Source organism: Thermobia domestica, chromosome 3, assembly GCF_964235325.1.
Source record: "Thermobia domestica chromosome 3, izTheDome1.hap1.1, whole genome shotgun sequence".
Lineage (NCBI taxonomy): Eukaryota > Metazoa > Arthropoda > Insecta > Zygentoma > Lepismatidae > Thermobia > Thermobia domestica.
The window spans coordinates 352018471-352070364 of NC_137456.1; the positions used below are offsets into that span (position 1 = coordinate 352018471).

Genomic DNA, 51894 nt, shown 5'->3' on the forward strand with positions numbered 1-51894 from the left:
GGTCCACCTCGTTCCCTTTTAGAGGTACAAAATTGTCAAAATATAAACGTAAGCAATACGTTGTACCACGTGTTTGGTCTTTTGGCCCAATTTATCCTCTTGGATGAGGTTCTATTACCTTATATGGTTATGTATAGGGGTCCATTACCTTTCATAAGATATGGGTATATTCGTGCACTCCTTTAAAAATTTGGGCGGGGTACTTTGGCCCACCCCTTAAATTTTGGAAATTGCCCAATTTAAACATTGGGTATTATAGTACCGGATCCTAACATGTATTATGATAAATTTGGATGGTCCACCTCGTTCCCTTTTAGAGGTACAAAATTGTCAAAATATAAACGTAAGCAATACGTTGTACCACGTGTTTGGTCTTTTGGCCCAATTTATCCTCTTGGATGAGGTTCTATTACCTTATATTGTTATGTATAGGGGTCTATTCCCTATCATAAGACATAGGTACATTTGTGCACCCCGGGAGGGGTACTTTGGCCCACCCCTTTAATTTTGGAAATTGCCCCTTTTTACATGTTTGGTATTATAGTATAGAACCCTAATATATATTACTATAAATTTGGGTGGTTTACCACGTTTCCTTTGATGGGTACGAAATTGCCAAATTTTAGTACAACCACGTGTTTGGTTTTGGCTCAATTTATCCCCTTGGATGAGGTCCTATTACCTTATATGGTTATATGATCATGTATAGGGGTCCATTCCATATCCCCTTAAATTTTGGAAATTTTCCAATTTAAGCATTCGGTATCATAGTACATGACCTCAACATGTATCATGATAAATTTGGGTGGTCCATCTTGTTCCCTTTCATGGGTAAAAATTACTAAAATATAAACATAAGCAATATGTTGTACCATGCGTTTGGTTTTTGGCCCAATTTCTTCCCTTTGATGGGGTTCTATTACCTTATATGGTTATATGGTCATTTATATGGGTTCATTTCCTATCATAAGACATGGGTACATTGACGCACCCCTTGAAAAATTTGGGAGGGGTATCTTGGCTCATCCACTCGGTTTTAGAAATTGTTTTAATATAAGCATTTGGTATCATAGTACAGGACTTCAATATGTACCACTATAAATTTGGATGGTCCACATCGTTCCCTTTCATGGGTAAAGAACTACCAAAAATCGAATTTCGGAGGTTATTGACACCTATTTAGCACGTTATATGGTTTATTACCTTTATATGTTTATGTTCCCTTTTAAATTTGGGAATTATCAAATAACAAAATTCGGTAAACGTTTTCTAGGACCCATTGGTGTTCCTCTTATGGCCAAATATTCAAAATTTAAATGTTATTGACCGGCTTTATTATTGAATAAGTACAGGATTTATTACTTTTTCATAAGACACAGGTGTATTTGTGTACCAATCTTTAATTTTGGGAGGGGTACATTTCTTATTGTCATATCAATAATTGGTAATTGTTCTTTGGGTAAATCATTATGATCACGTGATCAGTTATTGACCTATGATGGGATTAGGAGTCCAGGACATTGGTACATTGAAACTTTGTAGGATAATTTGAGAATGCGTCATTGGTATTGATTATTACAGCCAAATATAAACGTAAGCAATACGATGTACCACGTGATTGACCTTGATGAGGTAGTGTACAGGGATACATAGCTAACCTTATTGAATCTTATGACTCATAGTCTTAAGGGAATACATGCTACAACACTGGCAAAGTTATTGTAGATGCAATTTGATTGGTTGATCACTATCTTTCGTGCAATCTGATTGGCTGATCACTATCTTTCGTGCAATCTGATTGGTTGCTGATTTTCAAATCTTTGCTGCATTTAGTTTTTAAGTTTTGTTTAACATTTAAAAATCTTGGTTTCGTTCAACATTTTGGACTCACTGATAAATATAATCAAAACCGTTTATTTGTTAATCGAATAGTTAAAAACCGGATAAAGTTTGACGGTTAACCGTGAAACGTAAAATTTTTTTAGTTTGAAATTTTTTGTTTTAATTTTTTTGTTTCAGAATTTTGTTTGAAATTTGTTTCAAAATTTTTTGTTTGAAATTTTTTTGTTTGAAATTTTTTGTTGCAAAATTTTGTTTGAAATTTTTTTGTTTAAAATTTTTTGTTCGAAATTTTTGTTTTGAAATTTTTCGTTTCAGAATTTTGTTTGAAATTTTTTTTTGTAAATTTTTTGTTTAAAATTTTTTTGTTTGAAATTTTTTTCGTTTGAAATTTTGTTTCAAATTTTCGTTTCCAAATTTTGTTTGAAATTTTTTTTCAAAATTTTGTTTGAAATTTTTTTGTTTCAAAATTTTGTTTGAATTTCTTTCGTTTGAAATTTTTTTCGTTTCAAAATTTTGTTTCAAAGATTTTTGTTTGAAATTTTTTGTTTCAAAGTTTGGTTTGACATTTTTAAAGTTTGTGCACTCATTAGTAAAGAACCGGAACTGTTTAGAACTAAAACCTCTGGCAACATTGTGGTGCAATAGTACACGTTAGAACATGGTGCAATAGTACACGTCAGAATATGGGGTTGTACTTGAAATGAAAAAAACACAATTCATTGAAATGGATCATTTATTACACTCCACATACATCCATACCAGATAGTGGTTCTGGATATTGTCGATACAATGTATTTTGAACTTCTTGCACTAGTTTGTCTTTAGCATATAATTTTAATTCCAATTGAAGTCTTTTAAGGTCTATTGCAATATCAATTGGTGGAAACTCAATGTTCATTTGATCACAAATAAACTGTTTATCAATACAGGTATGCACCCACGAACGATGTTGACAATATCTAGATACATGTTGTACAATATGCATAACACATTTTTGAAGGAATATACTTGTTTTGTTGCACACTTCCACTGCATGTTTCACACACTGAAATACGCTGATGAATTTGTTCCATTCTGTTTGTGTTAGATACACCATGTTGCGTGGGACATGGAATGTACTCTTTTTACGTAACAGCACCATCTTCTCTTCGAGGACTGTACGCATCACAACTTCATGATTTGAGCCTAATGATTTGACTATGATCACATTTAGCTCATCATTCATTTGGTCGATTCGTGACATTCTTCACAGGTCAGTTGTACACCAAATTGCTCTGCTTTGCCCAATCGAATCACTGGTTCAAATGTTCTAGCACTGATACCAATCATCACATGTTTTGTTTATTGGATAATAGCTTGCGAAAATGAATTCTTTATCGTTAGAAGTACACATCTTTCCTCCTGAAAAGCACTTGCTCAAATGATTTCACGGTATTGGTTGATTTATAGAACTACGGCTGACGTCATGTGCTGACGTTTGAATTCATGATTTCATCACAGTTGCTGACGTCATGCCGACCAACCAAATTCATACAACTATGTCTGATGTGCTGACGTTTGAATTCATAATTTTGCTGACGAATCTGGCTGTGTACTAAATTCAAACTGATGACTTCGACCCAAGAATCCTTTGTAACATAAAGATACAGATCCAGTATTTAAGAAACGCAGCAGTTCTTCTTGTTTTGATGCTTCCATGGGTAAATATCTTGCTGGTAAAATTATATACTTATCATTTTCAAGCTTCACTACGATTCTTAATCCAAACTCTGTAGGGATCATTTGGATAGCTAAGATTCTATAAGGTACATTCTGTTGTAAATCAGTAATCTTGGTAAATGATTTCATCACATCACGCGTGTTTAGAAACTGCAGACAAGTAGCCATGATAATGTTATCATGAATACTAACGCGAACGATGATGCAAAACTGATGACGTTTCATTATCATGTTCTGACGTGTACTATTGCACCATGTTCTAACGTGTACTATTGCACCACAATGTTGCCAGAGGTTTTAGTTCTAAACAGTTCCGGTTCTTTACTAATGAGTGCACAAACTTTAAAAATGTCAAACCAAACTTTGAAACAAAAAATTTCAAACAAAAATCTTTGAAACAAAATTTTGAAACGAAAAAAATTTCAAACGAAAGAAATTCAAACAAAATTTTGAAACAAAAAAATTCCAAACAAAATTTGGAAACGAAAAATTTCAAACAAAATTTTCAAACGAAAAAAATTTCAAACAAAAAAATTTTAAACAAAAAATTTACAAAAAAAAAATTTCAAACAAAATTCTGAAACGAAAAATTTCAAAACAAAAATTTCGATTGTCAACATCGTTCGTGGGTGCATACCTGTATTGATAAACAGTTTATTTGTGATCAAATGAACATTGAGTTTCCACCAATTGATATTGCAATAGACCTTAAAAGACTTCAATTGGAATTAAAATTATATGCTAAAGACAAACTAGTGCAAGAAGTTCAAAATACATTGTATCGACAATATCCAGAACCACTATCTGGTATGGATGTATGTGGAGTGTAATAAAATGATCCATTTCAATGAATTGTGTTTTTTTTCATTTCAAGTACAACCCCATATTCTGACGTGTACTATTGCACCATGTTCTAACGTGTACTATTGCACCACAATGTTGCCAGAGGTTTTAGTTCTAAACAGTTCCGGTTCTTTACTAATGAGTGCACAAACTTTAAAAATGTCAAACCAAACTTTGAAACAAAAAATTTCAAACAAAAATCTTTGAAACAAAATTTTGAAACGAAAAAAATTTCAAACGAAAGAAATTCAAACAAAATTTTGAAACAAAAAATTTCAAACAAAATTTTGAAAAAAAATTTCAAACAAAATTTGGAAACGAAAAATTTCAAACAAAATTTTCAAACGAAAAAAATTTCAAACAAAAAAATTTTAAACAAAAAATTTACAAAAAAAAAATTTCAAACAAAATTCTGAAACGAAAAATTTCAAAACAAAAATTTCGAACAAAAAATTTTAAACAAAAAAATTTCAAACAAAATTTAGCAACAAAAAATTTCAAACAAAAAAAATTTCAAACAAAAAATTTTGAAACAAATTTCAAACAAAATTCTGAAACAAAAAAATTAAAACAAAAAATTTCAAACTAAAAAAATTTTACGTTTCACGGTTAACCGTCAAACTTTATCCGGTTTTTAACTATTCGATTAACAAATAAACGGTTTTGATTATATTTATCAGTGAGTCCAAAATGTTGAACGAAACCAAGATTTTTAAATGTTAAACAAAACTTAAAAACTGAATGCAGCAAAGATTTGAAAATCAGCAACCAATCAGATTGCACGAAAGATAGTGATCAGCCAATCAGATTGCACGAAAGATAGTGGTCAACCAATCAAATTGCATCTACAATAACTTTGCCAGTGTTGTAGCATGTATTCCCTTAAGACTATGAGTCATAAGATTCAATAAGGTTAGCTATGTATCCCTGTACACTACCTCATCAAGGTCAATCACGTGGTACATCGTATTGCTTACGTTTATATTTGGCTGTAATAATCAATACCAATGACGCATTCTCAAATTATCCTACAAAGTTTCAATGTACCAATGTCCTGGACTCCTAATCCCATCATAGGTCAATAACTGATCACGTGATCATAATGATTTACCCAAAGAACAATTACCAATTATTGATATGACAATAAGAAATGTACCCCTCCCAAAATTAAAGATTGGTACACAAATACACCTGTGTCTTATGAAAAAGTAATAAATCCTGTACTTATTCAATAATAAAGCCGGTCAATAACATTTAAATTTTGAATATTTGGCCATAAGAGGAACACCAATGGGTCCTAGAAAACGTTTACCGAATTTTGTTATTTGATAATTCCCAAATTTAAAAGGGAACATAAACATATAAAGGTAATAAACCATATAACGTGCTAAATAGGTGTCAATAACCTCCGAAATTCGATTTTTGGTAGTTCTTTACCCATGAAAGGGAACGATGTGGACCATCCAAATTTATAGTGGTACATATTGAAGTCCTGTACTATGATACCAAATGCTTATATTAAAACAATTTCTAAAACCGAGTGGATGAGCCAAGATACCCCTCCCAAATTTTTCAAGGGGTGCGTCAATGTACCCATGTCTTATGATAGGAAATGAACCCATATACATGACCATATAACCATATAAGGTAATAGAACCCCATCAAAGGGAAGAAATTGGGCCAAAAACCAAACGCATGGTACAACATATTGCTTATGTTTATATTTTAGTAATTTTTACCCATGAAAGGGAACAAGATGGACCACCCAAATTTATCATGATACATGTTGAGGTCATGTACTATGATACCGAATGCTTAAATTGGAAAATTTCCAAAATTTAAGGGGATATGGAATGGACCCCTATACATGATCATATAACCATATAAGGTAATAGGACCTCATCCAAGGGGATAAATTGAGCCAAAACCAAACACGTGGTTGTACTAAAATTTGGCAATTTCGTACCCATCAAAGGAAACGTGGTAAACCACCCAAATTTATAGTAATATATATTAGGGTTCTATACTATAATACCAAACATGTAAAAAGGGGCAATTTCCAAAATTAAAGGGGTGGGCCAAAGTACCCCTCCCGGGGTGCACAAATGTACCTATGTCTTATGATAGGGAATAGACCCCTATACATAACAATATAAGGTAATAGAACCTCATCCAAGAGGATAAATTGGGCCAAAAGACCAAACACGTGGTACAACGTATTGCTTACGTTTATATTTTGACAATTTTGTACCTCTAAAAGGGAACGAGGTGGACCATCCAAATTTATCATAATACATGTTAGGATCCGGTACTATAATACCCAATGTTTAAATTGGGCAATTTCCAAAATTTAAGGGGTGGGCCAAAGTACCCCGCCCAAATTTTTAAAGGAGTGCACGAATATACCCATATCTTATGAAAGGTAATGGACCCCTATACATAACCATATAAGGTAATAGAACCTCATCCAAGAGGATAAATTGGGCCAAAAGACCAAACACGTGGTACAACGTATTGCTTACGTTTATATTTTGACAATTTTGTACCTCTAAAAGGGAACGAGGTGGACCATCCAAATTTATCATAATACATGTTAGGATCCGGTACTATAATACCAAATGTTTAAATTGGGCAATTTCCAAAATTTAAGGGGTGGGCCAAAGTACCCCTCCCAAATTTTTCAAGGGGTGCATTATTATACCCATGTCTTATGAAAGGTAATGGACCCCTATACATGACCATATAACCATATAAGGTAATAACACCTCATCAAAGGGGATAAATTGAGCCAAAAACCAAACACGTGGTACAACGTATTGCTTACGTTTATATTTTGGCAATTTTGTACCCCTAAAAGGAAACGAGGTGGACCACCCAAATTTATCATAATACATGTTAGGGTCCTGTACTATAATACCCAATGTTTAAATTGGTCAATTTCCAAAATTGAAGGGGTGGGCCAAGGTACCCCTCCCAAATTTTTAAAGGAGTGCACAAATATACCCATATCTTATGAAAGGTAATGGACCCCTGTATACGCCCAATAACTATATAAGGTAATAACACCTCATCCAAGGGGATAAATTAGGTCAAAAAACCCCGAAATTTGAATTTTTGGCAATTTTTTACCCATGAAAGGGAACGACATAGACACCCAATACTGATAGAGGTACATACTAAGGTCCTAGGCTACCATACCAAATTTTTAGATTTGGCATTTTCCAAAATTTAAGGGGGTGGTCCTATGTACCCCTGACAAAATTTTCAAGGGGTGCATTAATGTACCTATGTCTTATGAAAGGAATGGACCCCTATACATGACCATATAATCATATAAGGTAATAGGACCTCATCCAAGGAGATAAATTAGGTCGAAAACCAAACACGTGGTACAACGTATTGCTTACGTTTATATTTTGGCAATTTTGTACCCCTAAAAGGGAACGAGGTGGACCACCCAAATTTATAGTGATCCATATTAGGGTCCTGTACTATAATACCCAATGTTTAAATTGGGCAATTTCTAAAAATGAAGGGGTGGGCCAAGGTACCCCTCCCAAATTTTTAAAGGGGTGCATTAATATACCCATGTCTTATGAAAGGGAATGGACCCCTGTATACGCCCATATAACTATATAGGGTAATAACACCTCATCCAAGGGGATAAATTAGGTCAAAAACCTCCGAAATTTGAATTTTGGCAATTTTTTACCCATGAAAGGGAACGACATAGACACCCAATACTGATAGAGGTACATACTATGGTCCTAGGCTACCATACCAAATTTTTAGATTTGGCAATTTCCAAAATTTAAGGGGGGTGGTCCTAGGTACCCCTGCCAAAATTTAGGGGGTGGGCCAAGGTACCCCTGCCAAAATTTAGAGGGGGTGGTCCTAGGTACCCCTAGGTCATTGACCCCGGGCCAAGGTCATTGACCTTTGACCTATGACGTCACAAAAATTTTTGCTGACTCGGCTCAATATAACGGGACCACTACTACTGTAACAAATACCTAAAACTGTAAGTAGCTGAAGTACATACTTAGCACATGAATAGCATATATGCCAAGTGTCGGGTACCTAAAAAGTGGCTGGGATACCTAAATGGCACATGCCTAGCGAATCTTGTGCTGTTAGGGACACTTGCAGGATGGTTACGGATATATGTAAAAGTAGTAGAATGACCGATATTAGTGTTGAATTCATAGTTTTCGCTGTCGCTGAGATCAATGGTGATACTCCCACAAGCGTTGAGTTCCAAATACAGTCCCCATCGGCTGGGAACCAAGGGGTCTCAGGGGGCGTTTACCGGGACATGTAAAAATAGTATTGACTGATATTAGTGTGGAATTCAGTTTTCGCGGTCGCTGAGGTTAATGGTGAAACTCGGATCGCATTAACTTCCAAATTCATCCCATTCGGCTTTGGCCGGGGGTCACCGGGATAATACCGAGAAATGTAAAAATAACCCAAAATGACCGATATTAGTGTGAAATTCCTAGTTTTGGCGGTCGCTAAGATGAATGGTGATACTCCCATAGGCGTTGACTTTCAAATACAACCCCCATCGGCTGGGAACCAGGGGGTCTCAGGGGATGTTTTTAGAAGGATATGTAACAGTAGTAAAAATGGCCGATATCTTTTTCTTCCGTTGTTCTGTTTGTTTACATAGATATTTTATCTGACCCGTGCAAAGAATAGGTATTTCAGCTAGTGTATATATAGACCCTAGTGATGCTCTACTTCCATAGTACAATTCGTTTTCCAGACACGAGTCGTTGACACATTGACATTTTGATCGGCCATATTGGGTTCAATACGTCAACGTTCGCGAAATTTCAAACCAATAGAGGTGTAGTGTTCATACATATATCAATCTGCAAAACATTAAGACAATCTGCAAATGGTAAGTGGATGAGAGATTTCTTGCAAAATCGATTAGCATGACCTTCGGACGGCCATATTGGATTTATCCTTTGCTGTCGGCCCGGCATATTTCATTAGTATTTCTTCATGGTCCTCCCCTATCTAAATATATGCGCTGTTTCCGGATCCCCGATTCCTGGGAGAGAACCTTTACTTGTTAGGCCTGGTATGCACTTTAGATTAAAACCGTGCTTAATTAAAAGTTCTAATTACACCCTAATTACATTTCACTTGTTTTAGTTTGACCATCGACCGCTTCAAACTCAATCCATAGCATTTAGCTACACTGAAAAAAACCAAGTCCAGATATAAGGAGAAAACGAGGATAAAATGCTTTCTGTTGGGAACGCCATGACAAGACGATGATGTCAATTGTAATACTGGGTGTAACACCCTTATTTCATGTGGCTACGTACGTCAGTAAGTGAGAGCACCAATTACTCTTGTGAAAATAGTAAGCACCACTCTCACTTACTATGTCGCCATAGGAAATGAGGGTGTTTCACCCAGTATTACGATTGACACCACTGTCTTGTCATGGTGTTCCCAACAGAAAGCATATTATCCTTGTTTTCTCCTGAAATCTGGACTTGGCTTTTTTCAGTGCATATGCAATCATTCAAAGATTTACAGTTAGTAATACGCATTGTGTTGATTTTTGAGTTGTTTTTTAGTTTAACGTCCCACGGTTATGTTAGGGCGGCTAAAGACGACGTGGAGCTACTGATTACAGTGGAACCACTTCGGCCGTTCAACTGTTCCCACAGCGGGAATCGAACTTGGGACCACGGGAATTGTAATCAAGCGTGTTGCTTACGACTCTGCTGTAGTCAAGCGTGCTGTAGTCTGCTTACGTCTCTGCGTGACATCATTGAAATTCTATGGTTAATCAGAGCAAAAAATAAATGAAATAATAAATAAATAAATAAAATGAATAAATAAATAAAAATAAGTATTTTTTTTAAATTTATACTTCACATAAACTACTGCGAAGAGTAGTACGAAGAGTAAAACAAGATATTTCAAAAAGGAAACAAATTATTGTTTTGTCCTACTTAGATGAGTAACAATAACTCTGTAGGCCCCCAAAACTGATTTCGTCGCCACCGAGGGGCGACGTTTTTCCTAGCGTACAAAAAGATAGATCTGCAGTATCCATGACAATTTATTTAAATTATAGCACTAAATTCTTCAATTTCTTAGGTATTATCCTTTCTTTAGTTCTCAGAGTAGAAATTTTGTAAGCCTGATTGGGTTTTTCGACGCCCTTATGGGAGAGGTCTCCGGGACACTGTACCAGTTGTTCCTGCGTAGTTATGGCTCTGGATATATGTTTATGTAATGCATTACGACCTTATGAACTTGTATAAGAAACATAATGTACTTAAATTGAGACGCGAACTATGCGAAATATCGGACTTTGAATCTAACTTGTTTGGTGATCCAATCCAAGACCACACATAGCAAAGGTGAGTACCTTAGCTCCCACCACAAAGTTCAGGAAGTTCGTTTTATAAAGTGTAAATTAAACACGGAGATGTGAAACGCTAATAAAGCATTTGATCAATTAGAAACAAAATATATTGTAGTAATAATTTACTCTATTTGTTAAGATCATGAATGTTATATTCTGTTTTTAAAATGACAGTCAAAGGAGAATGTAATGGATAATAACTGAGAAATTGTAAAATTTCAATTTCTGTCCGATTTAATACATTCGTGCTGCTATGTGTTGCGTTATCCGTTAGGAGATATTGAACACTTCTGATTCAAAGGAAGGAAATAAACTACTGTACAGTACTGGAGTTAATTTAATAGAGTTTAATTGTATAGGCAGTACTGAGGCTATTTGAGACAAAGTCTATTGTTAAAAAGTGAAATATGGGTTACTATTAGGGTTTTATCCCAGATATGATATACCCACTGATGATTGAACCTTGAACATACGCATGGAAAGTATTAGCGCTACCAAATTACCTATGAAGAAGTACAGCGTACCATAATTGTCAAGAATGAAGGCAGAAAATAAGAAGCGGAAACGACAGACTGTACGATAATAATACTTTCACAATTTTAATTTCACACTATATATTTCGAGACTTTTGAGACGAAACCGAGATTTGGTCCTCGAGACCGAGTTCGAGACAAGCATATGTTGACCGAGACGGTGATTTTTGACTCGAGACAAGGCCGAAACCTCTGTTTATCAACCGAGACGAGACCGAGACTGTAGAAAGTCTCGTCTCGATACCATTCCTAGCACATCTCCTTTTACGGAAGTGCGAGTTCCCCCACTTCTTATTTATGTCCAATTTCTTAGTTATATTTTTCTGTCTTTTGCGCTCACCAAATGCCTATTCTTTTTCTGCCCAAACCTGAATTGTTGCATTTGCTACATACCACCACCTTCATATTTAATCTCCCTTCTCTTTCTATACCAACTTCTCCCTTTTCCCATTCTTCTCTCCTGTGTCTTATGTGAGTTATTATTACAAGTAGTCACTCTCGATCTTAGATCTCAATATACAACTTTCCACCTATCCGCCATCTTCAATTGCCCTTTGCCATCCCAGTATTTATGTTACTATTTTGTAACATTGGGTTGCTCACTTCCCCTCCGATACCCTCTGTTTATAAACTAATGGCTGCCAATCCTGTGACTGTGTCGATTCAGGTTTCTATTCTCGACCTACATTTCAGTTATAAATTGCTCTCTTCAACTACTATCTTCCTTGAAGAAGCTTAAGCTGTGTTTGTTGTACTCTGCCATTCTCTTCAGCACTATGTTTTAGTTGGCCTCATTATTAATTGTAAACCTCGTCTTGTTGCATTACAGTCATATTCCTGAAAGTCACGTAAGTGTCATGGGCAACGAATCGGCCGACCCAGCCCTTGGTGGCAGTTTGGTTCCTCAGTATGCTTCAAACTTTTTTTCTTTGAATATGCTCCCAATCTCTTTCCTGTTACATACAGCGTGGTAAACGTTACAATTCTCCAAGTTCTACAAGTGCTTTGTACAGTGTGCGAATTGAAAAATTTTCCCAGGGGGGGATGAATTTCACCCATATGCGCACCGTGCTCCCACACACATTATATATATAAAATTTATTAACAAGTACATAACAGTTGAGATGTGAGATGTTTCATAAATTTTCACTCACGCAAAGTAAGAATTGTTCCCTTTTTCTATCTTCATGTCCATTTAAAAATACTGCAGAGAGGGAAAAAGTTATCCCTGCCAGGGATAAAAATTTTTCTTCTCCAGGGGGGAAAGATTTTTGTCAGGGGGGGAAATCCCTGGCATCCCCCCCGCCAATTCGCACCCTGGCTTTGTATTGGCATCAAACCCTGGTTTCCACTTTTTTTTTTTTTTTTTTGCCTTTTCCATCTTTAAAACCCATCTACTATTACAAATACAATTTCTTTATGTTGTCCCCACTACTGTCCATCTAATTATATCGTTTACGAATGCGCCGCTGTGATTGTGGAAATAAACTTGATAAAGGTAATCACTTTATCTTTGTCCTCGATATTTTCTATACCGTTCGCAATTCTGTTCTGTCTTGTATGTTACGATCCTGGACCTTTTAAGCTGGATTTCAGTCTTTTTGTGGCACTGCTTTCTTTTCTAATTTTCCTATTATATCTCTCTACTAATAGAATGTTTTCTTGCAGTTTATATTTTCTTCTCCTGTCCGTTTTTTCCATCAACTTTTTCAGGTGTTATTTTGATTACTGCTTTGATCTGTATTTAATTTATGTTGTTACTTTTGTATATTGTCGGAAAATCTTTTCTCAGCCGGTGGCAATTTTTATACCTTGCAAGGATGTTATAAAATAGCTACAGTAGAGCGTCGATTATCCGAAGTAATTGGGGGACGTGGGTGTTCGGAAAACTGTACATGTTTATATGATAATCGAACTGTACATGTTTATTTGCCAAAAAGAAGTACTGTACAGTAAATTTATTCATAAAAAGAAGTGTGCTGATTGTTGAAACACAGCGACTGGCGGCTTGGCCGGTCAGCAGTGCCTTATGAAGGCCCCATTAGAAGCAATGTTCCGCCAGCGGTGGCTCAGTGCGGCGACTACTGTGGGAAACTTGGTTTGGGAGTGAGGGGGATGATGGACGGTAGGGTGGGAGAGTAACAGGTGCGAGCGAGTACACAGTTCGGTTAAGCGGTCGTTCGGTTGACCGACGTTCGGATAATCGACGCTCTACTGTATTTCATAACATCCTTGATACCTTGTGATATACTTGCAGAAAAAAAAGAAAGCTTTCTGCTGGTTTTCGATGGAAAACAGGAACGAGACTTTTTATTTTAGGAAGATGTAATCTACGAACACATTGTGTAGTGATTTGGAACAACACAAAGCAAAGTTTGCTATTTAGTTTGCGGTAAACGGCATAGAAGTTTAATCAACGCTTGCATCTTTTGCGTAACGTTAATATACAGACAATTTCTGCATACTGTATGTGAACGTTTATTATTTCCACGAAATGTCGTGAGCCCTATTCAGTAACACATTGCGTGAACACAACACGAAATCTACGCTTTAATTGCCGGTAACAGGCATAGCAATTATAATTGTTTTTAGCAGTTTTGTGTGCGTTACAGTCCGCAATGTTTGCAAATGCTTGTGCGGAATAAGGCTCCGTGACCTTATTCGGAATTTTTAGAATATAAAAAGCTAAAATTTCAAGTGTCTGGTTGGAAATGCTGATGGGGCGTACCACCTGGCCTGGGAAAAACCGGATGAAATTGTTAAGCAGAAAAGCAAATGGAATGCAAAAAATTGTATGATAAAGGAAGGATATAGTGTTGTTTTCTAAAGTCATATTCAGTACTATTTGTACATTGGAGATCTCAACATAGCATCCTTATGTCTTTACTAATTATAATTAACAAGATGCTCGTATGAGGTACAGTATTATTTTTGCATTATTAATAAAGAAGCTTTTAACTTTTGATGACTCATATTTCGGTAATGATTTGTGTCCATTAGTTATTGTATTTCAGAAATATTGCCGAAGCAAAGTAATACTCAATACTGATGAATCATTTGCGAAGTTCGTATTGCTGTAACTTCAAACTTAAATCAAATGTAACAAGAAGTACAAAGTTAAATCATAAATATAACATTAGTTTTTCAGTTCAGGTATAATTTTGTATTAGATTTTCCTATTTCTTTCTATTACTTCTCCAACCGGGAAGGTTCGAGAACACAGGTTCTCCTAGGTTATAGTTAAGGAACCGTACTTCCCATTTAGGGAAGGACGAGAAACGCCATACTTTCAGGAATTATTCAATGACTATCTAGGATGTTAAAAAGTAGGTAATAGACTGAGTTCTTGCCCTTGTACTTAGGGTGTTTAGGTAGTGCAACAGTAAGATGTATCCTCGTGCACGGGAGATGAGAAGTAGCTGTTCTTAACTATTACCTTCTCCTATATAGATTAATAGCTAAGTTGGTTCTTTCCTGTACTAAAGTAAAGAATCTAATTCACATAGTATTGCTGAGCGAGCGTTAACGAGTGGAGGCGGGTTATAGGTCCGCAGGACACGTTATTTTGTCTATTACAGCTAAGTGGGAAGGGGACCTGTGTTCTAGAACCTTGCCCTCCGACCATTTATTTGTTTTAACTATCAGAATAAGTCCAGTATTTTCAGAGTGAAAAACGTGAAATTTCTTGTGCAGGTTTACTGTTGGCACACCACTCGAAATAATTGTTGAAAAATTATAATTCTTCCTCTATTTTGATATTGTCCACCAAAAGATTTGCGCTGGACGACGTAAAATATCTCACTTGGTGTAGATGAGATTCAAGGGAAGCCACCAGATATAATTGTTGAAATATTACAATTCTTTCACGACTTGGGCATTTGTGCTGTAACGCTGGACCACTTTGAAAACTGGAAAAAAAAAAAAGCACCAAAATGTATTGCATTCCGTTATATTTTGTTGGATTACATTAAGTTACGTTAGATTACGTTACATTAGGCGTGCAGTATTACTGTAGTACGAATCCATAGTATTAGTAGTAGTAGAAGCATGAGTAAGAGTAGTAGTAGTAGTAGTTGTAGGAACAGGTTAGAAGCCCGGCAGGGGTTGGTTGGATTCTGTTCTCGACTTGAAATGGGCAAATTAGACTTGCCAAATTTCTTCTGTACATTTTATAATTTATGGATCCGTACAGTAAAACAAGTTTACCTCTCCACGAGATAGTCCATCCGCCTCCACATACAGTGCCGCTAACATCAAAAACAATCAACAAATACAACCACTTTCTTAACTTTTACTATTCCTCTTACCTGCCTTGTACTCATTCTTCCTCACAAATTTAAATAAATTCTCGAACTGACCCGGTAAATTTCCTAAAATTGGTCCAGCGATACGGCACTTAACCCAATACGGCATTCGGGTATATGCCATAAAAACTACAGTGGAAACAATATGAACCAACCTATGCTAGGTGGCTACGTTGCCACTTTTACAGCACCAATGCCTTCTAAGTCAGGGCAGGAGCGCATAGTGATGATTGAATTTCCGAGAAAATATTTTTCGGGAATGTTCTCTGGGAATATTCCCGTGAAGATTCCGGAAAATGGGAATATTCCGGGAATTTATGTACAAAGAAAATTGCATTATAGTACTATATTATGATTCCAAAATAAAATTAGTTTTTTTCTCACAGTATATTTATTATTGTTGCCTCCAGAGGATTCTTTAAAGTGCACATTTTGAACGGTATTATGTTATTTTATTATATTTAGGAGTACGCATGAATGTATATTTACTTATAATATGTTTTATGCGAGTAAATATGTTGGAGAAACATTTAGTATAGGAAGTGCATCTGCTTTTACACCACTAAACAGTTCGAGTGTATATGTAAGTGGATTTTCTAAACTTGATCCTACTAGTGATGTTATAAATTTTTTAATGGTACACAAATTAGGTTGGGTAACTGCCTGAAAACGTACATAGTCTGTCGAAAATTTCGTAAGGCTGCCAGTATATGTAATGGTATATATACACAATGTTGATTTGAGGTATAATGTGCTTTGTTATTGTGTTCTTACTGTGCACTATTAAATGTCTAATTTAAGAAGGCAGGCTTTTCTGAACAATATACACGGTGTTACATAAATTCACCAACAACGCTTCGTACAGGAATACACACCTAAAAAGAAGCAAACAAATCCTAATTAACACAGGTCCGGAAACACCGGTACTAGTGAAACATCCTGAGAAGTAACTCTAATTTTGATATGTAAACATTACCTTTTAAAACTATATGTATTTACGGCTATTGTTTAGCGATGGGGCGACAGCTCTTTCACTTTTTTTTTATTATTATTATTATTATTCTATTCCGATTCGGTCGTTTTATGCTTTCATACGTTAAATTAGGTTACCAACATTAAGTTCAGACAAAAAAATTGATCCTTTTCATTTATAAATTAGTACATTAACACTTTCTAGTGCAAGCGCAAATGGAAATGAAAATTAAACAATCATATTATTAGTTATATAAAGTACAGTCAACGAATTTCAATTTTTTAACCTCCAAATTATGTGAAACCTAAAAGTAAATGATAATAAACATAAATAAAGTGATTAATCATATGAATGAGTTCTTATAATCTGAAAAATAAAGTAAAGAAATTGAAATAAATTCATTTTCGAGAATTTATATGCCAGGGGAAGAACCCGGAATATTCCCATTTTTTTCCCTTTCCACCGGGAATATTCCTACTGTCCATAACTAGGAGAGCAGCAAGGAGATCCTAGTGGAAACGAGGGGTACGTTTGTAGGGTACTGATCTTTGTATACTTGTTATAACTGTCAAGAGTCATTTCAGAAGGACAAAAAGATAAACAGTTGCACAAGTGAAACCATTATACAGAATTACATATGGACAATTTCAAAATCTGCAAGTATAGAAGAACTAATTAAGTCCAAGTTAGTTCACTACGACTTTTATTAGTCCAAGTTAAAGAAATACGACGACTTAATTTACATATCAGTAAGAAAAGTGAATAAAGATACAAATTATTTGAGTCCACTTTGGCTCTGACCCATTTGTACATAAATAGATACCAGAGATACTTCTGATTTCAATAAATGCCTCTCGTGGAGTTTGTATAACCCCCCTCCCAAACTACGGCATTTCCATGTATTTTATCAATAGTAAACATTATTACTATGAAACAATATTTAGAATTTTTCTTTGATTACAGTTCCATAACAATAATAACAAAGTGTAAAAAGTTCACGAAAGAAACATTCATAAACTTATATATATATATATATAAAAGAAAAGTTGCTTTTGTAGTATAATCTTTTTCAGTAATGAAAGGGGCGCGGTGGCTCAGTGGTAGAGCGTTCACTTCCGGCGCTTGGGGTCCCTGGTTCGATTCCAGCTCGCGCAGTGTGCACTTTGTGGTGGACAAACACCTTGCTCGTGGGTTTTCTCGAGGTTCTCTCGTTTCCTTTCACTTTCTTCGTTCCACCATTTTATTCATTTTTCATCATCGCCGTCTCCTTTAGCCTAACCGGCATAACCCGTGGGACATAAAACTTTAAAGATTTCATTTCATTTTCTTTGAGTAATGAATGGGGAATTTAGGTCTGAATATAATAGGTACTAATCATATACGGGAGTGAAACGTGATAACCCACAAATGTGTGTTATCAAGGTTTTACGAACTTTTTTTTTTTTATTATTATTTTTAAAGAAATGAAACATGGTTTAAACAAGCCAACCCTAATCACATGCAACTACCATCTTTGAATTTCCTCATTACACCATAGTGTGTGACTCAGCATGCCTACACTCAAAATAATACCAACAACACCCATCTTGTAACACTTGAAAATACCACATTACAGGTGTCTTGTTCGCATGCATTTCTTGGAAAATAACCATTTCACCTATTCTGTAAACTTTACGTATTTTTCACATTTCTGGGCTTACTATCCGCCATTTAACCCGTTTCCTTTAATTTACAAGCGTGATCCTTACCCTTGTTTGAATGTTGATACAGGCTGACAATGCTGAAATCACAAAATGGAAATTTTATGGATAGAATTAAAATGTTTAAGAACAAATGTATCTGAGAACTAAATTTTCAATAGTGCCTTTCAAGAGAACATGTGCAAGATACAAAAATAACTACTTGCTAAGTACACTTCTCCAATATATAATTGTCCACGTGAATTTATCTAAGTCCCTTGAAATCGTCAGTTTGATAAGAACTCATTCGAAGTAATAAGAAGGGGAAACAATAGGAAAGAAATAACAAAACTTCGGAAAACAGCTTAGGGTTCGCAGCTCCATATAATCAACTTTTCTTTTCTTAGTTAATGTAGTCATACTTCTAGAACAAAGTAGTACCTTCCTTGGTAAATGCAGAAAACTTCTCATGCTTTTCGATTTAAAAAAAAAAAAAAAAAAAAAAAAAAAAAACTTGTTGACGAATTCGTTATCTGTCATTGGAACTGCAAGAACGCTCTACAGCTGCACCGATAGCCATCCGTATTAGACTCATCTTTTCTGTGCGGTTTCAATGCTTTTGAATCTGTTTCGAATCCCACAGAGTGATTTTATTTTTTTCCTAACTTTCCTGCTACTCTTATACAGGTTTGTCATTATTATTATTATTATTATTATTATTATTATTATTATTATTATTATTATTATTATTATTATTATTATTGTTATTATTATTATTATATGTATTACACGGGAGTGATTGACAATTTTCTTACCTAGCCAGAAATGAGAAGTCGCACAAACCTGAAATCTTTATGTAATTCCATCTTAGTGCAAGTTTCTTCTTACATCAATCCATAAGAGGTTTTTTGTTTAGGAAATCAGTATGAGACCTAATAACTTCTTTATCACTACTAGAACATAGTTCATTATTAAGATAGGAAACAGAAGAAAAGTTTGAGGGTACCACATTTCGTGAGCAAACATTTTATTTCATCTCACTTTGCTGTCACACCTATAAATATTGTTGTTGTGGTGCGTCAAAACTATTTCAGACAGCTCTCACGGCGATTTCACTTCTTTTTTTTTCTTTCTTTCTTTCTTTCTTTCTTTCTTTCTTTCTTTCTTTCTTTCTTTCTTTCTTTCTTTCTTTCTTTTCTTTCTTTCTTTCTTTCTTTCTTTCTTTCTTTCTTTCTTTCTTTCTTTCTTTCTTTCTTTCTTTCTTTCTTTTCTTTCTTTCTTTCTTTCTTTCTTTCTTTCTTTCTTTCTTTCTTTCTTTCTTTCTTTCTTTCTTTCTTTCTTTCTTTCTTTCTTTCTTTCTTTCTTTCTTCTTTCTTTCTTTCTTTCTTTCTTTCTTTCTTTCTTTCTTTCTTTCTTTCTTTTCTTTCTTTCTTTCTTCTTTCTTTCTTTCTTTCTTTCTTTCTTTCTTTCTTTCTTTCTTTCTTTCTTTCTTTCTTTCTTTCTTTCTTTCTTTCTTTCTTTCTTTCTTTCTTTCTTTCTTTCTTTCTTTCTTTCTTTCTTTCTTTCTTTCTTTCTTTCTTTTCTTTCTTTTCTTTCTTTCTTTCTTTCTTTCTTTCTTTCTTTCTTTCTTTCTTTCTTTCTTTCTTTCTTTCTTTCTTTCTTTCTTTCTTTCTTTCTTTCTTTCTTTCTTTCTTTCTTTCTTTCTTTCTTTCTTTCTTTCTTTCTTTCTTTTTCTTTCTTTCTTTCTTTCTTTCTTTCTTTCTTTCTTTCTTTCTTTCTTTCTTTCTTTCTTTCTTTCTTTCTTTCTTTCTTTCTTTCTTTCTTTCTTTCTTCTTTCTTTCTTTCTTTCTTTCTTTCTTTCTTTCTTTCTTTCTTTCTTTCTTTCTTTCTTTCTTTCTTTCTTTCTTTCTTTCTTTCTTTCTTTCTTTCTTTATTATTATTATTATTATTATATTATTATTATTAAACGTCGTAATAGTTCGCAATAGTCACCGTATCACAATTTTGTAGAGAGTCTATTGTAAGAATGCCCTGAGTTGCATAACCTGGCCATTACCTCGAACGGTCTCACATGAAATATTGTGGGAGTGAAGATAGGTTTTCCACTGCTTTCAAACTTGTTTTGTCTCAGGTTCAAAGTTATGGAAGTAAGTCATATCCTGAATTGTATTTTTGCTACAACCAGGTTGTATCCTCTTTATAGAGGTAAATGATGTACTCACATCACAAGCTATCGTTCACTTACGTTTTCTTCCAAATAAGTGTCCAGGGAGAGATCAAAATGAGTTGGAGCTGCACTGGGCATTATTTGATATATTTTAGCTCCGGCGTAGGGGGTTGTTTACCTCGGGGAGGGGATGGAGCAAAAAATATACTTGGAAAGAACACTGCACTCGCTGTCGGCTGTGTCCAGCATTCAGATGTTTGGGAACCTGTCTGCCACAAACTTGTGTGCTCAGCACTTCATGGGGGTGTTGTAACTTTTTGTACGTAATACAAGGGTTGGATTTTTAGTAATGACAACACTGATATATATATACTCGGGAAGAATGCAATCCATTATAATTCATACCAGCGGTAGGTAAGGTATCGACCCTCCCTCAGAGCACATGAACTCGCCTGCCTTCCCCTCAATGCTCGCGCAGCGCGAGCAGTTAGAAGGCAGTTCTGAGTGAGTGCTCGTGGACTACAGTCATGTTTACGAAGCAGGGTGGAAAAAAATCATGATTTTTTTAAAAAAAATTTTTGTTGATTTTTTTTATTTAAATCGATTTTTTGATTTAAATCAAATCTTTCTCCTCGTATAATACAAGTCGCGAACTGAAGAAAAAGCATTAGGAATTAGTATTAAATGCTAATTATGCCATTTAAGTGAAAATATTGGGGTTGAATTTTGAATTATCCCAAATCGTTAACTTATATCAATCCCAAACAATGTTTCTTAATCCTTTTAAATTATAGCTCTTTTTAAAGGTAAATTATAGACTTTCAGTCAAGCAGCTACAGCATCATCCCTATTTATCCTAGGATCATGGTACATACATCACTCTTTCCTGTCCCTGAAGCGGGAAATTTTGAGAGTAATCGTCATTTTTTTTTTTTTAATTTTGATCCCATCTGGATTTTCCTGTGTTAACGCACAGATCTCAAAATCAACTGGGAAATACTAAGGGGTGTACTAAATGTGTGTACAAAATTTCAAGCTTCTATCTTGAGTAGTAAGGGTGAAGAAACTATTTAACATTAACAATGAGCTAAGAACATTCCCACAATGCCCCAGATGACCCAGATGTAATATAAAAATTTCCTCAGACATCCCTATTTATCCTAGGATCATGATTTGTGCATTATTCTCTTCAGAATAAAACAATTTTCAAACGGTACCCTTCAAATGTCTCCATCATGTATCTGGGGCGGGTAAATCACGAAAAAAGGAATTTTCTGTTACATTTTTTTTTATTTATTTTTACCTCTGTGGACCCCTCCCCCTGTTTTAAGGCAGAGATCTGAAAAATACTGAGGGGTCCACTGAGTAAATGTGCAAAATTTCAATCTTGTAGGTGCAAAAGTAATCCCGCGAAAAATAATATTTCCCAAATACCCCAGATTCCCGTATAAAACAGGATCTCAGGTAATAGTTTCCTGAGACATTCCTATTTATTCTAGGAGCATAGTACGTACATCATTTTCTTCAGAATAGAACAGCCTTTCAAACGGTACCATTAATGTCTCCATCTGAGGCGGGAAAATCACGAAAAAAAGCTATTTTTTGTTAAAAATATCATTTTTTAAAACATTTTTGCCCCTCTGGACCCCGCTGTTTCCACGCAGAGATCTGAAAACATCTGAAAATTATTACGAGGTGCACTGAACTTGTGTGCAAAATTTCAGTCTTCTGAATGCAAAATGTAACCCGCCAAATAATAATAATAATAATAATACGCATAACAAAAAATATATTTTTAAATTTATACGTCATCACACACTATGCCTCAACGCAGAAAGGCGTGAAAGCATATGTAACGTGTTCTAAAATGCCTCCAGCCTTGAAGAAAACGAAGTAAAAAGCCTTATTGGTTATTTTTTTAATCGAATAATGAAGATTCTACCCTATCACCTAAAAATAGGTGATATAATTTAAAAGGTTAAGCATTAAGGAAAAAGTACAGCAACGTTTATCAAAATGACACTTTTTTTCTCAATAGCTACTGATATTTGGTAGGAGCCTATTTTTAAAATCTCAGAACTAGCTTGCGGCATGAAATACATAAATTTCGCAAGTTATAAAATTAACAACAACAAAAAAATGGAGAGGGGACAGGACCCCTCTAAATACGCCCTATTATCTGGGAAAAAACAAACAGACACGCACAAAAAAGAATTTTCGTCTTAAATGTTTACGGCGATTTCCCCGTTGAAATAGTTAACGATTTTAAAACCCAAACCCAATGTTACGAAAAAGAAGAAAGCAGGATTGCTCCGTTACCTGTTCAAAACAGGATTTTCCCTAATCATTCTCTGCATGACACTTGTTTTCATACTATACTGTACATTTGAGTCTCATTGTATTATGATTATTAACTTCCATAATCGAAATAACAGAACAGAAACGGGAGTTTACTTACCTTTCCATAAATTATCACATGGGCTACATGTGAGTAAGATTTCACTTCAGTTAATTGGAAGTCAGTTTGCTGGTGCCTAAATTGAATATAGGCTTCCTTCGTTACATTTTTGTTATTAACGTTCGGAACTGATAGCTGCAATTATAATTTGGGAATTTCTCGAACTGAGCATATATCATGCATTGCCCTTAACTGCGTAATGTGTTTCATCATGCACTTCAAATATTCATTCTTTTTTGTAATGGTGATTAAATTTACGCCTGGGAATTATTAGGGTGGTTCTAATAAGAAGGTTATCGCCCATTAATAAGCATTTTAAGATTTTCTTACATACTTATACAGGGTGGGCACAAAGTCGCTTTCCCCAATATGTGAACAATATTTTAATAAGAAAATACCCTCTTGTCTGTTATTCACACGTTAATATCTTAAGAAACACTTGTGTAAAAATATATAGAAACTCTTAGTTTTAGTAGTTAGTGCACTAACCCTAACCCTTTTTTTTTTTTTTTTTTTAAATCTAATATCGTATGCATGTAGTAAGATGTTGGCTTTTTCTATTTTCGAAGGATGGTACGGCACAATTTCATATTCAGAGGGAAGAAGAAAAGTCTCCTAAATTATTAAAGAGAAGAATCTTTCTTGACTTTATATGCTTAAAATGTTTATGTACGGTAATTTTAGGGTTTCAATTTTTGTCTTTTGAAGAATTTTTGTGTGAAGTTAATTCCTAACATTTGGATATACCCTGCGTATTCCTTTCTTTGTAATCCATTATTAAAGTTTGTTTTTCCTTTACAGCTGTTAGAATTATGGGTCAAATCGGATCGATTGTAAGGCAACAAACAAAGATGGAACCAGGAGAAATTGACGCCAACAATGGTTATCTTCTGAAGAACCACTACGTTCCAGAGGACGTTCTGATTAATATACTAAGTTTTGTAGACATAAAGACACTTGTACCCAGTTGTCGACGCGTGTGTAAAGTGTGGCGTCGCGTCATCGACAGTGATGCCTTGAAAGTGAAAGCTGAAAGAGGACGTTACGACAGTTTGAAGTATTGTCCGAAGAAGAAACTCCCGTGGTTTGTGTATTATTGGATTTGTGTAAAGGATCCATTTGGAAAGAATTTGATTAAAAATCACTGTGGACAAGGTAAGAATTTCTCTGAAGTATAACTACTAGTGAATGTTCTAGGCAGTGCCGGATTTACGTATAAGCTAAACAAGCTATGGCTTAGGGCTCCACTCTCGTGGGGGCTGAAAATATTAAACAGGGTGTCTACTGATATTAAAAATACCTTAATTGTACTGGAATTTAATTTTAATATTGGAATTTTGATCCACATACTGGAAAAATCATAAAACTGGTAATTTGTCAACAGTGGTTTTTTGTAATTGTTATAATAGTCTTGAAAACAATTATTTTGTAATTAGACGTTTAAAGCAATGGGTGGAGTGGAGGGCTGTGAGGGGAGTTTTTAAAAATATTAAAAAGTCATTGTATTTTAAAAAATCAAGGTTAACTAAATTTATTAAAAATAAAATATTCGTTTGATGGTAAAACAATTACAAACCTGAAATCAGCAAAAGTGTGATTATTCCTAAAGAACTTTTAAAAAATTATTGTATTAGCTACAGGAATTTTGCTGATAGTTATACTAAATATACTGGAATTTTGAAAAACAAACTCAGTAGACACCCTGTTAAAGCAAAAAATTGGATGTACATTTTCAAAAATATTTGGTCTAGGAATTAATTCGTGCGGTTTGTACGCACACATTGAAGCTGTAGTACAAACACAAAATACATAAATACCTTAAGAAAAATATTGTCCATCGCTAGCCACCACTTTCGCCCATCTGTCAGGCAATGTACGGATTCCGTGGCGAAAGAAGTCCTCATCCTTGGAAGCGATCCAGTCAGAGACCCATGTTTCGATATCTTCTGAAGAAGTAAACCGCTGTCCAATCAAATCGTTGTTCATGCAATCGAACAAGTAGTAGTCCGAAGGAGCAACGTCTGGTGAATACGGCGGGTGGGGTAAAACTTCCCATCCGACATTTTCTAAATAGGTTTTGACCGGTTTTGCGACATGTGGGCGAGCGTTATCATGTTGAACAATAAGTTTATCATGTCTGTTCTCCCATTCTGGTCGTGTTCTGGCCAGAGCTTGCTTCAAACGCATTAATTGTCGTCGATAACGTTCTCCATTCATAGTTTCACCCGGTTGCAGCAGCTCATAGTACACCACACCTTTCATATCCCACCATATGCACAGCATAACCTTTGCACAGTGAATATCTCGTTTTGGTTGTGATGGACCTGGTTCACCTGGTTTCACCCAGGCCTTTTTTCGTTTAGGGTTCTCGTAATGGATCCACTTCTCATCACCCGTAATAATTCGATGCAGAAACCCCTTTCTGCTCTGTCGTTGAAGCAGCAATTCGCAAATGGTTTTTCGTCTTTCAACGTCTCTGTCTTTCAATTCATGTGGAACCCAATGTGACATCTTTTGAATCATTCCCATGGCGTTTGGAGACTGTTGTTTGATCAACGCCTAATGCTGCTGCAAGTTGTTCCTGCGTTTGACACGAATCCTGCTCGAGCAATGCTGTCAATTCTTCGTCTTGAAATTTTTTTTGGCTGTCCAGCTCGCTCTTGGTCTGCCAAGCCGAAATCACCACTTCTAAACCGTGCAAACCACTTCTGACACGTTCGCTCAGCTAGAGCATGGTCACCATACACTTCCACCAAAATACAATGACTTTCAGTCGCACTTTTCTGCATGTTAACGTAATGCAGCAGGACACCCCGCAAAAACACTTTATCAGGCAGAAATTGCGCCATGTTCACTTAACTACAAACTGGTGTTGTTGACGCTTTAATCCACTGCCCTATACTACGAACGATATGCGATGAGAGGGGTTTGCAACACATGTGTGGATACACGGAACTGTGGGACGCTCCGTTCGTTGCGCCATCTCTTGTCCACCCGCACGAATTAATTCCTAGACCAAATAAGATAAAAATAAAAATAAAATCTACGTACATCAACAATGTGCTTCCATGATATAAGTAATAGAACCCCTCTTGCTATCCTGCTCACTGAAATATCAGTTGGCACAGGACAACTGGACATATAAAAGGCCCGGTTATCTTCAATAGCTTAAGGCCTCATCAAATCTATATCCGGCCCTGGCTCTAGGGCACATATTTAATACTAAAAATAACTCACCTTGCGCCCGCTGCTATTGCTTTTCATCTAAGAAATCGTTTTCAATATTTCGGGCCGCTCTAATTAAATACTTTTTCGTGTTAAAAAAAATCCAGTCTTCAAGTGTTAAAACATATGATAGTGCCTTTCAAAATATCTGTTCTTTTTCCATTTGTTACAGGGCAAAAAGAAAGAAAAAAAAAGTTTATTTAGTGTTTTCTGATTGACGAATGACGGATCATGACCAAACCCTCTTAGGAGGTTGAAATATTGAAGGCTTGATTTCTTAAGTGAGCGGGTAGCTGAGTTATTTTTAGTATTTTTTTTTCGATGTTTCTACATGAATTAATTTTTATGTAAATGAAAACTAATTAGTTAATTAAAATTAATGTGTGACACACATGTGTATAGTTTAAAAAATATGTTCAGTCCTTACTACATGCTAAGTACTGTAATTGTACTATAAACTGTTCCAGTAGTCTCTTGTTTCCTCTATCAGTAGCTCGGGTAGGGGGGCACGGTGGGTCAGTGGTAGAGCACTTACCTTAGGTGCAAGGGGATCCTGGTTTGTTCTCCAGCCAAATAAGTTTGTGATAAACAACATCGTGTCGGTGGGTTTTCTTTTGATCCTCCCTTTTCCTCCTACAATGGCATTCCACCAATTCTTCCATCATCGTTTACTTGCTTTAATTATCGTCTCCCTTAGCCTAAAAGGGCATAATCGTGGGACGTTAAACTGAAAGATTTTCAAAGAAAGTAGCTCTGGGTAACTCACATGCAATTCTTGTTACTTTTCAGGATGCCATCTGTTGCCCATTTATAGCCGTAATAGTCGGTAGTTTTCTAAAGATATACTGGCACGATTTTTTATTCATCTGTTCACTGATAACTCATTTTTTCTCTAGATTTTACACTTTTCGGGGGGGGGGGGGGGAGTGTTATATAGAATTAGCTTACCAGTAGTAATTTAATTCATTCTGTGGTTGTCAAACTAATTAAAATGAAATATGTTGTTAGAGTCGGCCGTTGAGGGCAGAGATGACCAAGCTGCACCAATCGGGTAGGCAATTGTAATAGTAATTTTTATAAGCTGAGTCGTCCAACCAGACAACAGCTTCAACGTTCACTTCAAGCCTCCATCCAGGTAATGAGGTATCATTCTGTGCAAAAATCTGATTAATTCGACGCAAACTAGAAGAAAATTACAAATGGTATACGAAATTGACTTTGTGAGAAAACGGTTGAATTCTTAAGTCCGAAGTCCAACTAATTTTCAGTAAACTTTATATATATATATATAAATTAACACACACATATATATATATATATATATAAATTAACACTATAACTTGGTTGAATTAAATCGGGGACTGAAGCAGCTGTGGCCGAGAAGACCAATTCGAGAGAGCCCGGTGAATTCGAGTTAGGTTGATTGTTGCCAGAAGCTATCATTTCATGAAAAAAGAGGAAAATTGAATTAATTGCTTTGAAAATGGCTAGCAAAACTGCTGAGTGAAAATTTTCCTTGTCGAGAGGCTAGGTCTAATTTTCCAAACCATTGACGTCAGAAATAAATCAATCTCCAAACTCCGAAGATGCACAACCAGAACACGTCCCTTTCTAAGTTTTACATGTCGCAGGGAGGAAGGTGTTGATAGCTTGTTTCTGAAGACAAACTTCCCGCTGGAGCAAAAGCATCTGGCTTTATAACTCGTTTTCCAGTCCCATTTCCTGGTTTCAGCCGCGGGGGAGGGGGAAGTAGTCCCCTGATTGAGATTCTTACGTCTCTACAAAAATCAGTGGTTAACCTTATGCTGCCATCCTTTAAAAGTTTACGTTAATGCCATCGTGGGGTCCGTGCAGACCAATAATATTGTTAGTAGCCACTTTTTCATTAGCTTTTATTTTTGTTATATTGTTAAATGTAGTTGCGTACTTTTATTTACTATAAGATAGTTGTGAAACATTTATGTATTACAATACATTCTACTGAAATTCTACATTCTACTATACTTTCACTTTTCTTCATATGTACGTGTTTTCTGATTGCTCTCGGATTTCAACCATTTTCCTGGGGATGTCCGTTTTGCATTTTTTCATTGTACCAACAACTGTCATTCTCTGGAAAAACAATTCCTCAGCGAGCTCGGTGCTTGTGAAATGGTTGTCCATAGTTGTCCATGTTCTACTTGCCGACCAACATTTATTTCTCCTTGGAATGGGTATGATGTTTTCAGCATTACACACCCAGCAAATTTTTCAACTGTATTTTCCGCGCTCACTTGAAGCGTACAGACGAAAAGAACATCTTCCACGTGTAGGTACCAGCTACTCGTTCACAGCCAAGAACGTTCGAGCTTACGCTGAGGGAAAAACGCAGACTGAAAGTATTTGAGAATAAAATCCTGAAACGAATATTCGGAACCAAAAGAAACGGAAATGAGGAATGGGGAAAACTTCATGATGAGGAACTGCATAATTTATACCGTTCACCAAACATTGTTAGGGTCATCAAATCTTGGAGGATCAGGTGGGCAGGACATGTAGCGAGAATGGAAGAAAGTGGGAACGCTTTCAAAGTTTTAACTGGAAGTCCAATCGGAAAACGACCATTAGGAAGACCAAGGCGCAGATGGGAGGACAATATTAAGATGGATCTCGCAGAAATAAGAATACAAATTAGAAACTGGATTCAGTTGACTAAGGATAGAAGTCAGGAGAGCTTTTGTGAACATGGCATTGAACCTCCGGGTTCCATAGGTCATAGAGTGAGTTAGTTGATTTTAGGCGAAATTTATGTACTTTATATGTATTTCGTGCCGCTAGCTAGTTCCAATTGTTTAAAAATATGCCCCTGCCAAATATCAGTAACTTTCGTGAAAAGAAAAGTGTCATGTTGATATACATTGCTGTACTTTTTCCTTAATGCTTTAAGAAACATTGTTTGGGATTGAAATAGGTTAACGATTGGGAATTAATTCAAAATTAAAACCCAATACTTTCACTTAAATGGCATAATTAACATTTAATACTACTAATTCCTAATGTTTTTTCTTCAGTTCGCGACTTGTATTATACGAAGAAAAAGATTTGATTTAAATAAAACAAATCGATTTAAATCAAAAAAATCAACAAAAATGATTTTTTTGAAAAAAATCATGATTTTTTCCACCCTGTTTTGAACTCAGAACCCTGATTATTAATTTTATTCAGGCGTTCCTTCTTGATAGGGAAACTGGAAAGAAACTTGGCAGACTTTACGCCTGTGCTAGGTGTATTTCCTCGATTTTGCGTACAATCTTTCCCCATTAGACTTGGTATAGCATTAACTATGAGCTCAGCGGCAGAGTCTCGAACCCAGACACTCAGCACTGATCAGTTGTTCAAGAGACCAATTTATTTTGAATAATATTTGCTTTCTTTCTCTGTGCAAGTTTTCTTTCCTCATGACAAGAATACAGAAAAGCTGAAATCTATGTGACCGTCGATGCAGTTTCAACTTCCTTCAGCTTCAACAGTCCTCTGTAATGATTTCCTGACAACTTGTTAAAAAGGTAACAATAATATTCTTTTGTATTAGCGGACCTGGTTTCAACGGACGCAAAATTAACACTAACAGTATGGTTTTCGTGATTTTCTATGTTCTTCACACTAAACATTTACCAATAGTGTTATTAGTTTTTTTTTTTTCTTAATTCTTGTAGAGGAGTTGAAGCACTGGATAATTCGTAGCAATGGCGGTGATAGGTTACGAGTTGAAGACCCGCCGTCCGGCTCCGATCCCCTGCCTAGCCATGACGATTTTTCCGGAAAGACGATGTGCTTCGCCACCTCCTACCACTCGTGCTCCAAAGAACAGGTTATATGCCTGAAGGATGAAGGGTTTTGCAGCAATGTGATGGATAATCTTCCCTTGTGTATAGAGGTATCAGATTGGTGAGTACCCCTTCGTTTGCTTTATTAAATACTTTGGGTGAAGGCTTCTGTGGAAAATCCTTGTCAGTAACAAACTAATTTAATTAACCTCCTTTGCTGCAGAAACGAAATGCTGTTGAATCCATTCTGCGTCAATTTGGGCAAATCGGAACCATTTTCTAAGATCCTGGTTTGTAGTCTCCTCATATGTTTTTGGCCTACCTAAAGACCATTTTACCCGAAAGTTTCCAACCAAAACTTAATGTATCTTTCATAATTATCCTTGGGACCGTGGTGGCTAAGTAGTAGAGCGTTCACCTCTGGTACATGGGGTCCTTGTTTCGATCCCAGCTCTCGCCAAGTGAGCTTTGTGGTGGAGAAACACCATGTGCGTGGGTTTTCTCGGGGTTCTTCCGTTTTGTCCCACTTTCTTCATTCCATCATTTCGTTCATTTCTGATCATCACAGTTTCTTTTAGTCTAGCCGGCATAACCGTGGGAAGTAAAACTCAAAGATTTTCGTAAGTTTCCTTTCATATTGGAGCCTCGATATAATTATGGTACTTTTTATGATGTGTATGTGTTGGAAAGTTCCGCGTTGTGTAGTTTTTGAAGGGTCTCTCTCGTTTCGTTGGGTCGTTCTCTTCCAAATGTTTGAGTCAATATTTTTTGTTAAAATCTCTAGGTTATTTCTCTCTTCTGTTGTGGCGTCCATCTGTCTCAAGCACCTACACAAGATTATCATTTATAATTTGTTCGATATTAGTCACGATGATAACATGCCTTAATTTTGGTGATAGGACATATATCTATTAAACGAGCTTTTTTTTTTCTTTCATTATTTTAGTAATAAATTTCTCTTCATTTTACCAAGGTATTTATCATTAGTTATAACAAAAGTTAAGTATTCATTTAAGCATTCATATAGTAACTCATACGTAAGCGTTTCAGCGATAAGTTGTTCACTAACGTCAATGTGTATCTCTTAAATTTTACGTTGCTTGAAGAAGTAAATCTTCTTAAATCAGTTTCCTTCACTGTAGAAATAATGTACAAAGTATGATCAAAAAGTACAATGAATGTATTTGCACAGTGTCATATATGGATGTTGCATCCATTTCAATTAGTAAGCCCGGTGGCCTGAACCTTTGTTACTGTCAGTATCGAGGTTGAACGAGTTGTGACATGTTAGTTGGCTTCCAGAGGCAGAATGAGGATGTGTTAAAAGTGTCTGTCGCGCGCCAACATTAAGTTTTGTTCAAAGCTCAGGTTCATAGCCAGTCACTTTTTTTTAAAAAAGTTGGTCACTAAAAGTTACTTTTTTATCAAATTTGTCACTAAAAGTTACTTTTTATGGGGATAAAGTAATTTTTTATGTGATTTATGTTTTGCATTGGCAGTTTTCTAAGAAAAATATGATAAATATATATGGAAAAAGGGAGAAACTTGTCTCTTATTACTCTTCTGAAAACTTCAGTACTTGCTGCTACATGTGAACCAAGTCAGCTTTATTCTAACTTCAGCATTTATTCTTTGTAAAGCACAGTGGATGGTTGCTGGGTGCTTAAGCTCTGAAGGTGCGTTTGAGAGCCCTTGTAAGCATTTTGTATGCAACTGCATTTTTAGTTAACATTTGTAATTTATTTTAAAAGTTCATAATAAGGGTATAAACATAATCCACATTATTTGCTTTGATCTTATTGTGTTAAAAGAGAATGACACATAATCCCTGTTTACAGTTTACTTTTCATTGTATGCGGAATGTTGGTAAAAGCTATACCCATGTTTACCAATCATGTGGTACCAAGCCAAAATTTATATCAAAGCAATTATACAAGATAAAATTTTATTACCAGTTAATAGTAATCTAGGAAATATAGAAATTTGACCTTACCCCATCCAGATCAAAATTGAAATACAAAACCGTGGAAAGTATGTAAATAATAATGAACCTCTAAACACAAGTGATCCATTTTTTTTTATTTGCTGATAAACTTAAGTAAAATAATTTTTAATCTTAAGTTATTAAAACATTGCGTATTTCAGCTATGATCCAGCCGGCCCTATTTTGTTTTTTTTAAAAAATGTAAAATTCAATTTGTGCCTAAGTTCGGCATCAAGGTTTAAAGTTATTTTTTGATGAGATTTTGGTCACTTTTCAACTATTTAGAAGAGACCAGACGACTATGAACCCTGAAAGCTGCAAAAAAAAGGTGCCAAAGAAGTACACGAAATGTCAAAACCAGTGTATGGACGATGAAGCGGTGACATTGAAGACTTTGCAAGTAGTATGAGCAATTCGAAGGCGGCAAGAAGTCCGTTAAAAACGAGCAACGATAGAGACGTCCTTCGACGTCAAAAACAGATTAAAATGTGCAAAAAGTGGCAAAAATGACTTGTTCAAACAAGCGAATGACTATTTGAGAGCTTTCGAAGAACGTATGGATCCGTGGAAAGCTCTTTAACCGCCGATTAAATGGGCAATGACTTCTTGTTCACCACTAAGACGCACCGTGCCACACCTTGTTTTTGATCCGCTTGTTTTTGGTCGAAAAAGTATTCTTGTCTACATTCGCTGTGCTCTCCAGATATGGCACCATGCGACTTCTGGCTCTTTCCGAAAATTAAAACCGTGCTTAAAGGAAAATATTTTGACACCATTCCTGACACTGAGAGGGTTACGACAGAGCAGCTGAACGCCTTTCGAAAAGAAGCCTTCCAGAAATCCTTCCAGTCATGAAGTCAACGTTGGAATAAGTGCATTGCTAGCCAAGAAAAGTACTTTAAAGGAGATTAAATCAAATTCAATGTAAGCTTATTATGTACTTTGTTTCTAATAAAATTATTCACACCGTATTTTTTGATCACACTTCGTATATGATTCTTAAAGTACTACTAATAAATTTCATCTTATTATGTTATGCTATCATTATGAGAAGATACCGTAGGTTATTAACAACAAAATTCAAGAACAATGCCTCAAGAACCATATATATTATTTCTACAGTGAAGAAAATTGATTTTAAAGAAACGTACTTCGTCAAGCGACTTCAAACTTTTTAAACGATACGCACTGAAGATGTCACTGAAACGCACATATTATTGTTACTTAAAAATAACATTATAAAGCCATGTAAGGACCATTGTGTTCGATGACCTGCTATTTGTCCGCAGGGTCACTCGGAAAGTTTTGAGAATGAAAGTTAAAAAGATGAGATACGTTGTCTCGAAGTATTCTCCATCACACTATATGCGAGGTTCCATCCTCTGAAACTATTTTTGAAATGCCAAGCGCCATATTTCTTTAGGGCTGTTATCAAGTACTTCTCTAAGCAGCTTCAGTACTTCGCGGTGACTCAAATCGATGACGACGAATTCTTTCTTTCATTGTGGGAAAAAGAAAAAGGTCACATGCGGCTAAATCAGGACTAAGGGAGTGGGATAAAGTTTTCACTCTTGACCAGTGACGTAGCTGGGGGGGGGGGGGGGGGGAAGTGCCCCGAGCGCCGGATTGGCGGGCGCAAAACTGGGCAAATATTTATTTTCACTATAAAACAAGGAAAGGAGTTTTAGCAAACTAAAGATCATAAAAAATTACCTCAGAAACTTAAAAGGAGAACAACGAAAATGAAAATGAAATGAAATCTTTAAGTTTTACGTCCCACGGTTATGCCGGTTAGGCTAAAGGAGACGGTGATGATGACAGATGAGTGAAATGAAGAAAGTGGGAGGAAACGGGAGAACCCCGAGAAAACCCACGAGCACAGTGTTTGTCCACCACAAAGTCCACACGGCGCGAGCTGGGATCGAACCAGGGACCCCAAGCACCGGAGGTGAACGCTCTATCACTGAGCCACTGCGCCCTCCCAAGGAGAACAACGAATCACCAGTCTTAGGATCATATTAATAGAGCAAAAGTTAGCTTCAAAGCTATCTTTTGAGAATATTCTAAAAAAACCTTTGCAGCCAAAAGAGCCCGTAAATTTAAATTTTAGTTCCAGATTTTTATGTTTTCATATAACTTACTTCGATTTAACAGATTTGCAAAATGTACGAGTGTAATACAGAGACAATAACTTGACTGCTTGTCATAATTAAATATTCTATTCTAAAGCAAGAGACTGTTGATTCATTCTACACACCTGTATATCCTGATATAATTCCAGAAACATTGTGATTTGCAGTTATTATGATAAGACTATAAAAATATGTCAAGCATGCTACTCTGAGATTATTTGGCAATCAAATTCAAATAAGTTTGGTGTGTTATCCTGTACCAAAAATTAAATTATGTACTGCAGTTTTGAAATCAAGCTTTACCAGTTAAAGAAAAAACGGAATAGGAGAATTACTGTGTGATGCCATATCAGGTGTAGTTGGAGAGCGTTTTGGTTTGATTGATCAGGTGGGGGAGGGGAGGAGGGAGCGCTAAGGCGAGTTCTTGCCCCGGGCAACGACTAGCCTAGTTGTGTCGCTGCTCTTGACTGTTAAAAACGCCGTTATTTATCCAGTGGTGTGCGCAGATACATTATCATGGTGCACGGCTGCGCAGACCTGACTGACAAAGTTTCATGTTCGCGCTTTAGACAGTTTGGGAAGATATTTCGTCGCGTAGCATCTTGCCGAAAACTGTCACGATAAGGGGCACTGGGGATAAGAAGGAGGAAAACATTTTTTTCTTCCCAAGTGATTTCTTCACTTTTTTGGGGGAGGGGATGGGATGGGATGTGGTGGATCCGTACCTAGGAAGACCCAAACTGATGATTGACGCTTCGTTTCTGGATCGTATTTTTTGTCGCGTATTATTATTCTCTTGGAGAAACCCAGATGACGATCCAGGATTTTCTTGTGCATTTTCATTCGCCTCTATACTTGAACTAGGGTCAATGAGGCTCCGGGTGCTTTGACTGAGGTTGTGAAAATGGCTCGTTTTATAACCGTTAACTGCTAATCTTAATGGTAACGGTGACAGTCCATATCCCATGTTTCTGTGATGTTTCGCTTGATCCCTTCAGCTGTCTTTACCAGAATTGTTGGAAGTTTAAAAACGAATAACAGAACGCTTTTTGTTTTTTGTTAGAGTTTTCCACGCTATTTGGAGTATGGTGGCTCAGTGGTAGAGCGCTTATCTCTGGGATTCCTGGTTCGATCCTCGGCCGAGTAAGTTTGTCCTCGTTTCCTCCCACTTTCTCATTTCACCAATTCTCTCATCATTCACTTGCTTTAATCATCATTTCCCTTGGTCTAAAGGACATAATCGTGGGACGCTAAACTAAAATATTTCAATTGATTTACTTTTTTCCGTCCTGATGTAGAATTGAAATTTCGAAGTGCACTTTTAAAATCACACGTACCAATCAGTGTTGCCAGTTTCCAGGACGATATATTGGTGCTTCTAAATTTGAATGCACTTCTATAGTTTTGATTTGACTCTCACTCGTATATAAATGTTGTTTTCTTTATACCCACTCCTGGTTGCTTTGAACCTCCACTAATCTTGGCTAATAAGAAAGCTTCAGGAAATTCTAGCTCATTATTAATACCTTTCGGTTTAACGTCCCACAATTATGTCCGTTAGGCTAATGGAGACGGATGATTAATGGAAGAATTGGTGGAATGACTTTATGGGAAGAAACGGGAGTACCCTGAGGAAATCCACGAACACGATGTTTTCCACCACCAACTTATTGGACGGGGACCGAACCAGGGACCCCACAGACCAGAGCTAAGCGCTTTACCACTCAACCACCATACCCCCTTTTTATATACCTGTATACATATATCTATGGATATGTCTCCAACTTGCACCAAAAGGAGTTGTACTTGGGAAACGTTATACGGGATTCAGTTTTTGTGGAAATTACATAATCATTTCATGCAAAGAAAGTTAATATTTGATTGACGAACAACAAAAGCAAAAGCTACAGTCTTTACTTTAGCCTTAATTTTAGTCTTATTCAGGAAGATTTTATAAGATCCTCTTCTGCTCGTCACACACCTTCGTTCTTTGTAAAAAGAAATTAATAATTCTATTCCAGTTGAGTTTCTAATTGTTGCATGTTTGCATTTACAGAAAACCTGAAATACTGGAGCGTATTAGAGAACGGAGGCAACCGATGGGTGGTTGAAAGCCCTCCTGTGGGATGCGACCCTTTACCATTTGACCCTGTGTTTGGGGACGTAACAGTTTGCTTTGCCACCTCCTACGAGGCCTGTTCGAAAGAACAAATTATTCAGCTGTATTCAGAAGGAGTCTGTCACAAAGTTATGGACGAAATGCAGCCCCATATTGAAATATCCGAATGGTGAGTAAGACTTAAACACATCTCACCGTATGTCGTTATGTGCGACCCATCCGGCATTCCGTACAAAGTTATATAAGGAAAGTTATAGTAGTTGGGATGACTGTTTTGGATGTATTTACTATGAGTATAATACTTGTTCGGGTATAATAACTTTTCTTGTGACTGGGTGGAAAGTAACGTATTAACGTTTGGAAGGGATATCCTACTTTTTCACTAGTACTTTACGATTGTCCAAAAAAAGAAAGTGTTCTCACTGTTAGGGTTTCAAAATGTATTGTTTAGAATAATATGCGATTGTTAGAGATTATAGATGGAGAATGAAGTCAGTTTTATTAATAAACGTGTACCAATAAAAAATTCTACAAGATTTCCCCAGTCTACGTTATGCCATAGATGTATCTTGCATAACAACCTATTCATACTTTGATCGATATCCATTCATCCTGTAGGCGGCCCGGACTGCTACTAATAGCGCTGGTACCTCTTCCTCAATACATTAATTTTTTCTTGTATTATGTACTCTTTCAATAATATTCCCGATAGGGGCACTCGGTCTAAAAAAAAGGGGGCGCGGTGGCTCAGTGGTAGAGCGTTCACATCCGGTGCTTGGGGTCCCTGGTTCGATCCCAGCTCGCGCCGTGTGGACTTTGTGATGGGCAGACACCGCGCTCGTGGGTTTTCTCAGGGTTCTCCCGTTTCCTCCCACTTTCTTCATTCCATCATTTCTCATAATCACCGTCTCCTTTAGCCTAACCGGCATAACCGTGGGACGTAAAACTTACAGATTTCATTTTTTCGGTCTAAAAGGCGTAGAAAGCTTTTTTCAGGCCAGCCGTCCTGAACGAGGTTTTCCTGGGTTTTCCTCATTCACACCAGGCAAAGCCGGGGAGGTAACTAACTTATATAGGTTCCAGTCCGCTTCCTTCCTCTTCCTTGGATAGTGTGCTCGCCAAGGGACATCATCCTTCATACGTGACGGGCTAAATGGCCATAGATGCCGAAAACCCAGGAATCTAAAATCCTTCTCATAAATATTAATTATATGTTCGACCAATTTGTATTTAACTCTGTAGATTTAGTAATCTGTCTTGTTTATATATATAGCTACTTATTAAAGGGAAACATGTAAGATGTCTGGGTTGGCAAATATAACGTGGCTGTTGGTGATTGTGTGTTAGGGCAAACTCCGTACTACGTGAGAAGCAGTAGAACGAGTGTACAGTGAACTGAGCAGACGGTGGCAATCTCTGTTATTTTCAAATTATTGGCGCTCGTTTATATGGTGCAAGCATATCGAAAGTGACACGTGTCATCGGAGACAGTGTCCAAGGTTGTATGATGGCGTACAGAACTCACAGCAAAGCCATATCGGCGAAGAACTGTGGTCGTAAGGAAACCCTTAGTGAGAGGTCCCACCGAGCATTAAAGCTGATTGTCACATAAAATCGTCGGTCGACAGCGATTCAAATAACTAAGCAACTCAAGTTTCATCTACCACACAGCCTCTATCGACAATCACTTTCCGCTGCAATATATATGACGTAGACATGCGGGGTCGGTTGCATGGGCAGAACCGCTGATAAGAAACCATAACCCTGTAGGATGACGCCAATGGCGCCACGAACATCAGTATGGACACTGAAAACTGGAAATGTGCGATATGGTCGGATGAATCATTGTTCACGTTATTTCAAACTACAGGCTGTGTCTATTTGTGGCAGACGCGTGAAGAATGTATGATGCACAATGTCTCCGCTCAAGCATGAAGAACTGCTGTGGATCACTATATGCAAGTGTTCAGTGGTACTGTGCTGACGCCAACCGATTTCGTCACTGCCTGTGATTAGGTCGCCATATTAGGGAACCATATTGTTCCTAGTTTCCGGGAGATGACTACGTATTCCATAATGCGCACATTCACATAACTGGAACTGTTGCGGCGTGGTAAAGGTGTTTCCATTAAATTGATGAGGAGAAGTATTTTATGTATATATAATGCTGGAAAATTAGGTATACAGACCTGCATCGATCAAGTATGACGTTTTAATTGATTAAGTTAATTAATTTATTTGCTTCGATTTTTATATAATATTTCTCTGCTTTGGACTAATTTCTAAATCTTTGGCCGCCCTTCACGTCATTGTTCTTTTATGAATGGAGGACTTCTGTTCATTAATTTACCAACGTTCCTCGATTTGAATTGTTCCTGTCCAAATGGTCGATAAATAATGTCTGAGTAGGAATAGTTATGTGTTCGTATTGTTGTTTTATCATTCACAAATATATAAATACATCAAATTTAGAGTCAGAAGAAAATTATGAATTTATACAACATGCACCGCTTCGTGGATTTAGCCCTCACTTCTAATCTCAGCCTACCGTTAGCTTTCAACTTAACTGATTATTCTCACTCGGAAATACGTTTGAAATATACATTTTCTTTGCATATGTTTGTGTGTGTGTGCAATACTCACTTATTCAAGGCTTAGCTCTTAAGAAATTTCATTTTCCTCCCGGAAAGTTTGAGTAAAGTAAGTGCGTGTAAAACTGAAAGTGTGTACAGGTTTTGTTGAAACAGTTAACTTAGATGGACTTTTGTCAATGTCCTGTCATTGGTGTGTATCTAAGTAAATGTCAATGTCCTGTCATTGGTGTGTATTTCTTTCAAGTGATTGCTTCCCTGTCCGTATCAGTAGAAGTAAAAATTTTACTTGGAACTACACCAATGTCGTTGGTTTTTCGTTATTTCATTTAACCCTTTCGTGATTTATGGTATATACATATGTGTATATTGTTTTAAAACGCTCATTTTAAACACCTATTACTGCTGGATTTTTAAAAATTGTTCAGTCGTTCATGCATTATGAAACAGGTCACACGTGTTTTGAGGAGAAGCTTGTCAAATTGGTGGGGGTCATGACGTCATCTATTTGGCCTTCAAGAGTACAACGCAAAAGGCTTATTTTTGTACTCTCACAAATGCTGTCTAAAAGGTTTTATGGGATCCAAAAACATACATATGTCGTCGACATGATCATCTGACAGATTACACGTGTTGTGGCCTAGTATTTCAAGTGATTTTGAGAGCTGTACGTTAACACAGGGCCATTCCAGAGGAACCTAAACTTTTGAAAGTCAGAAAATATCCCAATTTTCCTCGAATTCCTCTTTTCGAGTATATGATACGGACATGCAAATGGTATCGTTTGAAGGTTGCTTTATTCTGAAGAGAATGGGGTACGAACCAAAATCCTAGGATAAATGATGATGCAGTAGCAGCTTGACTGAAAGTCTAAAATTTAGCTTCAAAATCCCAAAAGGGTTAAGAAAAGGATTCGTTTCGCACACACACACACACACACACACACATATATATATATATATATATATATATATTCAAAAATCAAAGTTGAAGGATGGGAGGCCCTCGTCTCCGATGATAGTGGTCCCTGGTTCGATCGCAGGCTAAGTGAATTTGTGGTGAACAATATCATGTGTGTGGGTTTTCTCAGTTTTCCTTTCTTCTCCCACTTTCTTAACCAATCAGTTTTTTCACAATCCTTCACTTTTCTTAAGTATTCATCTCCTTTAGCATAAACTGCATAACCGTGAGATGTTAGACTAAAAATTTCATTTAACACATTGACTGCTGGACCCAAGGTTATGTAAGTCACCTTGTGTAACAATTTGATACACATAGAAGCCATGTGTTAAACTTGGGGTCTGCTTTCATACTCCCCTCCCTTCCCCGAATAAAACTTCTGGTTTGTAAACAGTTGTTCCAACAACAAAATCAAATTTAGAGCTCCTTCGAGGCTAAGCGGTTAGCGTACGCGCCTTTGGCGTAGGAGATCCGGGTTCGATTCCCGACGGGAGCTCGTGTGCTTCTGATTTCACGTTAATCAGTCGGTCCCGTCTCATATAGCGTCGCTCCTGCAGGGGACGTTAAACTGAAAGTTATCAAAATTCATTTTCATTGTTCAACACGCTCTGTGTTTGTTTCAAACCGAAGTTATATACATTCCTGGATTAGTGCGGGAAAATTTCCAGTCCTCAGCGTTTTGTTAATTACTATGTAAATAAATCTAGGTTTTGTTTATTAATAAGTTACTAAAATGAACGTGGTACTTTCATCGGTGGTTTCCGTCAAAGATTATCCAGTAGTAAACTATCATCCAGTTAAGGCGAGAGCTAAAATCACACAGTTTCAACTTGAGTTAGGATAAGATTTTAAAAAACACGCTAAAGTCCTATTCAGTTATACTGAGCTCAGAAAAGTTCCTTAAAAAGAAAGCAGTAAACTGCTTATTAAAATGTATTGTGAGAAAGAAAAGTGATACGTCTTAAATTTAATGAAAGAAATTCTTGAAAGGTAAATGATATTAATAATTTTTCATTGTTTTGTCATTATAGGTATGCGGGTCGCTTTGATTGTGGTTGTGTCTACGAGTTCAAGGTGACTTTACTAAGTGCCACGAAGGAGCCTATTGTTGACTTCAATCACCGAGCTACTGTGAAGCAATGGGAAGGCAGTGAGTGGCATAGGGTATGGATGAGATTATCTTGTAAATTCATATACTTCATTGGGGCCGCGGTGACTCAGTGGTAGAGCGTTCACCTCTGGTGCTTGGGGTCTCGGGTTCGATCCCAGCTCCCGCCAAGTGAACTTTGTGGTGGACAAACACCGTGTGCGTGGGTTTTCTCGGGGTTCTCCCGTTTCCTCCCACTTTCTTCATTCCACCATTTCATTCATTACTCATCATCACCGTCTCCTTTAGCCTAACCGGCATAACCGTGGGACGTAAAACTCGAAGATTTCATTTCATTTTTTTCATATACTTCATTGTAATGATTTCATTGTATTTGCACTCATATAATGAAACTATTTTACATTAGATTGAATGTTCTGTTTCTTTTTGGAATCAGTTTTTTTTTTTTTTTTCCTTTTCCTATGTTTCATTCGCTGGGACTCCTGGGAAAATACAGTTCCAAACAACAAGCACGTGCAAAATTTTTACTTCAAATTTAATTCTCTTCGTATTTCTAAAAATACCTCAAGTATAACTAGGAAAACGAAGAGTTCATACTAATTCTGTGGTTTATGGCACCCGGAGGTTCAATATCGTGTTCACAAAAGCTCTCCATTGACTTCTGTCCTTAGCCAACTGGATCCAGTTTCTACTTTGTATTCTTTGTATTAATATTGCCCTCCCATCTGCGCCTATGTCTTCCTAAAGTCGTTCCAAACTTTGAAAACGTTCCTACTTTCTTCCATTCTAGCTATATGACCCGTCCACCTCAGCCTCCTAGAATTAATGACTATAACAATGTTTGGTAAATGGTACAAATTATACAGTTGCTCGTTATGAAGTTTCTGCCATTTCCGTTTCTCATGGACCCGAATATTCGTCTCATGATTTTCTCAAATACCTTCAGTCTGCATTCTTATCTCAAGATTAGCGACCATGTTCCGCAACCATACAGCACAACACGTATGATTATAGTTTTATATATTTTAAGCTTCATATTCCTCGATGGAATTCGCGAAGACAAAAGATTTTGAACTGAATAATAACACGAATTCCCTGCTTTTACTTGACATTTAATTTCTTCGTGAATATGATTTTGGTCTATTAATATTAATCCTAGATATTTGAAAGTATCTACTTTGTCGAAAGTATTATTTAATATTTTGACGTGTCCATAATTTGCAGTATCATCTCCTATTATATTTACATCATCAGCAACGCCATAACCTCATGAATATTCAGTTCAGATTTCTGGTTACTGTCTTTGATTTTTCTTATGGCATACTTCAGAACAAGTTGAATGATAATGGCATCAACGACTCTCCTTGTTTCAGGCCATTCTCGACGTGAAAGCTCATGGACAGGAATTTTCGTACCCGAACTTCACTTTGAACTTCACGTACCCGAACTTGTGTCCATACTACAATTCTAAAATGTACTTGTCGTTTGAGGTGTAATGTAATTTAGTTTTACCATATATCTTTTATTCCTAATGCTTTGAATTAGTGTTGCACACAGTCTTCAAATGTCCAGTTTCTTACTTTCAGTTATTTATTAGTCTCCAATTAATCGAGGTCATAGGGCTCCCTTAATTATTTTACACACGAGGGATTTCATATTTCAGAAACGAGTAACAGGTTACGTGTGGAGCAGATTTTTCTTGCGGAATACATGATCAGTTATACTTCAGCATAACTTACACTTCACTCTCGCTATTGAAATTGAAGCTTTCCGTCGAAAGAGGAGCAGAACACTGAACCTAAGACAAAATAGTTTTATTATATCAAATCCATCAATAGAAATAGTGTGTTTTTTAGAGGCGGAAAACTTTAAATTGGCAACACTGTTTTCTATGACAACTGATATAACAGTTCTTGGTTGTTTTGAGGTTGGTTTGATTTGGAAATTCATCATGTATGGACACACGCCGGAGCAGCGTTTGCAAATTGTACACATTTATTTTGAAAACCATGGTTCAATTCAACAAACTCATCGGGCAGTACGTCCATTTTACGGTGCTCATAATCTTCCATCAGAGCCATTAATTCGAGAAACTGTAAACCATTTTTGCAATACGTTTACTCTAAACGATAATACGCATCCCGCAAGACGTCGTACAGTGCGGACACAGCAAGGATCATTGGTCCAAATGTCTTCAAAAATGATGCTGGTCAGAACATTACACTCAACGGTGAGCGGTACAGAGACATGATTACCAACTTTTCGTGCCTTAATTGAAAGACATTAATGTTGCAGGCATGTGATTTCAGCAGAACGGTATCACATGCCACACAGTGCGCGCCACAGTTAATTTACTGAAAGAAACATTTGACGAACGATTAATTGTACGAAATAGACCTGTTAACTGGCTACCTCGTTCGCGCGATTTGAGACATTATTTTCTCTAGGGATATGTAAAGTCGCATGTCTACGCCGACAAACCAGAAACAATTGAACACTTAGAAGCCAACATTCGACCCGTTATTGCCAAAATACTTCCTGATTTACTGTGAAGAGTGTGTGAGAATTAGACCTCCAGATTACATGTAGGAGCCAACCGTGGTGGCGATACCTGAAATCATATTTAAACATTAATACCATAAAATGATCTGTGAAATAAGACCAATTTCATGGATATTAAAAACATCTTTCTGTGTTTTATTTCAACATAAAGTAAAACCTTTAGAAACAAATATTTTAAAAAAAAATATAAAGGGACTGAAAAAATCACTAAATGCAGATATAATAATAATAATAATAATAGTAGAGGGGTTTAAAGGATGAAATAAATTTATTACTCTTATCTATAAAAAATTTTGAAGTTGTACCAAGGCAAATATGTTAATGCTTCATAAAATTATCGTCCACACTAATTTTATAATAGTTATTAATTTGTTCGGCTTGACATGGCTTCAATTGTTTTATAGATAATACTAATAAATTGTCTTCTTCTTTTAAGCTCTTTATTCTGCTTTGTAATACTTTTTTGACACTCAGTTCACATTTTTTAAAGAAGTTTTTATTTGTTATCTGTATGCAATATGCTTTTGAGTTTCTACTATGTGATTTCAATAATATTGAAAAATAGAAATGTACAAAAGACCTCACAGTCAGCAACCCACCGTACGTCATTTGAGTGCTGGATAAATTATTACAACTCTTATCCTATTTTGTAATCATTAAGTTGAAGCAATACAGATTGAAGTTGAAATAAAATTATCGCAATAGTTTTAAATCGGCAAGTGCCTGCACAGTTTAACATCATTTAACGACAGCTGTTTGTGTGACTGTTTATTATCAGATTAACGTGACACACAGACTGAAACGTTCGCTACTTATTCAGGCTTGCTAGCGACCTGGTAACCCTGAAAAACCTAGAAATGTCAGCGAATTTGATTTGTGCCAGGGAAATTCTGGAAAACCTTGAAATGTCAGGGAATTTTGTATACTGGTGATATTAATTTTTTAAGAGGTCTAATTACCTCTTTTTGACTGGATGTATGTTATCTGTTTTACCTTAGATTGAAAGCAGTTATTGAAAAATGCCCATTGAAATACAAAATAATGCGAAATCTGTTATGTCATTCCAAATAAAATTTGTACTAATCAAAGTGTAAGCGAAGGGAAGATGTATAATATTCTTGAGGAAATTCATAACAAGAATATAGTTGTAGCTGCCAAAGCTGAAAAAATAAAACATCAATCTTCGAAATTGTGTGTTACAGCGAAGAAAGAGTGGAAAAAGGAATTCGAACCATTTAATGTATACACACATAGGTTAAATGTCTTTTATTGCAATCTACTTGATAAAAGTGAATTCGTTGATTTGTGGGACATAAATAAAATGTTATTTGTCCTTTCCCATGGAAATGCTTCCATTGAAAAGAGTTTCTAAGTTAACAAAGACATTCTTTTATGGCGGAAAATATGCATGAAGAATCTTTGGTGAGTTTACGAATTATTCATGACATGTGCTGGAGGATCCCTTGGTATTGATATAGACTCAAAAATTCTTCAGTACGTACGTGGATCATATGCATGTTATGAAGAAGCCATGCAAAGGAAAAGGACGGAAACGAATTAAAGAAAAAGGAAAGTAAGCGCGTAGCTGATCAGATTACCATTTTAGAAAAGAAGAAAGCAAAACTTTCATTAGGGACTTCCATTGAATGCAAAAATTTGGAATATGAAATTAAAACCTTGAAAGCATCTCTAAGGTAGAGAACTGTGGAAATTAAGGAAACATGCATTAGTTATTTGTTTAGTGTGAAGTTCTATAACAGAAATTATTTATATAGATTGCAATCATAAGTACGATAGTGTAATTTTATTATAGTGAAAGAGATATATCACAGATTTAAACCTTGTTAATTGTATATTTAGAAAAAAAAAAAAAAATGGAAAGCAGTGGGTGTATTTTGTGGAGGGCTTTTCATTCATTCTTCTTTGGAGAAAGGAATTATATCTGTAAAATAATAGATGTTGCCTGAAAAACCTGGAATTGTCAGGGAAAATCGATTTGAAAAACCTCTGGCAACCCTGTTATTATTAGGATATAGATTTCTACTTAAGCTTAATCGTAGAGGGTAACCCTACGTACACCAAGGTGGGTTAAAAATCGTAAACACTCTTATTAGGATAATTTTTATTAATGTTTCTTTGGTACAATGTCGTAACTTACTTTTTTGTCAAAAGTAATATAAATTTTATTTTCTGTCTTTCAGTACTTTTAATTTCTAGAAAATAACCCAAATTTTTGTAAAAAAAAAAAAAAAAAAAAAAAAGTTTCCGTTTAAAGTACCGTAATTGCGGGTTACTTGGACCCATACCAAAAACTCGTTTAAAATCCCATATGCAATGCAATAATGAGTGAGTTCAGAGTTAGATCCGTTAGATGGGATCAAAATGCAGGTGTACACACATTGAAACTAGTTCTGTGGTAGGCTACGATTGAGCAGCATTGGTGAGAAAGGTCGTTGACGAAAACAGTGTATTTATTGACCGCCAAACTTTTATGTGTGGACACTATTTGCAAGGAAGTGAAACCAATGCTAAGTAAATACATAAGTAGTTACATATAGGTTAATGAAACTGACATGGTAAAATTTCTCATATACAATAAGATGTGTGCGTAATTGCATTATACAGTATATGAAGTGTGTACATATGACCTGGAAAACATGGATATTTTGTCCCACATCTTTTGTTATCTTTATCCCACCCCATCCTTTGTTATCTTTATCAATGAAAAAGAAAGGTCTGTTGTCACTTGTCACACAAGTAAGGACTTTTCATTGTTTCCTTAAGGATACCGGAACAAAATGGTACATCAATATAAAAGATTGCCTGCAGGTCGAAAATATGCTGATTTTTCATAACAGCTTGAAGAATATTTACCAGCAATTCAGTCGGGGAAAATGTCGCGAAAAGAAACAGAAGCTCACTTCAAGATAAGTCGTTCCACCATAGAAAGAAGATTAAAGAACAGGTCAAGGCAGAATCCGGGTCATCTGAAAGTGTTCACTGAAGAAGAATAATTAGCCTTCGCTAGTCATCTTGATAAAGTTTATGATTTCGGATTCCTCGTTACTTAACTTGATTTTAGATTTATTGTGAAGTCCTATTTTGCCATGCATGGGAGAACTGTCATTGCTTCCTAAGACAATCTTCCCAGTCGAGATTGAGTGAAGTTATTTTAGAAAATGCACCTCCAGTCAACGACTAGATTCGCTGCTAATATATATAGGGCTCGTGCAGCTGCAGAAGAAAACGTAATCAGCTATTACAATCATTATATTTGATAGTAAGTCTTAACATGTTCTCTTTGTGGTTTGCAGTAAATAAAAAGTGTTGTTCTTGGAACACCTACGTCCTACTTAGTCTCAGAGCAGATTTCAATGGTTTTCTGTAGGAAAATATGGGGGTGGGTACAAGTAGCCCGAACGCGAGTCTTACTTGGACCCATTTTTTACAATAATCGCCTGTGCTTTGTTTTCAATATATGTAACTAAAACTGTCCTCGATATGTGCAATAAAGCCTGTAGTTCCACTTAATATGGGTTATGACAATAACTTTCGAGTTTTCGTGGATGAAAATAGGCCAAAAGAACGAATTTGTTGCAAAATTGGGTCCAAGTAGCCCGCATCTACGGTACCCTCCTGCAGCGTTTCTCAACCGCTGTGTCGCGAGGTTTTTAATGTTTTCTAAGATCTTCCACAAAGAAATTATCTTAAGAAGAAAATAAAAATTCATCGCCAATCGACTTGATTTCACACTTGTTTTCCAAGTCTAAAGCTCGAAAATTTGCGTTTAACGCTGTTCATTTTTCTATGGAAAGAAAAGAAACACTGGATATGGGAGTATGTCTGTCAAGAGTTCGTCCATGCATAGATATGCTTTACGAAAATCGCCAGGGACAATATGTCAATACTTTTAAGTTTGATATCTTCTTATATTTCTGATGGTAATATTTCTTTCTCATATTCCTGCTTAAGAGTCATACGTTTCTTTTATGTTAATATCTTTCTATTCAAGAGTCTTACGAAATTGTTTGTGAGATTTGTATCTCATAGTCGTTCCATAATAAAAGAAATCACATGCAGGAGTGTCACGAAAATTTGAAACGTACTTTGGTGTGCCCCAAAGAAAAAAGATGGTGTAACCTGTTACTATAATGTACATGTTATTTCCGGTTAAAATTGGAAATTCTAACATTAGGTGTCACTACGGATACAGTTGACGCAAAGCGTCGTTACACCTAAACGGAAAAGACCTGCTGGTTTCAGAGTGATGATGTTGAAAGTGGAATTATGGGTTACACGTAACACAGCACAACAAAAGAGGGTTAAAAAATGTCCACCATATAAATCATTATTTTCTGTCCCATAAAATGTAATATTCTTCTATTTTGTGCCTTCAGTTGTCTTAGTTTATAGTTAGTACGAAGCGGAGAAGAATATTACATATTCTGGGACAGAAAATAATGATTTATGTGGTGGACAGTTTTTAACCCTCCATTGATGTGCGATGTTACACGTAAATCCTTGGTGGACGTAGAGTTAAGGAGCATATCTAGGTAGAAACTCTCTCTGACTACTTCAGGAGACACATAGAGAAGCAGTTAAGAATGAAAATGTGATAATCCAATTACACTAATAGATGTTGCTATCTGGTATTAAACTGTGCAGGCGATTTGAAAATTTAAAATTGTGATTATTGTAACTTAAAAGATTATATTGTTTCAACTTAATGATTACCTAAGTGCTTATCCGCTTAATAATCTAACTGCATGCATACGGTTTAGTTACTACAGCCTCTCTCATTTTATTCATGGATGCAGAACAAAAATAGTATTTAATAGATTCTTTGTGCTCGAACTTACTTTAAAGTGTAACTTTTTGATGATGCAGCGGGCGGACGGAATAACTAATATATGAGGGTAATTCAGCAAGTAATGCTCCCCTTTGTGTGTGACAGATAGCACTAATACAGGTATCAGTGCAAAGCTTGCAGTGTCAGCTACAGATGGTGGCATCATTTTTCAACATAATCTCCATACGGGCAATGCCGTCGTGTCGGTGAAGAATTATGGTGGCTGCTGCCGACACCATGGCTGAACTGCTGCTTACAACTGTAGCGTTGGCTCTTAAGATGATCCTTAAGTTTCGTGAACAGTCACAAGGTCAGGACTATAGGCACGATGAGACAGGATGTCAACAGCACTTTGCCAGCAGATGGGACAACTTTGAATTTGTTCGGCGGAGGAGAGGACGTGTGGCGGTACTCCATGGACTGACGCTTCGTTTCCGGGTCTTAATGGTGTATCCACGACTCATCGCCGGCGTTGAATGTTCCTGGATGCACAGCCTCCTGCAGTCAAATTCAGTCATAGCCCGCGGTTTCAACCGGACGTCACCACTACATGTTATGGATGGATTACTCCATTACTCTGGAACGAGAAGAGATAGGAAGGTGAAACAAGTGACATTTTATAACTTAAACATCTGTGTATTAATGATAAACAGGTCAGAAGGTTTGCAGTACTATTGGCCAAGTAGTGGGCTTGGAGGCATTAGTTTCTGAATCACCCTTGTATAATAAAATGAAGTTTTGTCACCTTTCTCATACATTTTATTGTAAGGGGTACGAGGGGTTCCTGGTTCGATCCCTGACCATTTATGTTTATGATTGACAACTTCGTGTCCTTGAGGTCTCGGGTTTTTCCCACTCCCCTTCGTATTTTCAGTCCATCAAATCTTCCATAATCATTCACTTTCATTACATATTCGTCTCCTTTAGCCTAATGTGCGATGTTAATTTCTTTTTCATAGACTGATGTACATGTTTCGTTCTTACAGTGCGTTTGAAAAACATTTCGCTTTCTAAATTATTTTCTCTTTTAGGTAAGTCATGTGTTTCGTGACTATGGCCCAGGTGTGAGATATATCCAGTTCTATCATGGTGGAATGGATACCCAGTTCTGGGCTGGACATTATGGCAGCAAAATGTCTGGTGCTTGTGTGCGTATAGTCCTTGAGACGTTAGATGACAGAAATTCCCAGCAAGAAGCAGAAGAAGAGCCTGACCACGGAGAAGTTCAGCCATTGTAATTGTCTTCACAGGGAAACAGTTATGTTCTGTAGATATGTTCATACAATGCAGTTGAAACAGACAGTGCACTTGCAATTTTTCCTCTCAGTGCAGGGTTGCCACAGACCTTATGAATGATCAGCGAGCGTGCTCAAGAAAGACTGAGAAAAAAGTTCCTAAAGTAGATGCAAAATTCGATCAAAGCTTAAAGACAAGTCGTAAAGCACATTCAAAGTAATTTCTAAAAAGCAGCTTAAACTTCTGTTGGGCATCGGTTCATTTTAGGTACCAGAATTCTGGTAAGTTTATTTTTTTAAACACCAAACGGCAGATTCTTTACGCATTTGCTGAACAAAAATTCTGTATATTAATTTTGTTAACTTCTGATCAATAGATCAAAGTAGCCCTAATATTGTAAGAACTTATTCTCTAAATTTAACTTAATTAGAAAAATAAACTGGTACTAAATAGTTCATTTTCACCTAGTAATATATCAACAAATAATGTCTTTATATTGGTTTGTTACTGAAATGTAATATTAGTGGTGGAAGTTAATTGGTATACGTACTTTTAGAAATAGATGTTTATATATTCTTGTTGATGAGGAGAAAAGAACTCCCAAAAGATGTGGAAAGGTGGCAGCCTTGCGATGTAGTAAGATCTGTTAATTATGTATCACATTGAAATTTGTAATGAATTTGTAGTCATGTTCAGTTATCAAGTGTATATTTTTAATTTACATAGAAACTTCCAAAAATAGAACAATGACTGACTTGTACAGGATGTGTGAAGAGTCTCGCATCACAACTTCTGTAGGCCTTAGGCAGGTTTTTCTTTTGTTTTTTTTTCTTTCTTTTTTTTTTTTTTTTTTTTTTTGTATGGGATTTCTCACTTTCTCTGAGAATATGAGATCTTACAGTATACAGCATGGCAATACTTACATCAATCAACTGTGCTAGAGAGTGGCGGACAAGTGTTATGTAGTACCATGGAAAATGTATTTCATGCCACAAGAAATGTAAGAATTCTGCGTGTATGTTATGTTTTACCGTTAGAGAAACCATATTGAATAATATTGTAATTTTCCCTTTGATACGGGACTTTTCGACCACCCTGTAGAAAAGCGTGTAATACTTGAAACGATACCAGAGAAAATATATTCCAAAAGATGTGGAAGATTTGTCATATTTTGTGGCAGCTTTTGATGTATTAAGATACGTTATTACGTAAGTCATTGAGATTTATAATGGATTGATATACCATATTTTTAGTTAACATAAAAACCATAAAAATATAAAGATAGTAATTTGTACAGAATATGTGGGTTCTTTCTCTCTCTCCCGGGGATTACTCATTTATGTGAACTAATAGTGAAAAGCGCTTATATCAATTGTCTGCACATCAGAATCAAAGTCGAGTGTCTTGCTGTACGGAAAATAAGTATTCCATACCATGAGGACTAGAAAATCCTGCTTGTAACTTATATCTTACAGAAATCATATTGTGGCTTTTCTTTGATGCGGGACTTGTCGACCAACCTGTAGAATAAGCCTGTGATATTTCAAACGGGTACTTTGTTACCCGAAGAATGAATGTACCTTTTTTCTAATATATGAAAAGTAGATAAGTGTTCCTTCTCAGTTGTATATGTTACGTAACTTAACCAAAATGGTAGCATGTTTCTCTTTTAATCATAGGGCTTTATTTTTCTATGATACACGTAAGAACATGTGTATATATAATATTATTATATCGTTACAGACTGGAAATGATTTGTTTATATGCGAATTGTACATTTGCATTTGTGGACTATTACTTAAGAGATTGTGATAATTACGACAATTGTAAGAGATGTAACTATTATAAGAAATATATATTATTGTATTATAAGTATTGTTCTTCCAATATTGTTACAAGGATCAAGTCAATTACTATTTCAAACTCTTATCAAACAGTTTTCCTTTCGGATTCTGCAAAGTTGATCCCCCGATTTCCTTCTAGTTATATGTTGCATTCCCAGTTTTCCTCTTTATTTAACTGTCATTATGTCTTTTCATGTCTATTTAATTTCGCTCTTAATACAGATTGAATGATCAGAAGAATGACCTGATTTTAAAATTGCATACGTATTGATAAAAACATACTACAAAAATGAGATAAATTGCAAAATACTCACAAAATCTTCGAGTTTTAGCTATGCTATTACGAATGCTCTATGTGTCCGCCAGCACAGCACAAAGAACATCTAGACGATAGCTAAATTCCACGATTTCATGGGAAGTGCGAGGCCGACCTGGACTCTTATCTTTGCGCATCCATGACGAATGTTTCTGGGTGCTGGCGGAGGAATGCCAAAACACCGACGAAAAGCACGCTGAACAGAAATCACTGACTCAGTCTTTGCAAACTGCAACACACAAAA

The 51894-nt window shown here is 36.2% G+C and overlaps 1 protein-coding gene across 3 annotated transcripts; it reads left to right on the forward strand.

The window, feature by feature from the left end:
- Nucleotides 1-13981: 13981 nt before the first annotated feature.
- On the forward strand, nt 13982-51362 carry LOC145681309 (F-box only protein 6-like). Of its 3 annotated transcripts, none has more exons than XM_081752971.1 (5): nt 13982-14254; nt 23720-24073; nt 36122-36353; nt 40767-40899; nt 49286-51362. In XM_081752971.1, the coding sequence occupies exons 2-5, from the start codon at nt 23731-23733 to the stop codon at nt 49490-49492; spliced, it is 915 nt and encodes a 304-aa protein (XP_081609097.1). In that variant the 5' UTR covers nt 13982-14254; nt 23720-23730; the 3' UTR covers nt 49493-51362. The 3 variants fall into 3 exon arrangements, with proteins under 3 accessions (XP_081609097.1, XP_081609096.1, XP_081609098.1); XM_081752970.1 differs by lacking the exon at nt 36122-36353 and adding an exon at nt 29839-30070 and having other exon boundaries at nt 14024-14254; XM_081752972.1 differs by lacking the exons at nt 13982-14254; nt 36122-36353 and adding exons at nt 14369-14490; nt 29839-30070.
- Nucleotides 51363-51894: the final 532 nt, after the last annotated feature.

Excerpts from the sequence above, each read along its gene's own strand:
- LOC145681309 (XM_081752971.1), top strand. The coding sequence starts at position 23,731 with ATGGGTCAAATCGGATCGATTGTAAGGCAACAAACAAAGATGGAACCA. Across the intron at positions 24,074-36,121 it reads TAAAAATCACTGTGGACAAG|AAAACCTGAAATACTGGAGC; the intron begins GTAAGAATTTCT and ends TTGCATTTACAG. Across the intron at positions 40,900-49,285 it reads AAGGCAGTGAGTGGCATAGG|GTAAGTCATGTGTTTCGTGA; the intron begins GTATGGATGAGA and ends TTTCTCTTTTAG.